Raw genomic sequence first — 71,688 nt, 5'->3', positions numbered from 1 at the left:
GCCCCTGGCCCTGAGCTGGCGCCTCACTCCAAATACTCCAAACATCAAAGGATGCATCCCAGAACAAAGCTGTCCCCACCTCAAAATTGTGCTGCCAGTACAGTGCCAAGGGAGACCTACAAACTGACATCAGGAACCTGGACTGGTGAGTTTTCTTTCCAGGGAAAAGTCTGGGAAATGTGCCCAGGGGCCCCTGGCCCTGGGTGGGCACCTGAATGCAAAAAATCCAAACATCGAAGGATGCATCCCAGAACAAAGCTGTCCCCACCTCAAACTTGCGCTGCCCTGAGAGTCCCAAGGGAGCCCTACAAACTGACATCAGGAACCTGGACTGGTGAGTTTCCTTTTCAGGGAAAAGGGCTGGAATTAGAGCAAAGTTCCCGCTGGCCTTGGGCAGGCGCCTGACTGCAACATATAAGAACATCAAAGGATATCTCCGAGACTTCATCTGCCCCCACCTCAAATTTGTGCTGCCCTGAGAGTCCCAAGGGAGCCCTACAATCTGACATCAGGAACCTGGACTGGTGAGTTTTCTTTCCAGGGAAAAGGCTGGGAAATGTGCCCAGGTGCCCCAGGCCCTGAGCTGGCACCTCACTCCAAAACTTCCAAACATCAAAGGATGCATCCCAGAACAAAGCTGTCCCGGCCTCAAACTTCTGCTGCCCTGACAGTCCGAAAGAGAGCCCTACAAACTGACATCAGGAACCTGGACTGGTGAGTTTCCTTTTCAGGGAAAAGGGCTGGAATTAGAGCAAAGGTCCCCCTGGCCTTGGGCAGGCGCCTCTCTGCAACTCATAAGAACATCAAAGGATATCTCCGAGACTTCATCTGCCCCCACCTCAAACTTGCGCTGCCCTGAGAGTCCCAAGGGAGCCCTACAAACTGACATCAGCAACCTGGACTAGTGAGTTTCCTTTTCAGGGAAAAGGCTGGAAAATATGCCAGGGGCCCCTGGCCCTGAGCTGGCGCCTCACTCCAAAAAATCCAAACATCGAAGGATGCATCCCAGAACAAAGCTGTCCCCACCTCAAACTTGTGCTGCCAGTACAGTGCCAAGGGAGCCCTACAAACAGACATCAGGAACCTGGCCTGGTGAGTTTTCTTTTGGGGCAAAAGGCTGGGAAATGTGCCCAGGGGCACCCGGCCCTGGGTGGGCACCTGAATGCAAAAAATCAAAACATCGAAGGATGCATCCCATAACAAAGCTGTCCCCACCTCAAACTTGCGCTGCCCTGAGAGTCCCAAGGGAGCCCTACAAACTGACATCAGGAACCTGCACTGGTGAGTTTCCTTTTCAGGGAAAAAGGCTGGAATTAGAACAAAGGTCCCCCTGGCCTTGGGCAGGCACATGACTGCAACACATAAGAACATCAAAGGATATCTCCGAAACTTCATCTGCCCCCACCTCAAACTTGCGCTGCCCTGAGAGTCCCAAGGGAGCCCTACAAACTGACATCAGGAACCTGGACTGGTGAGTTTTCTTTCCAGGAAAAAATCTGGGAAATGTGCCCAGTGGCCCCTGGCCCTGAGCTAGCACCTGAATGCAAAAAATCAAAACATCGAAGGATGCATCCCAGAACAAAGCTATCCCCACCTCAAACTTGCGCTGCCCTGAGAGTCCCAAGGGAGCCCTACAAACTGACATCAGGAACCTGGACTGGTGAGTTTCCTTTTCAGGGAAAAGGGCTGGAATTAGAGCAAAGGTCCCCCTGCCCTTGGGCAGACACCTGACTGCAACACATAAGAACATCAAAGGATATCTCCGAGACTTCATCTGCCCCCACCTCAAACTTGCGCTGCCCTGAGAGTCCCAAGGGAGCCCTACAAACTGACATCAGGAACCTGGACTGGTGAGTTTTCTTTCCAGGGAAAAGGCTGGGAAATGTGCCCAGGGGCCCCTGGCCTTGAGCTGGCACCTCACTCCAAATACTCCAAACATCAAAGGATGCATCCCAGAACAAAGCTGTCCCCACCTCAAACTTGTGCTGCCACTACAGTGCCAAGGGAGACCTACAAACTGACATCAGGAACCTGGACTGGTGAGTTTTCTTTCCAGGGAAAAGTCTGGGAAATGTGCCCAGAGGCCCCAGGCCCTGGGTCGGCACCTGAATGCAAAAAAATCAAAACATCGAAGGATGCATCCCAGAACAAAGCTGTCCCCACCTCAAACTTGCGCTGCCCTGACAGTCCCAATGGTTCCCTTGAAACTGACATCAGGAACCTGGACTGCTATGTTTCCTTTCCCAGGGAAAAGGCTGGAATTTGCGCTCAGGTCCCCTGACCCCGGGTGGGAGTCTGACTGCAACAAATAGGAACATCAAAGAATATCTCCCAGAACAAAGTTGTCCCCCCCTCAAACTTGTGCTGCCCGTACCGTGCCAAGGGAGACCTACAAACTGACATCAGGAACCTGCACTGGTGAGCTTTCTTTCCCAGGGAAAATGTCTGGAATTGGCGCACAGGTCCCCTGACGCCGGATGGGCGCCTGACTGCAAAAATAAGAACATCAAAGGATATCTCCGAGACTTCATCTGCCCACACCTCAAACTTGCACTGCCCTGAGAGTCCCAAGGGAGCCCTACAAACTGACATCAGGAACCTGGACTGGTGAGTTTTCTTTCCAGGGAAAAGGCTGGGACATGAGGCCAGGGGCCCACCGGCCCTGGGTGGGCACCTGAATGCAAAAAATCAAAACATCGAAGGCTGCATCCCAGAACACAGCTGTCCCCACCTCAAACTTGCGCTGCCCTGAGAGTCCCAAGGGAGCCCTACAAACTGACATCAGGAACCTGCACTGGTGAGTTTTCTTTTCAGGGAAAAGACTGGAAAATATGCCCAGGTGCCCCTGGCCCTGAGCTGGCCCCTCACTCCAAAAACTACAAACATCAAAGGATGCATCCCAGAACAAAGCTGTCCCGTCCTCAAACTTGCGCTGCCCTGACAGTTCCAATGGTTCCCTAGAAACTGACATCAGGAACCTGGACTGGTGAGTTTCCTTTTCAGGGAAAAGGGCTGGAATTAGAGCAAAGGTCCCCCTGGCCTTGGGCAGGCGCCTCTCTGCAACTCATAAGAACATCAAAGGATATCTCCGAGACTTCATCTGCCCCCACCTCAAACTTGCGCTGCCCTGAGAGTCCCAAGGGAGCCCTACAAACTGACATCAGCAACCTGGACTAGTGAGTTTCCTTTTCAGGGAAAAGGCTGGAAAATATGCCAGGGGCCCCTGGCCCTGAGCTGGCGCCTCACTCCAAAAAATCCAAACATCGAAGGATGCATCCCAGAACAAAGCTGTCCCCACCTCAAACTTGTGCTGCCAGTACAGTGCCAAGGGAGCCCTACAAACAGACATCAGGAACCTGGCCTGGTGAGTTTTCTTTTGGGGCAAAAGGCTGGGAAATGTGCCCAGGGGCACCCGGCCCTGGGTGGGCACCTGAATGCAAAAAATCAAAACATCGAAGGATGCATCCCATAACAAAGCTGTCCCCACCTCAAACTTGCGCTGCCCTGAGAGTCCCAAGGGAGCCCTACAAACTGACATCAGGAACCTGCACTGGTGAGTTTCCTTTTCAGGGAAAAAGGCTGGAATTAGAACAAAGGTCCCCCTGGCCTTGGGCAGGCACATGACTGCAACACATAAGAACATCAAAGGATATCTCCGAAACTTCATCTGCCCCCACCTCAAACTTGCGCTGCCCTGAGAGTCCCAAGGGAGCCCTACAAACTGACATCAGGAACCTGGACTGGTGAGTTTTCTTTCCAGGAAAAAATCTGGGAAATGTGCCCAGTGGCCCCTGGCCCTGAGCTAGCACCTGAATGCAAAAAATCAAAACATCGAAGGATGCATCCCAGAACAAAGCTATCCCCACCTCAAACTTGCGCTGCCCTGAGAGTCCCAAGGGAGCCCTACAAACTGACATCAGGAACCTGGACTGGTGAGTTTCCTTTTCAGGGAAAAGGGCTGGAATTAGAGCAAAGGTCCCCCTGCCCTTGGGCAGACACCTGACTGCAACACATAAGAACATCAAAGGATATCTCCGAGACTTCATCTGCCCCCACCTCAAACTTGCGCTGCCCTGAGAGTCCCAAGGGAGCCCTACAAACTGACATCAGGAACCTGGACTGGTGAGTTTTCTTTCCAGGGAAAAGGCTGGGAAATGTGCCCAGGGGCCCCTGGCCCTGAGCTGGCACCTCACTCCAAATACTCCAAACATCAAAGGATGCATCCCAGAACAAAGCTGTCCCCACCTCAAACTTGTGCTGCCACTACAGTGCCAAGGGAGACCTACAAACTGACATCAGGAACCTGGACTGGTGAGTTTTCTTTCCAGGGAAAAGTCTGGGAAATGTGCCCAGAGGCCCCAGGCCCTGGGTCGGCACCTGAATGCAAAAAAATCAAAACATCGAAGGATGCATCCCAGAACAAAGCTGTCCCCACCTCAAACTTGCGCTGCCCTGACAGTCCCAATGGTTCCCTTGAAACTGACATCAGGAACCTGGACTGCTATGTTTCCTTTCCCAGGGAAAAGGCTGGAATTTGCGCTCAGGTCCCCTGACCCCGGGTGGGAGTCTGACTGCAACAAATAGGAACATCAAAGAATATCTCCCAGAACAAAGTTGTCCCCCCCTCAAACTTGTGCTGCCCGTACCGTGCCAAGGGAGACCTACAAACTGACATCAGGAACCTGCACTGGTGAGCTTTCTTTCCCAGGGAAAATGTCTGGAATTGGCGCACAGGTCCCCTGACGCCGGATGGGCGCCTGACTGCAAAAATAAGAACATCAAAGGATATCTCCGAGACTTCATCTGCCCACACCTCAAACTTGCACTGCCCTGAGAGTCCCAAGGGAGCCCTACAAACTGACATCAGGAACCTGGACTGGTGAGTTTTCTTTCCAGGGAAAAGGCTGGGACATGAGGCCAGGGGCCCACCGGCCCTGGGTGGGCACCTGAATGCAAAAAATCAAAACATCGAAGGCTGCATCCCAGAACACAGCTGTCCCCACCTCAAACTTGCGCTGCCCTGAGAGTCCCAAGGGAGCCCTACAAACTGACATCAGGAACCTGCACTGGTGAGTTTTCTTTTCAGGGAAAAGACTGGAAAATATGCCCAGGTGCCCCTGGCCCTGAGCTGGCCCCTCACTCCAAAAACTACAAACATCAAAGGATGCATCCCAGAACAAAGCTGTCCCGTCCTCAAACTTGCGCTGCCCTGACAGTTCCAATGGTTCCCTAGAAACTGACATCAGGAACCTGGACTGGTGAGTTTCCTTTTCAGGGAAAAGGGCTGGAATTAGAGCAAAGGTCCCCCTGGCCTTGGGCTGGCACCTGACTGCAACACATAGGAACATCAAAGGATATCTCCGAGACTTCATCTGCCCCCACCTCAAACTTGCGCTGCCCTGAGAGTCCCAAGGGAGTCCTACAAACTGACATCAGGAACCTGGACTGGTGAGTTTTCTCTTCAGGGAAAAGGGCTGGAATTAGAGCGAAGGTCCCCCTGGCCTTGGGCAGGCGCCTGACTGCAACTCATAAGAACATCAAAGGATATCTCCGAGACTTCATCTGCCCCCACCTCAAACTTGTGCTACCATTACAGTGCCAAGGGAGCCCTACAAACTGACATCAGGAACCTGGACTGGTGAGTTTTCTTTCCAGGGAAAAGGCTGGGAAATGTGCCCAGGGGCCCCCGGCCCTGGGTAGGCACCTGAATGCAAAAACTACAAACATCAAAGGATGCATCCCAGAACAAAACTGTCCCCACCTCTAACTTGTGCTGCCAGTACAGTGCCAAGGGAGACCTACAAACTGACATCAGGAATCTGGACTGCTGAGTTTTCTTTCCAGGGAAAATGGCCAAAGTATGTGCCCAGGGGCCCCCAGCCCTGTTCTGGACCCTGACCGCAAAAAATCCTTATATCTAAGGATGGACCCCAAACCGAAGTTATCCCCACCTCAAACTTGCGCTGCTTGTACAGTGCAAAGGGAGACCTACAAACTGACATCAGGATCCTTGACTGGTGAGTTTTCTTTCCCAGGCAAAAAGGCTGGAATTACCGCACAGGACCCCCTGACCCCGGGTGGGCACCTGACTGCAACAAATAGGAACATCAAAGAATATCTCCCAGAACAAAGCTGTCCCCACCAGAAAATTTGTGCTGCCACTACAGTGCCAAGGGAGACCTACAAACTGACATCAGGAACCTCGACTGGTGAGTTTTCTTTCCAGGGAAAAGGCTGGGAAATATGCCCAGGTGCCCCAGGCCCTGAGCTGGCACCTCACTCCAAAAACTCCAAACATCAAAGGATGCATCCCAGAACAAAGCTGTCCCCACCTCTAACTTGTGCTGCCAGTACAGTGCCAAGGGAGACCTACAAACTGACATCAGGAACCTCGACTGGTGAGTTTTCTTTCCAGGGAAAAGTCTGGGAAATGTGCCCAGGGGCCCCCGGCCCTGGGTGGGCACCTGAATGCAAAAAATCAAAACTCCAAAGGATGCATCCCAGAACAAAGCTGTCCCCACCTCAAACTTGCGCTGCCCTGAGAGTGCCAAGCGAGCCCTACAAACTGACATCAGGAACCTGGACTGGTGAGTTTTCTTTCCAGGGAAAAGGCTGGGAAATGTGCCCAGGTGCCCCAGGCCCTGAGCTGGCGCCTCACTCCAAAAATCAAAGGCTGCATCCCAGAACACAGCTGTCCCCACCTCAAACTTGCGCTGCCCTGAGAGTCCCAAGGGAGCCCTACAAACTGACATCAGGAACCTGGACTGGTGAGTTTCCTTTTCAGGGAAAAAGGCTGGAATTAGAGCAAAGGTCCCCCTGGCCTTGGGCAGGCGCCTGGCTGCAACTCATAAGAACATCAAAGGATATCTCCGAGACTTCATCTGCCCCCACCTCAAACTTGCGCTGCCCTGAGAGTCCCAAGGGAGCCCTACAGACTGACATCAGGAAGTTGGACTGGTGAGTTTTCTTTCCCAGGCAAAAAGGCTGGAATTAGCGCACAGGACCCCCTGACCCCGGGTGGGAGGCTGACTGCAAGAAATAGGAACATCAAAGAATATCTCCCAGAACAAAGCTGTCCCCACCAGAAAATTCGTGCTGCCACTACAGTGCCAAGGAAGACCTACAAACTGACATCAGGAACCTGGACTGGTGAGCTTTCTTTCCCAGGGAAAAAGTCTGGAATTGGCGCTCAGGTCCCCTGACCCCGGGTGGGCGCCTGACTGCAAAAGTAAGAACATCAAAGGATATCTCCGAGACTTCATCTGCCCCCACCTCAAACTTGCGCTGCCCTGAGAGTCCCAAGGGAGCCCTACAAACTGACATCAGGAACCTGGACTGGTGAGTTTTCTTTCCAGGGAAAAGGCTGGGAAATGTGCCCAGGTGACCCAGGCCCTGAGCTGTCGCCTCACTCCAAAAACTCCAAACATCAAAGGCTGCATCCCAGAACACAGCTGTCCCCACCTCAAACTTGCACTGCCCTGAGTGTCCCAAGGGAGCCCTACAAACTGACATCAGGAACCTGGACTGGTGAGTTTCCTTTTCAGGGAAAAAGGCTGGAATTAGAGCAAAGGTCCCCCTGGCCTTGGGCAGGCGCCTGACTGCAACTCATAAGAACATCAAAGGATATCTCCGAGACTTCATCTGCCCCCACCTCAAACTTGCGCTGCCCTGAGAGTGCCAAGCGAGCCCTACAAACTGACATCAGGAACCTGGACTGGTGAGTTTTCTTTCCAGGGAAAAGGCTGGGAAATGTGCCCAGGTGACCCAGGCCCTGAGCTGTCGCCTCACTCCAAAAACTCCAAACATCAAAGGCTGCATCCCAGAACACAGCTGTCCCCACCTCAAACTTGCACTGCCCTGAGTGTCCCAAGGGAGCCCTACAAACTGACATCAGGAACCTGGACTGGTGAGTTTCCTTTTCAGGGAAAAAGGCTGGAATTAGAGCAAAGGTCCCCCTGGCCTTGGGCAGGCGCCTGACTGCAACTCATAAGAACATCAAAGGATATCTCCGAGACTTCATCTGCCCCCACCTCAAACTTGCGCTGCCCTGACAGTCTCAATGGTTCCCTAGAAACTGACATCAGGAACCTGGACTGCTATGTTTCCTTTCCCAGGGAAAAGGCTGGAATTTGCGCTCAGGTCCCCTGACCCCGGGGTGGAGTCTGACTGCAACAAATAGGAACATCAAAGAATATCTCCCAGAACGAAGTTGTCCCCACCTCAAACTTGTGCTGCCCATACCTTGCCAAGGGAGACCTACAAACTGACATCAGGAACCTCGACTGGTGAGTTTTCTTTCCAGGGAAAAAGGCTGGAATTAGAACAAAGGTCCCCCTGGCCTTGGGCAGGCGCCTGACTGCAAAACATAAGAACATCAAAGGATATCTCCGAGACTTCATCTGCCCCAACATGTAACTTGTGCTGCCCTGAGAGTGCCAAGCGAGCCCTACAAACTGACATCAGGAACCTGGACTGATGAGTTTCCTTTTCAGGGAAAAGGGCTGGAATTAGAGCAAAGGTCCCCCAGGCCTTGGGCAGGCGCCTGACTGCAACTCTTAAGAATATCAAAGCATATCTCCGAGACTTCGTCTGCCCCCACCTCAAACTTGCACTGCCCTGAGAGTCCCAAGGGAGCCCTACAAACTGACATCAGGAACCTGGACTGGTGAGTTTTCTTTCCAGGGAAAAGTCTGGGAAATGTGCCCAGGTGCCCCAGGCCCTGAGCTGGCGCCTCACTCCAAAAACTCCAAACATCAAAGGATGCATCCCAGAACACAGCTGTCCCCACCTCAAACTTGCGCTGCCCTGAGAGTCCCAAGGGAGCCCTACAAACTGACATCAGGAACCTGGACTGGTGAGTTTCCTTTTCAGGGAAAAAGGCTGGAATTAGAGCAAAGGTCCCCCTGGCCTTGGGCAGGCGCCTGACTGCAACTCATAAGAACATCAAAGGATATCTCCGAGACTTCATCTGCCCCCACCTCAAACTTGCGCTGCCCTGAGAATCCCAAGGGAGCCCTACAAACTGACATCAGGAACCTGGACTGGTGAGTTTTCTTTCCCAGGGAAAAAGGCTGGAATTGGTGCACAGGTCCCCTGACCCAGGGTGGGCACCTGAATTAAAAAAGAAGAACATATGTCTCCGAGACTTCATCTGCCCCCACCTCAAACTTGCACTGCCCTGATGGTCCCAAGGGAGCCCTAGAAAGTGACATTAGGAACCTGGACTGGTGAGTTTTCTTTCCAGGGAAAAGGCTGGGAAATGTGCCCAGGTGCCCCAGGCCCTGAGCTGGCGCCTCACTCCAAAAACTCCAAACATCAAAGGATGCATCCCAGAACAAAGCTGTCCCCACCTCTAACTTGTGTTGCCAGTACAGTGCCAAGGGAGACCTACAAACTGACATCAGGAACCTGGACTGGTGAGTTTCCTTTTCAGGGAAAAAGGCTGGAATTAGAGCAAAGGTCCCCCTGGCCTTGGGCAGGCGCCTGACTGCAACTCATAAGAACATCAAAGGATATCTCCGAGACTTCATCTGCCCCCACCTCAAACTTGCGCTGCCCTGAGAGTCCCAAAGGAGCCCTACAAACTGACATCAGGAACCTGGACTGGTGAGTTTTCTTTCCAGGGAAAAGTCTGGGAAATGTGCCCAGGTGCCCCAGGCCCTGAGCTGGCGCCTCACTCCAAAAACTCCAAACATCAAAGGCTGCATCCCAGAACACAGCTGTCCCCACCTCAAACTTGCACTGCCCTGAGAGTCCCAAGGGAGCCCTACAAACTGACATCAGGAACCTGGACTGGTGAGTTTCCTTTTCAGGGAAAAAGGCTGGAATTAGAGCAAAGGTCCCCCTGGCCTTGGGCAGGCGCCTGACTGCAACTCATAAGAGCATCAAAGGATATCTCCGAGACTTCATCTGCCCCCACCTCAAACTTGCGCTGCCCTGAGAGTCCCAAGGGAGCCCTACAAACTGACATTAGGAACCTGGACTGGTGAGTTTTCTTTCCAGGGAAAAGGCTGGGAAATGTGCCCAGGTGCCCCTGGCCCTGAGCTGGCGCCTCACTCCAAAAACTCCAAACATCGAAGGATGCATCCCAGAACAAAGCTGTCCCCGCCTCGAACTTGTGCTGCCGTGACAGTTCCAATGGTTCCCTAGAAACTGACATCAGGAACCTGGCCTGGTGAGTTTCCTTTCCAGGGAAAAGGGCTGGAATTAGAGAAAAGGTCCCCCTGGCCTTGGGCAGGCGCCTGGCTGCAACTCATAAGAACATCAAAGGATATCTCCGAGACTTCATCTGCCCCCACCTCAAACTTGCGCTGCCCTGAGAGTCCCAAGGGAGCCCTACAAACTGACATCAGGAACCTGGACTGGTGAGTTTTCTTTCCAGGGAAAAGTCTGGGAAATGTGCCCAGGTGCCCCAGGCCCTGAGCTGGCGCCTCACTCCAAAAACTCCAAACATCAAAGGATGCATCCCAGAACACAGCTGTCCCCACCTCAAACTTGCGCTGCCCTGAGAGTCCCAAGGGAGCCCTACAAACTGACATCAGGAACCTGGACTGGTGAGTTTCCTTTTCAGGGAAAAAGGCTGGAATTAGAGCAAAGGTCCCCCTGGCCTTGGGCAGGCGCCTGACTGCAACTCATAAGAGCATCAAAGGATATCTCCGAGACTTCATCTGCCCCCACCTCAAACTTGCGCTGCCCTGAGAGTCCCAAGGGAGCCCTACAAACTGACATTAGGAACCTGGACTGGTGAGTTTTCTTTCCAGGGAAAAGGCTGGGAAATATGCCCAGGTGCCCCTGGCCCTGAGCTGGCGCCTCACTCCAAAAACTCCAAACATCGAAGGATGCATCCCAGAACAAAGCTGTCCCCACCTCGAACTTGTGCTGCCGTGACAGTTCCAATGGTTCCCTAGAAACTGACATCAGGAACCTGGCCTGGTGAGTTTCCTTTCCAGGGAAAAGGGCTGGAATTAGAGAAAAGGTCCCCCTCGCCTTGGGCAGGCGCCTGGCTGCAACTCATAAGAACATCAAAGGATATCTCCGAGACTTCATCTGCCCCCACCTCAAACTTGCGCTGCCCTGAGAGTCCCAAGGGAGCCCTACAAACTGAAATCAGGAACTTGGACTGGTGAGTTTTCTTTCCCAGGCAAAAAGGCTGGAATTACCGCACAGGACCCCCTGACCCCGGGTGGGCACCTGACTGCAACAAATAGGAACATCAAAGAATATCTCCCAGAACAAAGCTGTCCCCACCAGAAAATTTGTGCTGCCACTACAGTGCCAAGGGAGACCTACAAACTGACATCAGGAACCTGGACTCGTGAGTTTTCTTTCCCAGGGAAAATGGCCAAACTATGTGCCCAGGGGCCCCTGACCCTGAGCTAGTGCGTGACAGCAGAAACTACAAACATCGAAGGATTCATCCCAGAACAAATCTGTCCCCACCTCAAATTTGTGCTGCCAGTACAGTGCCAAGGGAGACCTACAAACTGACATCAGGAACCTCGACTGGTGAGTTTTCTTTCCAGGGAAAAGTCTGGGAAATGTGCCCAGGGGCCCCCGGCCCTGGGTGGGCACCTGAATGCAAAAAATCAAAACTCCAAAGGATGCATCCCAGAACAAAGCTGTCCCCACCTCAAACTTGCGCTGCCCTGAGAGTGCCAAGCGAGCCCTACAAACTGACATCAGGAACCTGGACTGGTGAGTTTTCTTTCCAGGGAAAAGGCTGGGAAATGTGCCCAGGTGCCCCAGGCCCTGAGCTGGCGCCTCACTCCAAAAATCAAAGGCTGCATCCCAGAACACAGCTGTCCCCACCTCAAACTTGCGCTGCCCTGAGAGTCCCAAGGGAGCCCTACAAACTGACATCAGGAACCTGGACTGGTGAGTTTCCTTTTCAGGGAAAAAGGCTGGAATTAGAGCAAAGGTCCCCCTGGCCTTGGGCAGGCGCCTGGCTGCAACTCATAAGAACATCAAAGGATATCTCCGAGACTTCATCTGCCCCCACCTCAAACTTGCGCTGCCCTGAGAGTCCCAAGGGAGCCCTACAGACTGACATCAGGAACTTGGACTGGTGAGTTTTCTTTCCCAGGCAAAAAGGCTGGAATTAGCGCACAGGACCCTCTGACCCCGGGTGGGAGGCTGACTGCAAGAAATAGGAACATCAAAGAATATCTCCCAGAACAAAGCTGTCCCCACCAGAAAATTCGTGCTGCCACTACAGTGCCAAGGAAGACCTACAAACTGACATCAGGAACCTGGACTGGTGAGCTTTCTTTCCCAGGGAAAAAGTCTGGAATTGGCGCTCAGGTCCCCTGACCCCGGGTGGGCGCCTGACTGCAAAAGTAAGAACATCAAAGGATATCTCCGAGACTTCATCTGCCCCCACCTCAAACTTGCGCTGCCCTGAGAGTCCCAAGGGAGCCCTACAAACTGACATTAGGAACCTGGACTGGTGAGTTTTCTTTCCAGGGAAAAGGCTGGGAAATGTGCCCAGGTGCCCCAGGCCCTGAGCTGGCACCTCACTCCAAAAACTCCAAACATCAAAGGATGAATCCCAGAACAAAGCTGTCCCGGCCTCAAACTTGCGCTGCCCTGACAGTTCCAATGGTTCCCTACAAACTGACATCAGGAACCTGGCCTGGTGAGTTTCCTTTCCAGGGAAAAAGGCTGGAATTAGAGCAAAGGTCCCCCTGGCCTTGGGCAGGCGCCTGACTGCAACTCATAAGAACATCAAAGGATATCTCCGAGACTTCATCTGCCCCCACCTCAAACTTGCGCTGCCCTGAGAGTCCCAAGGGAGCCCTACAAACTGACATTAGGAACCTGGACTGGTGAGTTTTCTTTCCAGGGAAAAGGCTGGGAAATGTGCCCAGGTGCCCCTGGCCCTGAGCTGGCACCTCACTCCAAAAACTCCAAACATCGAAGGATGCATCCCAGAACAAAGCTGTCCCCGCCTCGAACTTGTGCTGCCGTGACAGTTCAAATGGTTCCCTAGAAACTGACATCAGGAACCTGGCCTGGTGAGTTTCCTTTCCAGGGAAAAGGGCTGGAATTAGAGAAAAGGTCTCCCTGGCCTTGGGCAGGCGCCTGGCTGCAACTCATAAGAACATCAAAGGATATCTCCGAGACTTCATCTGCCCCCACCTCAAACTTGCGCTGCCCTGAGAGTCCCAAGGGAGCCCTACAAACTGAAATCAGGAACTTGGACTGGTGAGTTTTCTTTCCCAGGCAAAAAGGCTGGAATTACCGCACAGGACCCCCTGACCCCGGGTGGGCACCTGACTGCAACAAATAGGAACATCAAAGAATATCTCCCAGAACAAAGCTGTCCCCACCAGAAAATTTGTGCTGCCACTACAGTGCCAAGGGAGACCTACAAACTGACATCAGGAACCTGGACTGGTGAGTTTTCTTTCCCAGGGAAAATGGCCAAAGTATGTGCCCAGGGGCCCCTGACCCTGAGCTAGTGCGTGACTGCAGAAACTACAAACATCGAAGGATTCATCCCAGAACAAAGCTGTCCCCACCTCAAATTTGTGCTGCCAGTACAGTGCCAAGGGAGACCTACAAACTGACATCAGGAACCTCGACTGGTGAGTTTTCTTTCCAGGGAAAAGGCTGGGAAATATGCCCAGGTGCCCCAGGCCCTGAGCTGGCACCTCACTCCAAAAACTCCAAACATCAAAGGATGCATCCCAGAACAAAGCTGTCCCCACCTCTAACTTGTGCTGCCAGTACAGTGCCAAGGGAGCCCTACAAACTGACATCAGGAATCTGGACTGCTGAGTTTTCTTTCCAGGGAAAATGGCCAAAGTATGTGCCCAGGGGCCCCCAGCCCTGTTCTGGACCCTGACCGCAAAAAATCCTTATATCTAAGGATGGACCCCAAACCGAAGTTATCCCCACCTCAAACTTGTGCTGCTTGTACAGTGCCAAGGCAGACCTACAAACTGACATCAGGATCCTTGACTGGTGAGTTTTCTTTCCCAGGGAAAAAGGCTGGAATTGGTGCACAGGTCCCCTGACCCAGGGTGGGCGCCTGAATACAAAAAGAAGAACATATATCTCCGAGACTTCATCTGCCCCCACCTCAATCTTGCACTGCCCTGATGGTCCCAAGGGAGCCCTAGAAAGTGACATTAGGAACCTGGACTGGTGAGTTTTCTTTCCAGGGAAAAGGCTGGGAAATGTGCCCAGGTGCCCCTGGCCCTGGGTGGGCACCTGAATGCAAAAAATCAAAACATCGAAGGATGCATCCCAGAACAAACCTGTCCCCACCTCTAACTTGTGCTGCCAGTACAGTGCCAAGGGAGACCTACAAACTGACATCAGGAACCTGGACTCGCGAGTTTTCTTTCCAGGGAAAAGGCTGGGAAATGTGCTCAGGGGCCCCTGGCCCTGAGCTGGCGCCTCACTCCAAAAACTCCAAACATCGAAGGATGCATCCCAGAACAAAGCTGTCCCCACCTCAAACTTGGTGCACAGGTCCCCTGAACCAGGGTGGGCGCCTGAATACAAAAAGAAGAACATATATCTCCGAGACTTCATCTGCCCCCACCTCAAACTTGCACTGCCCTGATGGTCCCAAGGGAGCCCTAGAAAGTGACATTAGGAACTTGGACTGGTGAGTTTTCTTTCCAGGGAAAAGGCTGGGAAATGTGCCCAGGTGCCCCTGGCCCTGGGTGGGCACCTGAATGCAAAAAATCAAAACATCGAAGGATGCATCCCAGAACAAACCTGTCCCCACCTCTAACTTGTGCTGCCAGTACAGTGCCAAGGGAGACCTACAAACTGACATCAGGAACCTGGACTCGCGAGTTTTCTTTCCAGGGAAAAGGCTGGGAAATGTGCTCAGGGGCCCCTGGCCCTGAGCTGGCGCCTCACTCCAAAAACTCCAAACATCGAAGGATGCATCCCAGAACAAAGCTGTCCCCACCTCAAATTTGTGCTGCCAGTACAGTGCCAAGGGAGCCCTACAGACTGACATCAGGAACCTGGACTCGTGAGTTTTCTTTCCCAGGCAAAAAGGCTGGAATTAGCGCACAGGACCCCCTGACCCCGGGTGGGAGGCTGACTGCAAGAAATAGGAACATCAAAGAATATCTCCCAGAACAAAGCTGTCCCCACCAGAAAATTTGTGCTGCCACTACAGTGCCAAGGCAGACCTACAAACTGACATCAGGAACCTGGACTCGTGAGTTTTCTTTCCCAGGGAAAATGGCCAAAGTATGTGCCCAGGGGCCCCCGGCCCTGGGTGGACACCTGAATGCAAAAAATCAAAACATCGAAGGATGCATCCCAGAACAAAGCTGTCCCCACCTCAAAGTTGTGCTGCCAGTACAGTGCCAAGGGAGACCTACAAACTGACATCAGGAACCTGGACTGGTGAGGTTTCTTTCCCAGGGAAAAAGTCTGGAATTGGCGCACAGGTCCCCTGACCCGGGGTGGGCGCCTGACTGCAAAAGTAAGGACATCAAAGTATATCTCCGAGACTTCATCTGCCCCCACCTCATACTTGCACTGCCCTGAGAGTCCCAAGGGAGCCCTACAAACTGACATCAGGAACCTGGACTGGTGAGTATTCTTTCCAGGGAAAAGGCTGGGAAATGTGCCCAGGTGCCCCTGGCCCTGAGCTGGCGCCTCACTCCAAAAACTCCAAACATCGAAGGATGCATCCCAGAACAAAGCTGTCCCCGCCTCGAACTTGTGCTGCCATGACAGTTCCAATGGTTCCCTAGAAACTGACATCAGGAACCTGGCCTGGTGAGTTTCCTTTCCAGGGAAAAGGGCTGGAATTAGAGAAAAGGTCCCCCTGGCCTTGGGCAGGCGCCTGGCTGCAACTCATAAGAACATCAAAGGATATCTCCGAGACTTCATCTGCCCCCACCTCAAACTTGCGCTGCCCTGAGAGTCCCAAGGGAGACCTACAAACTGACATCAGGAACCTGGACTCGTGAGTTTTCTTTCCCAGGGAAAATGGCCAAAGTATGTGCCCAGGGGCCCCTGACCCTGAGCTAGTGCGTGACTGCAGAAACTACAAACATCACAGGATTCATCCCAGAACAAAGCTGTCCCCACCTCAAATTTGTGCTGCCAGTACAGTGCCAAGGGAGACCTACAAACTGACATCAGGAACCTCGACTGGTGAGTTTTCTTTCCAGGGAAAAGGCTGGGAAATATGCCCAGGTGCCCCAGGCCCTGAGCTGGCACCTCACTCCAAAAACTCCAAACATCAAAGGATGCATCCCAGAACAAAGCTGTCCCCACCTCTAACTTGTGCTGCCAGTACAGTGCCAAGGGAGCCCTACAAACTGACATCAGGAACCTGGACTGGTGAGTTTTCTTTCCAGGGAAAAGTCTGGGAAATGTGCCCAGGGGCCCCCGGCCCTGGGTGGGCACCTGAATGCAAAAAATCAAAACTTCGAAGGATGCATCCCAGAACAAAGCTGTCCCCACCTCAAACTTGCGCTGCCCTGAGAGTCCCAAGGGAGACCTACAAACTGACATCAGGAACCTGGACTGGTGAGTTTCCTTTTCAGGGAAAAGGGCTGGAATTAGAGCAAAGGTCCCCCTGGCCTTGGGCAGGCGCCTGGCTGCAACTCATAAGAACATCAAAGGATATCTCCGAGACTTCATCTGCCCCCACCTCAAACTTGCGCTGCCCTGAGAGTCCCAGAGGAGCCCTACAAACTGACATCAGGAACCTGGAATGGTGAGTTTTCTTTCCAGGGAAAAGTCTGGGAAATGAGACCAGGGGCCCCCTTCCCTGGGTGGGCACCTGAATGCAAAAAATCAAAACATCGAAGGCTGCATCCCAGAACAAAGCTGTCCCCACCTCAAACTTGCGCTGCCCTGAGAGTCCCAAGGGAGCCCTACAAACTGACATTAGGAACCTGGACTGGTGAGTTTTCGTTCCAGGGAAAAGGCGGGGAAATGTGCCCAGGTGCCCCAGGCCCTGAGCTGGCACCTCACTCCAAAAACTCCAAACATCAAAAGATGCATCCCAGAACAAAGCTGTCCCGGCCTCAAACTTGCGCTGCCGTGACAGTTCCAATGGTTCCCTACAAACTGACATCAGGAACCTGGCCTGGTGAGTTTCCTTTCTAGGGAAAAAGGCTGGAATTAGAACAAAGGTACCCCTGGCCTTGGGCAGGCGCCTGACTGCAACTCATAAGAACATCAAAGGATATCTCCGAGACTTCATCTGCCCCAACATGAAACTTGCGCTGCCCTGAGAGTCCCAAGGGAGCCCTACAAACTGACATCAGGAACCTGGACTGGTGAGTTTCCTTTTCAGGGAAAAGGCTGGGAAATGTGACCAGGGGCCCCTGGCCCTGAGCTGGCGCCTCACTCCAAAAACTCCAAACATCAAAGGATGCATCCCAGAACAAAGCTGTCCCCGCCTCGAAATTGCGCTGCTGTGACAGTTCCAATGGTTCCCTAGAAACTGACATCAGGAACCTGGCCTGGTGAGTTTCCTTTCCAGGGAAAAGGGCTGGAATTAGAGAAAAGGTCCCCCTGGCCTTGGGCAGGCGCCTGGCTGCAACTCATAAGAACATCAAAGGATATCTCCGAGACTTCATCTGCCCCCACCTCAAACTTGCGCTGCCCTGAGAGTCCCAAGGGAGCCCTACAAACTGAAATCAGGAACCTGGACTCGTGAGTTTTCTTTCCCAGGCAAAAAGGCTGGAATTAGCGCACAGGACCCCCTGACCCCGGGTGGGAGGCTGACTGCAACAAATAGGAACATCAAAGAATATCTCCCAGAACAAAGCTGTCCCCACCAGAAAATTTGTGCTGCCACTACAGTGCCAAGGGAGACCTACAAACTGACATCAGGAACCTGGACTCGTGAGTTTTCTTTCCCAGGGAAAATGGCCAAAGTGTGTGCCCAGGGGCCCCTGACCCTGAGCTAGTGCGTGACTGCAGAAACTACAAACATCGAAGGATTCATCCCAGAACAAAGCTGTCCCCACCTCAAACTTGTGCTGCCAGTACAGTGCCAAGGGAGACCTACAAACTGACATCAGGAACCTCGACTGGTGAGTTTTCTTTCCAGGGAAAAGGCTGGGAAATGTGCCCAGGGGCCCCCGGCCCTGGGTGGGCACCTGAATGCAAAAAATCAAAACTTCGAAGGATGCATCCCAGAACAAAGCTGTCCCCACCTCAAACTTGCGCTGCCCTGAGAGTCCCAAGGGAGCCCTACAAACTGACATCAGGAAGCTGGACTGGTGAGTTTCCTTTTCAGGGAAAAGGGCTGGAATTAGAGCAAAGGTCCCCCTGGCCTTGGGCAGGCGCCTGGCTGCAACTCATAAGAACATCAAAGGATATCTCCGAGACTTCATCTGCCCCCACCTCAAACTTGCGCTGCCCTGAGAGTCCCAAAGGAGCCCTACAGACTGACATCAAGAACTTGGACTGGTGAGTTTTCTTTCCCAGGCAAAAAGGCTGGAATTAGCGCACAGGACCCCCTGACCCCGGGTGGGAGGCTGACTGCAACAAATAGGAACATCAAAGAATATCTCCCAGAACAAAGCTGTCCCCACCTCAAACTTGTGCTGCCAGTACAGTGCCAAGGGAGACCTACAAACTGACATCAGGAAGCTGGACTGGTGAGTTTTCTTTCCCAGGGAAAAAGGCTGGAATTGGCGCACAGGTCCCCTGACCCCGGGTGGGCGCCTGACTGCAAAAGTAAGAACATCAAAGTATATCTCCGAGACTTCATCTGCCCCCACCTCAAACTTGCGCTGCCCTGAGAGTCCCAAAGGAGCCCTACAAACTGACATCAGGAACCTGGACTGGTGAGTTTTCTTTCCAGGGAAAAGTCTGGGAAATGTGCCCAGGTGCCCCAGGCCCTGAGCTGGCGCCTCACTCCAAAACCTCCAAACATCAAAGGATGCATCCCAAGACAAAGCTGTCCCCACCTCAAACTTGCGCTGCCCTGAGAGTCCCAAGGGAGCCCTACAAACTGACATCAGGAACCTGGACTGGTGAGTTTCCTTTTCAGGGAAAAAGGCTGGAATTAGAGCAAAGGTCCCCCTGGCCTTGGGCAGGCGCCTGACTGCAACTCATAAGAACATCAAAGGATATCTCCGAGACTTCATCTGCCCCCACTTCAAACTTGCGCTGCCCTGAGAGTCCCAAGGGAGCCCTACAAACTGACATTAGGAACCTGGACTGGTGAGTTTTCTTTCCAGGGAAAAGGCTGGGAAATGTGCCCAGGTGCCCCTGGCCCTGAGCTGGCGCCTCACTCCAAAAACTCCAAACATCGAAGGATGCATCCCAGAACAAAGCTGTCCCCGCCTCGAACTTGTGCTGCCGTGACAGTTCCAATGGTTCCCTAGAAACTGACATCAGGAACCTGGCCTGGTGAGTTTCCTTTCCAGGGAAAAGGGCTGGAATTAGAGAAAAGGTCCCCCTGGCCTTGGGCAGGTGCCTGGCTGCAACTCATAAGAACATCAAAGGATATCTCCGAGACTTCATCTGCCCCCACCTCAAACTTGCGCTGCCCTGAGAGTCCCAAAGGAGCCCTACAAACTGGAATCAGGAACTTGGACTGGTGAGTTTTCTTTCCCAGGCAAAAAGGCTGGAATTAGCGCACAGGACCCCCTGACCCCGGGTGGGAGGCTGACTGCAAGAAATAGGAACATCAAAGAATATCTCCCAGAACAAAGCTGTCCCCACCAGAAAATTTGTGCTGCCACTACAGTGCCAAGGCAGACCTACAAACTGACATCAGGAACCTGGACTGGTGAGCTTTCTTTCCCAGGGAAAAAGGCTGGAATTGGCGCACAGGTACCCTGACCCCGGGTGGGCGCCTGACTGCAAAAATAAGAACATCAAAGGATATCTCCGAGACTGCATCTGCCCCCACCTCAAACTTGCGCTGCCCTGAGAGTCCCAAGGGAGCCCTACAAACTGACATCAGGAACCTGGACTGATGAGTTTCCTTTTCAGGGAAAAGGGCTGGAATTAGAGCAAAGGTCCCCCAGGCCTTGGGCAGGCGCCTGACTGCAACTCTTAAGAATATCAAAGCATATCTCCGAGACTTCGTCTGCCCCCACCTCAAACTTGCGCTGCCCTGAGAGTCCCAAGGGAGCCCTACAAACTGACATCAGGAACCTGGACTGGTGAGTTTCCTTTTCAGGGAAAATGCTGGAATTAGAGCAAAGGTCCCCCTGGCCTTGGGCAGGCGCCTGACTGCAACTCATAAGAACATCAAAGGATATCTCCGAGACTTCATCTGCCCCCACCTCAAACTTGCGCTGCCCTGAGAGTCCCAAAGGAGCCCTACAAACTGACATCAGGAACTTGGACTGGTGAGTTTTCTTTCCCAGGCAAAAAGGCTGGAATTAGCGCACAGGACCCCCTGACCCCGGGTGGGAGGCTGACTGCAAGAAATAGGAACATCAAAGAATATCTCCCAGAACAAAGCTGTCCCCACCAGAAAATTTGTGCTGCCACTACAGTGCCAAGGGAGCCCTACAAACTGACATCAGGAATCTGGACTGCTGAGTTTTCTTTCCAGGGAAAATGGCCAAAGTATGTGCCCAGGGGCCCCTGACCCTGAGCTAGTGCGTGACTGCAGAAACTACAAACATTGAAGGATTCATCCCAGAACAAAGCTGTCCCCACCTCAAAATTGTGCTGCCAGTACAGTGCCAAGGGAGACCTACAAACTGACATCAGGAACCTCGACTGGTGAGTTTTCTTTCCAGGGAAAAGTCTGGGAAATGTGCCCAGGGCCCCCGGCCCTGGGTGGGCACCTGAATGCAAAAAATCAAAACTTTGAAGGATGCATCCCAGAACAAAGCTGTCCCCACCTCAAACTTGCGCTGCCCTGAGAGTCCCAAGGGAGACCTACAAACTGACATCAGGAACCTGGACTGGTGAGTTTCCTTTTCAGGGAAAAGGGCTGGAATTAGAGCAAAGGTCCCCCTGGCCTTGGGCAGGCGCCTGGCTGCAACTCATAAGAACATCAAAGGATATCTCCGAGACTTCATCTGCCCCCACCTCAAACTTGCGCTGCCCTGAGAGTCCCAAGGGAGCCCTACAGACTGACATCAGGAACTTGGACTGGTGAGTTTTCTTTCCCAGGCAAAAAGGCTGGAATTAGCACACAGGACCCCCTGACCCCGGGTGGGAGGCTGACTGCAACAAATAGGAACATCAAAGAATATCTCCCAGAACAAAGCTGTCCCCACCAGAAAATTTGTGCTGCCACTACAGTGCCAAGGCAGACCTACAAACTGACATCAGGAACTTGGACTGGTGCGTTTTCTTTCCCAGGGAAAAAGTCTGGAATTGGCGCACAGGTCCCCTGACCCCGGGTGGGCGCCTGACTGCAAAAATAAGAACATCAAAGGATATCTCCGAGACTTCATCTGCCCCCACCTCAAACTTGCGCTGCCCTGAGAGTCCCAAAGGAGCCCTACAAACTGACATCAGGAACCTGGACTGGTGAGTTTTCTTTCCAGGGAAAAAGGCTGGAATTAGAACAAAGGTCGCCCTGGCCTTGGGCAGGCACCTGACTGCAACACATAAGAACATCAAAGGATATCTCCGAGACTTCATTTGCCCCAACATGTAACTTGTGCTGCCCTGAGAGTGCCAAGCGAGCCCTACAAACTGACATCAGGAACTGGACTGGTGAGTGTTCTCTTCAGGGAAAAGGGCTGGAATTAGAGCAAAGGTCCCCCTGGCCTTGGGCAGGCGCCTGACTGCAACTCTTAAGAATATCAAAGCATATATCCGAGACTTCGTCTGCCCCCACCTCAAACTTGCGCTGCCCTGAGAGTCCCAAGGGAGCCCTACAAAATGACATCAGGAACCTGGCCTGGTGAGTTTCCTTTCCAGGGAAAAGGGCTGGAATTAGAGCAAAGGTCCCCCTGGCCTTGGGCAGGCGCCTGACTGCAACTCATAAGAACATCAAAGGATATCTCCGAGACTTCATCTGCCCCCACCTCAAACTTGCGCTGCCTTGAGAGTCCCAAGGGAGCCCTACAAACTGACATTAGGAACCTGGACTGGTGAGTTTTCTTTCCAGGGAAAAGTCTGGGAAATGAGCCCAGGGGCCCCCGGCCCTGGGTGGGCACCTGAATGCAAAAAATCAAAACATCGAAGGATGCATCCCAGAACAAAGCTGTCCCCACCTCAAACTTGCGCTGCCCTGAGAGTCCCAAGGGAGCCCTACAAACTGACATCAGGAACCTGGACTGGTGAGTTTTCTTTCCAGGGAAAAGGCTGGGAAATGTGCCCAGGTGCCCCAGGCCCTGAGCTGGCACCTCACTCCAAAAACTCCAAATATCAAAGGATGCAACCCAGAACAAAGCTGTCCCGGCCTCAAACTTGCGCTGCCCTGACAGTTCCAATGGTTCCCTACAAACTGACATCAGGAACCTGGCCTGGTGAGTTTCCTTTCCAGGGAAAAAGGCTGGAATTAGAACAAAGTTACCCCTGGCCTTGGGCAGGCACCTGACTGCAACACATAAGAACATCAAAGGATATCTCCGAGACTTCATCTGCCCCAACATGAAACTTGTGCTGCCCTGAGAGTGCCAAGCGAGCCCTACAAACTGACATCAGGAACCTGGACTGGTGAGTTTCCTTTTCAGGGAAAAGGCTGGGAAATGTGCCCAGGGGCCCCTGGCCCTGAGCTGGCGCCTCACTCCAAAAACTCCAAACATCGAAGGATGCATCCCAGAACAAAGCTGTCCCCACCTCAAACTTGTGCTGCCAGTACAGTGCCAAGGGAGACCTACAAACTGACATCAGGAATCTGGACTGCTGAGTTTTCTTTCCAGGGAAAATGGCCAAAGTATGTGCCCAGGGGCCCCCAGCCCTGTTCTGGACCCTGACCGCAAAAAATCCTTATATCTAAGGATGGACCCCAAACCGAAGTTATCCCCACCTGAAACTTGTGCTGCTTGTACAGTGCAAAGGGAGACCTACAAACTGACATCAGGAACCTGGACTGGTGAGTTTCCTTTTCAGGGAAAAAGGCTGGAATTAGAGCAAAGGTCCCCCTAGCCTTGGGCAGGCGCCTGACTGCAACTCATAAGAACATCAAAGGATATCTCCGAGACTTCATCTGCCCCCACCTCAAACTTGCGCTGCCCTGAGAGTCCCAAGGGAGCCCTACAAACTGACATTAGGAACCTGGACTGGTGAGTTTCCTTTTCAGGGAAAAGGCTGGGAAATGTGCCCAGGTGCCCCAGGCCCTGAGCTGTCACCTCACTCCAAAAACGCCAAACATCAAAGGATGCATCCCAGAACAAAACTGTCCCGGCCTCAAACTTGTGTTGCCCTGATAGACCCAAGGCATCCCTACGAACTGACATCAGGAACTTGGACTGGTGAGTTTTCTTTCCCAGGGAAAAAGGCTGGAATTAGCGCACAGGACCCCCTGACCCAGGGTGGGAGGCTGACTGCAACAAATAGGAACATCAAAGAATATCTCCCAGAACAAAGCTGTCCCCACCTCAAATTTGTGCTGCCACTACAGTGCCAAGGGAGACCTACAAACTGACATCAGGATCCTGAATTTGTGAGTTTTCTTTCCCATTCAAAAAGTCTGGAATTTGCGCACAAGATCCTGTGGCCCTGGGCTGGGCCCTGACAGCAACAAGTACAAACATCAAAGGAGATCTCCGAGACTTCCTCTGCCCCAACTTATAACTTGTGCGGCCCTGATAGACCCAAGGGAGCCCTACAAACTGACATCAGGAACCTGGACTGGTGAGTTTTCTTTCCCAGGGAAAAGAAGCACTGTTTGTGCTCACGGCCTTGTGGACACCACTGGGCCTCCTGAAATTCCAAATGGGATGCCAGATGCCTTCCACACCAAAGCTGCCCCCGGCTCATGGCCTGACTGCTCTTGCCGTGGTCCTGGGTGGCCCCGGGATCTCCGTCTGGAATATCCCATGGCACTGGGATGACTTCGGCTCCCTTTGTCTCCTTTTCCACAGGAGATCTCTCCCAGGTGTCCCCAAGTCGTCTCAGCTGCCCTAGTTCCCTCCCAGTGTGCCACCCAACATTCCCACTTCCCTCCTGATTTTCCCAGTGTCCCTCCCAGTGCTCCCATAGCAGGTACAGGACGCAGTAGAAGCAGTTCTGTCACTGCTTGTAGCCCTTACTGACACCACAGGAAGGCTCTGCGGGTTCTTGGGGATGGTGGGGAGGGATGCAGGGGTCCCAGCGATGTCACTCTGGGGGTTGGAAATCCAGATGGATTTCGGGAGGGGGGCATGGAGTGTTCAAGGGGGTCTCTCAATGGTCATATGGGGAGGGGTCCCAAGGGCATCCCAGGGTGTCCTGGGGACCACTGGGGGGTACCAGGGATCCCTTAGGGTTACTGGGGATCATTCAGAGGGTCCCAGAAAGATCAAGGTAGGTCCCTGGGGGATCTTTTTAGGGGTACAGAGAGAGTTTTGTAGGGTCCCAGGGGTCAGATCTCCCAATTGAGATATGGGGAGGAAGGGGGAGTCCCAGAGGGACTGACAGGGGGGAGAACAACTTAGCATCACCAAACATGTTCTGGCAATCTCCCCATACAATCTAGAGCCCAACTACACCCTGCACTGCCAATTTCAAGTCCCCAGGACTTGTGTTGTTACAGGCTATGCAGCAGGGCAGAACAGCTCCAGGAAAAATACGTGCAGACATCCACGACACAGGACAAGGAGAGAGAGCTTTTGAGGAGAAGAAAGGACCGAGAGACCCAAAGAACACACAGTGCACCAGAGACAAGTGACAGGACACACACCAGAACTGCTCTGCCCTGAGCACCTCAGCACTGTGATCAAAACAGACACTTTTTGCCTTTAGATGGCCTTAGGAGATGCTTCTTGCACATCCCTGCCCCCAAAGCTCATTCATAAGGCCCTCCCAGCACCCCACTTTCACCCCCAATGTGGGCCTGAGCCCTATACTTATCTCTCAGCCATCTGGGGATGAGAATCCACATCGCGTGCCAATGGAGGCTGCCTCGCCTGCGGGGAATGTCCAATGGTCACGGGGCTGTGGTCCCGTGCTCAGCTACAATCGAGAACACCAAACATCACTGCATGATCTTAGCTGCACAATGGACAAAACCCAGAAATCCTGCTACTCACCGCTCTCCTAAGAATGCTCGGGCCACGCACTTTGGCCAGGCTTGGAGGCTGCCACCATCATCGCAGGGTCTGCCTGGGTTAAGAAGAGACAAAGTGATTCGACATGGCTGAAACACGAGTGGACCTTGGCTCCCCCTCCCTACCTCGGCAACTCACCGCAACTCCTCAGCCATTGCCAAAGGCTCCCTGGATGCCATCGTGAAATACAAAATTTCAAGGCTTCATCTCAGAGTCCTAAAATACATCCAGAGGGCTCACAAGCTGTTATGGTTTGACACTGGCTCAATGCCAGTGCTCCTATGAAAATGTGATCTTTACTTGGAATGCTGTGAAGTGGAATTTAGAATAGAGCAAAGCAGGCCTAAGCTTGATAACAGGAAAAAACTTTATTAAACTACTGCTACAAAAGAAAAGAGAAAATTAAAGAAGGGAAAAAAAACCTACACAAAGATCTAAATGAAAACCTTGCAAAATATTCCTCTCTTCTGCTACCTAACTCTAATAAACTACAGTGAGACACAATCTGGACCTCAATTAGGTTTCTACCCTCTAAACAATTGATATTCAGTTTATTGAGGGAACAGAGTTTCTTCTGTGCCACAGACTCCCTAAGAAACACAGCTCTACAATCTTGCGTTTCTATGTCACATATGGCACTGCTCGGAGAAAAAGTTTGTTATGGTGACCCTTCTCTTTTCTATGCACAGTGCTTTCACTACTAATGCATGGATGGTCACTGCCTTTAGGATTTTTTCTTTTAAGGATGCCCTGCCAAGAGGGGAGAAAACAACAGTTTAGTTTTTTATTGTTTGGGACCACAGTCCCCTCTATTTTCTCCTGGGGCTGAGGGCTCAAGAACAGAGATCTTCTTCTCTTCTCTTTCTTTTTTAGGGCAAGGGGGCGCCACTACAAACCTCTTAACCTTTTCTCTGTTCACTCTATTTTTGTCTTTTTTTTAGCTGAAGCAGGTCTCTTGACTCACTGGCATCTTCCTAAAACACAGTTCCTCTTGACGGAGAAGATTTGGTTTAGGTTGTGGCTAACATGGAAAAGTCTAGCCAAAAGTCACTCCTTGTCCCCTTCCCATCCAGAATTCTTCCTTCCAACATTCTATCTCAGGGTCTAAGGTGTCTCTCTTCCTCTCTTTCAAACTGAGGAGGGGAAAGGAAAATTCATAAAGCTTTTATTTTTTAAGGAAGGGTTAAAAGTTTGAACTCCCAGGATGGCTCGATGCTTGGACATCTAGCAACTCCCACACAACTGGGCACCTTGCAGCAGCTCCCCCCGCTCTTCCTTCCTTGCGGCTTTCTCTCTCTCTCCTTCTTGGGAGAGGAACTCTGGGGGGGGGAAATGGAGACATCTCAGATTTTTTCCACCCTTCCATCTGCAGGGGCCAGCTCGGTTCTAGTCTTTCCACTATTCTTGGGGCTTTCGGCCTACCTTTCTCAGGCTATGGGCTTCCCCTCCCCTACTCAGCTCGTGGCTGGGCGGGGGAAGGTCTGCACTGCACGCTGACTGGAACTAAAGAGAGCGAGTTCCCCTGGGAATTCTGCTTTCAACCCCTCTGTGTTCTCAGAGGCGTGTCTACTTTCAATTGGTCAATATCTAAATTGACCTCTTCTTTCCGGAAAAAATTATCTTTCCGTGTCAAACCACGACATTCCACCCTTCGCCTCTGAGAACACAGACTACAAAAAAAAAATCATTATTAAAATTACATTCAACACATTTTACATAAAACAGTAACTTACACTAAATCTCTACCCCAATTCATCTCAAAACTCAACACATGCTTTGCTCTTATTCTTCCTGATCCCATTTCACAGCATTCACCTTATTACTATCTTATCTTATCTTATCTGATCTTATCTTATTTTTTCCCGGTCAGGGAACCAAATGTTATGGTTTGACACTGGCTCAATGCCAGTGCTCCTATGAAAATGTGATCTTTACTTGGAATGCTGTGAAGTGGAATTTAGAATAGAGCAAAGCAGGCCTAAGCTTGATAACAGGAAAAAACTTTATTAAACTACTACTACAAAAGAAAAGAGAAAACTAAAGAAGGGAAAAAAAAACTACACAAAGATCTAAATGAAAACCTTGCAAAATATTCCTCTCTTCTACTACCTAACTCTAATAAACCACAGTGAGACACAATCTGGACCTCAATTAGGTTTCTACCCTCCAAACAATTGATACTCAGTCTATTGAGGGAACAGAGTTTCTTCTGTGCCACAGACCCCCTAAGAAACACAGCTCTACAATCTTGTGTTTCTATGTCACACATGGCACTGCCCGGAGAAAAAGTTTGCCATGGTGACCCTTCTCTTTTCTATGCACAGTGCTCTCACCACTAATGCATGGATGGTCACTGCCTTTAGGATTTTCCCTTTTAAGGATGCCCTGCCAAGAGGGGAGAAAACAACAGTTTAGTTTTTTATTGTTTGGGACCACAGTCCCCTCTATTTTCTCCTGGGGCTGAGGGCTCAAGAACAGAGATCTTCTTCTCTTCTCTTTCTTTTCTAGGGCAAGGGGGCGCCACTACAAACCTCTTAACCTTTTCTCTGTTCACTCTATTTTTGTCTTTTTTTTAGCTGAAGCAGGTCTCTTGACTCACTGGCATCTTCCTAAAACACAGTTCCTCTTGACGGAGAAGATTTGGTTTAGGTTGTGGCTAACATGGAAAAGTCTAGCCAAAAGTCACTCCTTGTCCCCTTCCCATCCAGAATTCTTCCTTCCAACATTCTATCTCAGAGTCTAAAGTGTCTCTCTTCCTCTCTTTCAAACTGAGGAGGGGAAAGGAAAATTCATAAAGCTTTTATTTTTTAAAGAAGGGTTAAAAGTTTGAACTCCCAGAATGGCTCAATGCTTAAACATCTAGCAACTCCCACACAACTGGGCACCTTGCAGCAGCTCCCCCCGCTCTTCCTTCCTTGCGGCTTTCTCTCTCTCTCCTTCTTAAGAGAAGAACTCTAAAGGGAAGAAATGGAGACATCTCAGATTTTTTCCACCCTTCCATCTGCAGAAGCCAGCTCAGTTCTAGTCTTTCCACTATTCTTAAGGCTTTCAGCCTACCTTTCTCAGACTATAAGCTTCCCCTCCCCTACTCAACTCATAGCTAAGCAGGAGAAGGTCTGCACTGCACGCTAACTAAAACTAAAAAAAGCTAGTTCCCCTGGGAATTCTACTTTCAACCCCTCTATGTTCTCAGAAGCGTATCTACTTTCAATTAGTCAATATCTAAATTAACCTCTTCTTTCCAGAAAAAATTATCTTTCCGTGTCAAACCACAACACAAGCACAGGAAATCCAGGCCATCAGCTGTTGGTGACAGGGGCTTGGCATACTCTGGGTGGATTCCCTAAACACACAAACAAGAACAGATACATACAATTGCTCCAAAACCTGAAACCTGAGCACAAACAACTGCTTTGGCCCACTGCTCACCTGGCACACTTGGCCTTGACTGCTGCTATCTGCCTGGACCTCCTGAAAATAAAGGCCAAAGAACACCGCTGTGACAAAGACACCATTCAAGCATCCCCTGCAAATGCAAAAAATGACTGACCTGCTCATGGGAAAACCCTCACCCAGGACTGGGGCCCTTGGCCACAGATTTGAACTGTCAGCATCTGAAAGAAAGTTAGGACTGGTGTCAAACGGCTGCAGGACAACTTAACACGACTAAACATATTAAGCCAATCTCCCCATACAATCTAGAGCCCAACTACACCCTGCACTGCCAATTTCAAGTCCCCAGGACTTGTGTTGTTACAGGCTATGCAGCAGGGCAGAACAGCTCCAGGAAAAATACGTGCAGACATCCACGACACAGGACAGGGAGAGAGAGCTTTTGAGGAGAAGAAAGGACCGAGAGACCCAAAGAACACACAGTGCACCAGAGACAAGTGACAGGACACACACCGCAACTGCTCTGCCCTGAGCACCTCAGCACTGTGATCAAAACAGACACTTTTTGCCTTTAGATGGCCTTAGGAGATGCTTCTTGCACATCCCTGCCCCCAAAGCTCATTCATAAGGCCCTCCCAGCACCCCACTTTCACCCCCAATGTGGGCCTGACCCCTATAGTTATCTCTCAGGCATCTGGGGATGAGAGCACCCCGCTTTCACCCCCACTGTGGGCCTGAGCACTCAACTTATCTCTCAGCCATGTGGGGATGAGAATCCACATCGCATGCCAATGGAGGCTGCCTCGCCTGCGGGGAATGTCCAATGGTCACGGGGCTGTGGTCCCTCGCTCAGCTACAATCGAGAACACCAAACATCACTGCATGATCTTAGCTGCACAATGGACAAAACCCAGCAATCCTGCTACTCACCGTTCTCCTAAGAATGCTCGGGCCACGCACTTTGGCCAGGCTCGGAGGCTGCCACCGTCATCGCAGGGTCTGCCTGGGTTAAGAAGAGACAAAGTGATTCGACATGGCTGAAACACGAGTGGACCTTGGCTCCCCCTCCCTACCTCGGCAACTCACCGCAACTCCTCAGCCATTGCCAAAGGCTCCCTGGATGCCATCGTGAAATACAAAATTTCAAGGCTTCATCTCAGAGTCCTAAAATACATCCAGAGGGCTCACAAGCACAGGAAATCCAGGCCATCAGCTGTTGGTGACAGGGGCTTGGCATACTCTGGGTGGATTCCCTAAACACACAAACAAGAACAGATACATACAATTGCTCCAAAACCTGAAACCTGAGCACAAACAACTGCTTTGGCCCACTGCTCACCTGGCACACTTGGCCTTGACTGCTGCTATCTGCCTGGACCTCCTGAAAATAAAGGCAAAGAACACCGCTGTGACAAAGACACCCTTCAAGCATCCCCTGCAAATGCAAAAAATGACTGACCTGCTCATGGGAAAACCCTGACCCAGGACTGGGGCCCTTGGCCACAGATTTGAACTGTCAGCATCTGAAAGAAAGTTAGGACTGGTGTCAAACGGCTGCAGGACAACTTAACACGACTAAACATATTAAGCCAATCTCCCCATACAATCTAGAGCCCAACTACACCCTGCACTGCCAATTTCAAGTCCCCAGGACTTGTGTTGTTACAGGCTATGCAGCAGGGCAGAACAGCTCCAGGAAAAATACGTGCAGACATCCACGACACAGGACAGGGAGAGAGAGCTTTTGAGGAGAAGAAAGGACCGAGTGACCCAAAGAACACACAGTGCACCAGAGACAAGTGACAGGACACACACCAGAACTGCTCTGCCCTGTGCACCTCAGCACTGTAATCAAAACAGACACTTTTTGCCTTTAGATGGCCTTAGGAGATGCTTCTTGCACATCCCTGCCCCCAAAGCTCATTCATAAGGCCCTCCCAGCACCCCACTTTCACCCCCAATGTGGGCCTGAGCCCTATACTTATCTCTCAGCCATCTGGGGATGAGAATCCACATCGCGTGCCAATGGAGGCTGCCTCGCCTGCGGGGAATGTCCAATGGTCACGGGGCTATGGTCCCGTGCTCAGCTACAATCGAGAACACCAAACATCACTGAATGATCTTAGCTGCACAATGGACAAAACCCAGCAATCCTGCTACTCACCGTTCTCCTAAGAATGCTCAGGCCACGCACTTTGGCCAGGCTCGGAGGCTGCCACCATCATCGCAGGGTCTGTCTGGGTTAAGAAGAGACAAAGTGACTCGGCATTGCTGAAACACGAGTGGACCTTGGCTCCCCCTCCCTACCTCGGCAACTCACCGCAACTCCTCAGCCATTGCCAAAGGCTCCCTGGATGCCATCGTGAAATACAAAATTTCAAGGCTTCATCTCAGAGTCCTAAAATACATCCAGAGAGCCCACAAGCACAGGAAATCCAGGCCATCAGCTGTTGGTGACAGGGGCTTGGCATACTCTGGGTGGATTCCCTAAACACACAAACAAGAACAGATACATACAATTGCTCCAAAACCTGAAACCTGAGCACAAACAACTGCTTTGGCCCACTGCTCACCTGGCACACTTGGCCTTGACTGCTGCTATCTGCCTGGACCTCCTGAAAATAAAGGCCAAAGAACACCGCTGTGACAAAGACACCATTCAAGCATCCCCTGCAAATGCAAAAAATGACTGACCTGCTCATGGGAAAACCCTCACCCAGGACTGGGGCCCTTGGCCACAGATTTGAACTGTCAGCATCTGAAAGAAAGTTAGGACTGGTGTCAAACGGCTGCAGGACAACTTAACACGACTAAACATATTAAGCCAATCTCCCCATACAATCTAGAGCCCAACTACACCCTGCACTGCCAATTTCAAGTCCCCAGGACTTGTGTTGTTACAGGCTATGCAGCAGGGCAGAACAGCTCCAGGAAAAATACGTGCAGACATCCACGACACAGGACAGGGAGAGAGAGCTTTTGAGGAGAAGAAAGGACCGAGAGACCCAAAGAACACACAGTGCACCAGAGACAAGTGACAGGACACACACCGCAACTGCTCTGCCCTGAGCACCTCAGCACTGTGATCAAAACAGACACTTTTTGCCTTTAGATGGCCTTAGGAGATGCTTCTTGCACATCCCTGCCCCCAAAGCTCATTCATAAGGCCCTCCCAGCACCCCACTTTCACCCCCAATGTGGGCCTGAGCCCTCAACTTATCTCTCAGCCATCTGGGGATGAAAGCACCCCGCTTTCATCCCCACTGTGGGCCTGAGCACTCAACTTATCTCTCAGGCATCTGGGGATGAGAATCCACATCGCGTGCCAATGGAGGCTGCCTCGCCTGCGGAGAATGTCCTATGGTCACCGGGCTGTGGTCCCGTGCTCAGCTACAATCGAGAACACCAAACATCACTGCATGATCTTAGCTGCACAATGGACAAAACCCAGCAATCCTGCTACTCACCGTTCTCCTAAGAATGCTCAGGCCACGCACTTTGGCCAGGCTCGGAGGCTGCCACCATCATCGCAGGGTCTGTCTGGGTTAAGAAGAGACAAAGTGACTCGGCATTGCTGAAACACGAGTGGACCTTGGCTCCCCCTCCCTACCTCGGCAACTCACCGCAACTCCTCAGCCATTGCCAAAGGCTCCCTGGATGCCATTGTGAAATACAAAATTTCAAGGCTTCATCTCAGAGTCCTAAAATACATCCAGAGAGCCCACAAGCACAGGAAATCCAGGCCATCAGCTGTTGGTGACAGGGGCTTGGCATACTCTGGGTGGATTCCCTAAACACACAAACAAGAACAGATACATACAATTGCTCCAAAACCTGAAACCTGAGCACAAACAACTGCTTTGGCCCACTGCTCACCTGGCACACTTGGCCTTGACTGCTGCTATCTGCCTGGACCTCCTGAAAATAAAGGCAAAGAACACTGCTGTGGCAAAGACACCCTTCAAGCATCCCCTGCAAATGCAAAAAATGACTGACCTGCTCATGGGAAAACCCTCACCCAGGACTGGGGCCCTTGGCCACAGATTTGAACTGTCAGCATCTGAAAGAAAGTTAGGACTGGTGTCAAACGGCTGCAGGACAACTTAACACGACTAAACATATTAAGCCAATCTCCCCATACAATCTAGAGCCCAACTACACCCTGCACTGCCAATTTCAAGTCCCCAGGACTTGTGTTGTTACAGGCTATGCAGCAGGGCAGAACAGCTCCAGGAAAAATACGTGCAGACATCCACGACACAGGACAGGGAGAGAGAGCTTTTGAGGAGAAGAAAGGACCGAGAGACCCAAAGAACACACAGTGCACCAGAGACAAGTGACAGGACACACACCGCAACTGCTCTGCCCTGAGCACCTCAGCACTGTGATCAAAACAGACACTTTTTGCCTTTAGATGGCCTTAGGAGATGCTTCTTGCACATCCCTGCCCCCAAAGCTCATTCATAAGGCCCTCCCAGCACCCCACTTTCACCCCCAATGTGGGCCTGAGCCCTCAACTTATCTCTCAGCCATCTGGGGATGAAAGCACCCCGCTTTCATCCCCACTGTGGGCCTGAGCACTCAACTTATCTCTCAGGCATCTGGGGATGAGAATCCACATCGTGTGCCAATGGAGGCTGCCTCGCCTGCGGGGAATGTCCTATGGTCACCGGGCTGTGGTCCCGTGCTCAGCTACAATCGAGAACACCAAACATCACTGCATGATCTTAGCTGCACAATGGACAAAACCCAGCAATCCTGCTACTCACCGTTCTCCTAAGAATGCTCGGGCCACGCACTTTGGCCAGGCTCGGAGGCTGCCACCGTCATCGCAGGGTCTGCCTGGGTTAAGAAGAGACAAAGTGATTTGACATGGCTGAAACACGAGTGGACCTTGGCTCCCCCTCCCTACCTCGGCAACTCACCGCAACTCCTCAGCCATTGCCAAAGGCTCCCTGGATGCCATCGTGAAATACAAAATTTCAAGGCTTCATCTCAGAGTCCTAAAATACATCCAGAGGGCTCACAAGCACAGGAAATCCAGGCCATCAGCTGTTGGTGACAGGGGCTTGGCATACTCTGGGTGGATTCCCTAAACACACAAACAAGAACAGATACATACAATTGCTCCAAAACCTGAAACCTGAGCACAAACAACTGCTTTGGCCCACTGCTCACCTGGCACACTTGGCCTTGACTGCTGCTATCTGCCTGGACCTCCTGAAAATAAAGGCAAAGAACACCGCTGTGACAAAGACACCATTCAAGCATCCCCTGCAAATGCAAAAAATGACTGACCTGCTCATGGGAAAACCCTCACCCAGGACTGGGGCCCTTGGCCACAGATTTGAACTGTCAGCATCTGAAAGAAAGTTAGGACTGGTGTCAAACGGCTGCAGGACAACTTAACACGACTAAACATATTAAGCCAATCTCCCCATACAATCTAGAGCCCAACTACACCCTGCACTGCCAATTTCAAGTCCCCAGGACTTGTGTTGTTACAGGCTATGCAGCAGGGCAGAACAGCTCCAGGAAAAATACGTGCAGACATCCACGACACAGGACAGGGAGAGAGAGCTTTTGAGGAGAAGAAAGGACCGAGAGACCCAAAGAACACACAGTGCACCAGAGACAAGTGACAGGACACACACCGCAACTGCTCTGCCCTGAGCACCTCAGCACTGTGATCAAAACAGACACTTTTTGCCTTTAGATGGCCTTAGGAGATGCTTCTTGCACATCCCTGCCCCCAAAGCTCATTCATAAGGCCCTCCCAGCACCCCACTTTCACCCCCAATGTGGGCCTGAGCCCTCAACTTATCTCTCAGGCATCTGGGGATGAGAGCACCCCGCTTTCACCCCCACTGTGGGCCTGAGCACTCAACTTATCTCTCAGGCATCTGGGGATGAGAATCCACATCGCGTGCCAATGGAGGCTGCCTCGCCTGCGGGGAATGTCCAATGGTCACCGGGCTGTGGTCCCGCGCTCAGCTACAATCGAGAACACCAAACATCACTGCATGATCTTAGCTGCACAATGGACAAAACCCAGCAATCCTGCTGCTCACCATTATTCTCCTGAGAACGCCGGGCTCCTCGGGCCACACGCTTCACCCACGCTCTCCTGGCAGGGTCTGCCTGGCTGAAGAGCAGGCGAGGTGAGGTGGCGTTCCCAAAACTCTAGTGGACCCTGGTCCCCCTCACTAGTAGTTCCCCGACTTACAGCAACTCCTCGTCTGCTCCTGAGGCTCCCTAGTGCCACCTTCAAGTGACAAAGATCAAGGCTTCGTCGCAGAGCCGTGTGCCGCTCCCCGAATTCCCAGGAGAGCGAAGGAGCGGCTCTGCGGCCGCTTGCAGGGGGGACTCGCTGGTACACGAGTGGACTGCCTAACACACACTAACATGAATGGATACTGAGAGACACTACAACTGCAGGCACACAAATTCATAAATAAATAAACTAACAAAATCCAAAAATTCTACCAAAATATTAATTTTATTTACCCAGTATCCGAATAGATTGACAGAGACACCCTGTCCTATCCCCTCAATAAGACCTCTTAATCTATGCCAAAAAATCCTTGAAACTAAGATAACCCTGCCTGTATCGAAATAAAAAAAAAAAAAGTCTTGTAAACTTTATAAATTCATTAACCTAACACATCAGAACCATAAAAATATTAAACTTTTATGAACACCAGTATGCATTACACACTACTCTCATTTCAACGTATAAGAGTAAAGCTATTCCTATTACTAACCTAACACAAATATCACAAAATATAGCTGTAAGAAAAGAAAAAAAAAATAAACCTCACTAAAAATAAAATATAAAATTTTTATTTTAAGCAAAAAAAAAAATCATACATTCTAAACAGGAACTTCCTCAAAATCAAGTATTTCAATAAACCCAAAAAACTCTAACATATTTCAAACAACTACTAAAAAGCCAAAAAACATAAAACAATTAAGCAACCCACCACAACTATCTAAAACTATCTACAATAAACCTTCTTGAAAAAAAAACAACAAATACCCCTTACGACTTCAACAATACATCACCAGCAATACCAAACAACTCAAAATACCGTAACTCCCATCCAAAAAATGCTCTATAAACTGAAACACTAAAATTAATCTACAAAACCCACTCACCCTTCAACAACCTCCTCTAACCTACACACAAATCTAAAACAAATAAGAATTAACTATAAACTATCATACCTTAAATAACGCCACCATTAAACACTACTGTACCAGACTTACTATAAATCAAAAACCACAAAATAACACACCACTGTTAACATTACCAATATTTTTCTCCATTCCTCTAACAACTGAATACAAACCTCAATTTACCTTCACTTGAAAAACATACAATACACCTACAACCAACTACCCCAAAAATAAAAACACAATCCTACCATCTAGCATAAATTCATCCAAATGAAACTTAAAAAAATAAAACTCCAAAACATCTGTAATAATCCAACAACATTAGATGAAAAGTATAACAAAAATATTTTTTAAAATCATCCAAATTCTTCTAAAAGACTATTACACCACCAAAAAAAAAAAAAAAAAAGGAATATCAAAAAGCCTACTGAAAAGATCCAATTCCTAAAAATAAAATAACAAAAGAAACATCAAATTCCCACCAATTTCATCAAAAACAGCCAGAATGGCTCCATGAGCCAACAAAAAGAACCCCAACCTATAAGAAAATGCCAAACCACCTCAGAAACAAACAATAAAACACAGACAAAAATGTCCTCTACCCTGCCATCAATGCCACATAAAGCAAATAAATTAACTGTTATCATACAGGACATCCATATAAAAAATCTCAATCGCCCTAAAACCTTAAAAATAATTACAAATTAACCCCAAAATAAAAACTTTAATCTCTAACAAAAGAAACCCAAAAACAAACAACAGAAACTAAAAATACACCACCATAGAACCAACTACCAGCAAAAAAAACCCCAAACTACTCTTTTTACTACCAGTTGTTAGTGAGGCACATCACAAAAATGAAACAAAAATAAAAAATAGCCCTGTAGAAACCCACAAATCACAAAACCCCCTAGAAAAAGAAGTCCAACCAACATACTAAACTTCAAACCATACAAGAGACCCTGAAAGCTACTAAAAATGAAAACCAGATCTCTACACTAACTCAAAGAGTAACCAGTACTCTGCTAAGTTATCTTTAAAAACCAAAGTAATAAACGATATTAAAAAAATCTAAACCACTAGACAATAAAAAGCACCCAAATAAAAAACTACCTAAAAAATCCACCGTATAAATACACAAGTTCCTAAAAAAAACCACTAATAAAAAGCAACCAACAAATACATCAAACTAAAACAAAAACTCAAATAAATAAACTGAAATTAACAACCAAAAAAATTACTCCTAACTCAATAAACCCATAATGCCTCAATCCATCAAAATACAAATACCACCAAGAAATAAACACGTTACCAAAAGATAAATGTAACCATAAACGATAACTCCCAAATTACCGGTAACAATATAACATCCACGACAATTAAACAAACCAAATGAATAAAACCTCTATAAGAGAATTTTTAAAAAAGCAATACTCAACATTTAAAAAAAAACCCTCACTAATTCACTACAGGACACTACCTCAAACCCACCAAAACTAACACTACATACTCGCGCTAATAAAAGCCACCACAACCTAATTAAAAACCAACCCTGTACTTCATGCTACGACCCATAAAAACTATTGTAAACCTTAAAAAAAATATCCTTTAAGAAGATAACAACAATTATATTTTTATAATATAAAAACAACGAAAAAAAAAAATCCAACATATCGCACAAAAAAAAAAAATCCAACAACAAACTCAATCCAAAAAAACCCTTGTCACAGCACCTGAACCAAGAACCGTAACAACCAACAAGTACACCGTGACCCTTCTCATACACCAACTACGACCCAATAAACTCCTCAGGAGCGCCTCAAAACCAGCGCAGCGAGGGAGGCTGGAAGATGCGGAGCCGCGCTCCCGGCCCCGGGCGCAGCGCGGCTCCGGCAGGAAAGCGGCTCCTCCGGCAGGCAGAGGCGGCGCCGCGCCGGCAGACCCCCGCCCGCTGCCCCCGGCCCGGCGGGGCCGGCACCGGGCCCGGGGGGCCCCGGCGGCGCCCGAGCCCCGCGCCCGGAGCGGACGGAGCGGCGGCACCGGCCGGCACCGGCCCCGCCCGCGCCGCCTCCCCCGCCCGCCGGCCCGGCCAAAGCTCCGCTCGGCTCCGCACGGCTCGCACCGGCGCGGCTCCGGCGGGCCCGCGGCAGCCCAGCCGCGCCCAGCTCCCCTTCCGCCCCGGCCAGCCCCGGCACTGCCGGCAGGGCTCCGCGCCGGACCCTTCGCTGCCGGGCCGGGGGCAGAAGAAGCGCCCCGAATGCAGCGGCACAGCCCGATCCCCGCCCTGCCAGCGCTGCCACGGCTGCAGCTCCCTTCCTCTGAAGCCCCGACTCTGACGCCACGCTGCGGCGCTCACCTCACCCCAACAAGGGAAAAGAAATGTAGGCTTCCCTTCAATCGCGTCCCCTAGAAGAGCAGAAAAGAAGCGGCTTGCCTCAAATGATGGCAAAAGGGGGCTTCTTACCTCAATCCAAACCCCTTAAAAGGCGGGACCACAGGACTGCCCCCTCCAATTCAACCTCAGGATGACGAAATTTCAAAGGGAAAGGAGAAAAGTCCCGGCTAAAAAAGCGCACCAGCTCACCTGCTGCTTCTCGGCACAAAGGTTTGTCCCTCGGCTCCTCCTTTGAGCAATGCTCCACGAATCCAGGTGATCCCCCGGACCCTGTCCAAAGCACTCACCGTCCTTCCAGGAGACAGCCCCGGGAGCCCCTCATAAACTCCTCTCCTCCAGCAGCTCCGTGCAAAAGAGATACGAGGAAAACCCCCTAAATCAGCCGCCGGAGGAGCCGCCCCCTCCTCATCATCCTCTCAGCTCACACCTGTGGCTGCTCTGAGCCCTCATCATCTTAACAACTCACACCTGTGGCTGGTCTGAGCCCTCATCATCCTAATAACTCACACCTGGGGCTGCTCTGAGCCCTCATCATCCTAACAGCTCACACCTGCCGCTGTTTCCACTCTCCAAAAGCGTCTCTCCGTCTCCAGCACACAGCCCACTTCTCACAGATACAGATTCAACAGAAATCTGCTACGGCTGTCGGCTTTTCTTAATCCACCTGGTTACACAATTAAAACACATACATGCACTGATGGTGATTGAAAGCAAGCTTTCCCCTGGAGAAAACAGTCCTTTTGCTGGCACACTTTGCTACACCTTCGGAAAAAGCAGAATCGGCACCGACTCCTAAGACCCCTGCCGAGGAACCCAGCCCTGCTTGGGACACCCAAAGCAGCAGACCTCGAAAAAGGAGGGGAAAAGTCAAGCTTGGAGTGGAAAAAGAGGACAGAAGTACAGCAGCCTTTAAAAATGCATGCACGGAGCAATAGTGGGAACCAGACATATTTATTCTTTCCTTGCTTTCTGTGATGATATAAATAGGAAGTAAAAACACGTTAAACAAAAGGCAGAACTAGGATTTTACAGGTCTTTATTTTGGCAGGCTGCATGACAAACGCCTCTTCCGGGACTGCGACACGTTTGGGGGAATGGCAGAGAACGAAGGCAAAAGGTGCCGGGAGCCCTTTCTGTTCCCTTCAGCCCCTGCAGCTGCTCCGCTGGTTTCAGGGCACTTGCTTGGTTCGTTCCTAGAGAAAAAGGCTAGGGCATGATTTTCAAAACTACTGCCCATCCACAGTCAGAGTTTCCTACATTCCTGGGTACAAATGAGTGGATAGAGAGAGGGCTTCTTGCCAAAAGAGGTTAGCCATAGCTTCCTATTCTTTACCAATAGCTGTGAAAACGAAACACTTGCCAGGTTTTAGTATTCTACACACACGCCTCCCAGGGAATTTTGGGGCAGCTTTGGGTCCCTCTGCGGGACGGCACCCAGCGTGACCCCCTCCCCTCATTCGCCACCCACCCGCTCCTCCACCGCAGTGTGCGTAACTCTCCTAGCGACCTTGGGGTGCCCCAAATGCCATCAGAGCCCCGAGTCTTCAGCCCCTAACCCTGACCCCCGAAGAAGGCACAGGGCGAATCAAACTGCCCCGGACAGCAGCCCAGCACTCCCTTCCAGCCCTTCCCACACCTCCATCCCCCAGAAAGGGACTCCGCCGCAACAAGAAAGGGGGGCAGCCCCCAGAAGGCTCGAAGCTCCTGCCCCGCCTCGCTGTCGCGGGCCAGGGGCAGAAAGAGGGAGCGGCAGAGGCGGCGGGGACGCGGCACGGCCGGCACGGCACGGAGCGGGGGCCGCTCGCAGCGCGATGCCGGCGGAGCCGCAGGTCCGGCAGCGCCGGGGCGGGGTCCGAGCGGCGCGGGGGATCCGCCGAGAGCTCCGGCCCCGTGCGGGGACTCCCGCAAGGCCCGGGGGGCGCCGGGCTCCGGCCCTCGGGGCTTTATTCTCCGGCGCCCCGAGCCCCGCGGCTGCGGGGGAAAGAAGCGAAGGGGCGACGGGAAGAGAGGAGGGAGAGCGGGACATGCGAAAGGGCGGGGAGGGAGGTCGGGCTGCGGAGGAAAGCGGGCGGGGAAGGGAAAGGCCGGCAGGGCAGCAAGAGGGACGGGGCACAGAGGAGGGAGAGAGGGGGAATGGAACGGAGCAGCGGGGCAGGGACAGGACAGGACAGGAAGGAGCCGGGTTTGGGGGGGACACGGAAACGGGGGAAAGAGAGGGTACACTCAGGGGAATACGGGCAGGAGGATGGAGCGGGAGAGAGAGGGACAGGAGGGGATCCTCCCGGCTCCGCCCCGGCGCCCCCCCTGCCCGGGCTGCTGCGCTCGGCAGAGCTCGGCTCCGTTCGGCTGCACTCGGCTCCTCGGCCAGCTTCGGCTACTGTCGGCCACGCTCGGCTATTTCCGGCCGCATTCGCCTCCATTCGCCTCTTCGGCAAAGCTCGGCTCGCCTCGGCTGAACTCGGCAAAGCTCGGCTCCGCTCGCCTCCTCGGCCCCTTTCGGCCGCTTTCGCCCACGCTCGCCTAGTCCCGCCCGCACCCGCCTCCATTCGCCCATTCCCACAGCTCGGCTCCCTCCGCCCGGCCCCGGCTCCCTCCGGCTCACACATTTCCTCAGGGCACCTCAGCACAGGGCACACAAACTGCAGCCCCTAAAGGCTTGCGGCTCTTTCAACACACACACTCGTAACTCAGCTCTCGGGACAGAGCTGATGGCCCCTTTAGGACAAGAACAGTTGCACGTAAAAGCAATTCCCTCATTTTAAATCTCCTTTTTATTGACCCCCCCCAAAATCCCATCCCTACCACAAAGAATGTGCAGCTCCGGTGACGCTATTTGTACAAAGGCCCTGGGGCAGCACACAGCCGGGATTCCACGGAAGAAAGCCCGGTTTGCATTGCAGAGGTTCTCGCTCCGGCACTGCCTGTTTGCAGCTGGGCTCCGCTCCCCTCATGGCCACATCCCCGAACGATGTGCCAGATTTCCCAGAGAGCTCCCAATAAAACTCAGCTACAGTCACTGAGCAGAAAATCCTTTGGGCTTTAGTTCCACCTCTCACCTGTTCCGAGCGCTGGGAACGCGGGTTTTGGTCCCTCATCGCAGCAGCAGGGATGGATTAGGATTTTGTTTTGGTTTGGTTTGTGGTTTTTGTGTGTGTGTGTGGGTTTTTTTTAAATTAAAAAAAGGGTAATAAAAACAAACCATGTCTGACATAAATGTCTTGAAGTGCCATTCAAGCTTTTTAAACCCAAGCAAACCGTCCTAATTCCCTAGCCCAGTCTTCTATTCATACTGGCTACTTACACCCCAGTGTAGGAAGCTCTGCAGCCTTCTTCTCCTGTCCTGTATTAGACAGAGGATGGATATGAAGGGCACACACGCAGTCTTTTTGGTTCTTCAAAAAGATAAAAATGCCTGTAATAAAAATTACAGAAGTAATATTGTTTCTCAAAGTGTTCCAGAAAAGGGAATTTGGAGCTTTAATGTCCCACTGAGAGATGTTGAATAAAATCTTCCCCCTGAGTTTGCACCCAGTAATAAAATACTGATTTGTTTTTTGACCAGGCAAGGTAGGTCTATAGGAGAACAGCTCAGGAGGCTCTCATGGCTCACGGCGATGAGGATGGAGCAGGGCAGAACGTTAAAGGTGAAGTGTCAGTCCCCTGAATTAATGCCCTGATGGAGCCAATTTTTTTGCTAAGAGACATAACAGATCCTTCCCTTTGTTCCCCAGTTTCCAAGTCACCTGTAATTCGTTACCTGCACCAACCTGCCGCAGCTAAGTGACAAATCCAGCTCCTGTACTCCAAGCCACGTGTCCCTGACGTGAAGGGAAGTCAGGGATACAGAATCAGCTGTGGAAGAAAGAGAAGACAAAAATCAGAACAGATATTCTTCTATTTCCCCACAGGATCACCAAGCCAAGCTGCTTGCTACCTCTCCAGGACTATGTTTAAAAAGAGTTCCCTAACTCTTTTCTTAGCCTGAAATTCCGGAGTGGCTTTGCCCATGCAAAGCCAACGATCCTACTCACAAGAAGGAACAAACCAGCTTCCTGTTAAATAAAGCACTTGGAAATATGAGCTGCCACGTGGAGCTGGGTTTTTAAATATCACAAATAAACTTAACAAAAAATTATTCCTGACTCAAACCCACAATGCCTCAAACCATCAAAACAAAAATAGTTCTGGAATGACAGCTACACCTCTGCAGACCACAGCACAAAAATAACACTGAAGAATTTCTGACACCTTCCTTTTGAAGATGCTCTTACAGCATATTATCATAGTAAAGGGGCATTCCCTACATCTCTAACCAGAACTAGAGCTAGAGCTATCAGTTACTTTCACATACTCGCATGTCTGTATGGTGGCCTTAGGAGAAGCTGGCAACATCTCTTCTGGTACCACACCTTGGAGGCTCAGATTGAGTCAAAAGCACCACTGAAACCAGCGTGCCAGGAGCTAACTGAATAATGAAAGTCATTTTCTCCATTTCTGTGACAGAAAAGCCCTCCATTTGGACAGCATTATTTGCAGCCAATTATTCTGCTACTTCCAGCAGTGCTCCAGGGAGCTGTATCACTTCTCCGCAGAGCTCAGGAGCTGTTCATTAGGTTGATCTCCTATAGTCTCCAGTTCTTCCTTTTGCTTGCACAATGTGCACCCTGCAGTGCCATATGACAGGAGCTTTGAGTGCTGTCTGTTGCTCTGTATTACCCTCATAGGACTGAGGAACCCGTCCCAGCCAGGGAAAGAACAGCTTTTGATTCTTGGATTAGGACACAAAGTGCCACAGTTTAATCTAACAGTGGGAGGAATAAAGAGGAATACCTGGCATACTTAGAATTCCACCTTAGGGCAAAGCCCAAGTGACACTGCCCTACAGCAGGATTTGAAAAATTCAGGGTCCATCTCCTAATAAATACATTTTGGCAAGAACCTGCACGATTCTCTTTGACATGTATTTCTCCTTTGTAATGACTCAGTGCTTGGTCTCTAGGACTTCCATATCCCTGACACACTTGCACTCGGATTACTAGCAGGAGGATCACAAACTTAGGTAGTCTCATATCTGTGCAGCATTTAAAGTCAAGGAACACTGGGCTTGGTCAGCAAGACATCCAGTTTTACAATTTTCCATCATAGCTGCCTACACCTTTTAACATAAACTCGAAAAAGAGACAAAATTCCACCCTACCACTGTTGCAATAGGGAACTGAACTCTGATTTCAGACATTTTCCTCCTGCTTGAGCAGGGACATTGTACAAGATGACTCCACTGGTGGGTCCCTTTCAACCTTAATAATTTTGTGATTTCCAGGGTCTTCAGAGCAAGCCTGCTGAGTTTATAATGTTTTATTTAATTAAAAAAGCTGGAAGTGCAGCTCGAACCCTGAAAGTCAAAATGCGTTTATTCCTTACTTACTCATTACCCCCCAAAGTAGAGCTGCAGCTCAGCAGACAGAGAGGGACTTCTGTGGACACTGCATTTGTCACCTGTGACTAATTTAATTCAGCAAGCTCTAAACCACAGGTCAGCCTGTTCCATTACAGCATCATCAGGGCAACTTACAAGAACTGAAGCCAACTGAGAGCCCCTTCATCCCAAAGAGGACAAATATAAGCCTTTTACTTCAGCTCAGCAGAACTCTTAGATCATCCTAACAAGAGGTAATGCGTCCCAGCAGGTGTCAGTGAACCCAACCTCTTTAAATACTCATTTAACCCTACCTCAGCTGGTAATCAAAGTCGTGGGGGTGAGGCTAGGCTGAATTTCTCTTTTCTGTCCTTCTCCAGAGTAGTCCTAGTGAAGTGGCCTTGGACTCTGTTTTCTGAAGAGCCTAAGTGCTGCTCATGAAAGCCTCTAGGAGATTTTTCTCCTGCTGCTGCTAGAGCTGTGACTTTGAAGAACTCACTCCTAAGAGCTGGAAATGTAAAAGTCAATTGGATGTGCTGGGCTGCAGTGCCCCAGCGCCCCAGGACAGGCAGTGCCCCTCACCGTGCCTGTGAGAAGGTGAAGCCAACCCACGCCAGGTGCCTGTGCTGGACAAGTGGGAACACTGAAGCCAAGGATGCTTCCTTCTTGAGGCTTTCTGAGGTAGCTGCTAGGAGAATTTCTCTTAGGCAGTCTCTCTCTCAAACCCAGTCTCTCAATAACCTTCTGACACAAATAGAGGAGGATTTTTGTTCGCTATCTCCATGTGTGCAAGGTAGGAAAAGTTAATTAATTGCCAGCATACCAGAGGATTCCGCCAGAGGAATCCTCTATACCAAGGCCTTCCATCAGAGCAGAAGGCACTAACCACGCAAAACCTCCAGCGGGAAGGATCCTAGCAGTCCTCTTCTTTCCTCCTTTGCAAGAAACTGTGCTTAAACATTCCCCAGTAATTAAATATGCTTATGACTCTTAGAACATTTAAAGTTCCTTGAGGGAAGAAGGCGTGTAGAGGCACTATATGATCCACTGTGTTTCTTACGTTTGGGGTTATGTTATATATTCTTACGTAATGGTTTGAAACTTATCTTTATCCCTGCACCGTGTCCTTAGAACAAGGCTGTGAACACTCTTTTTCTCCAAATACAAGAATAATTGAGGAAACAGAACAGTGTTTGTCAGAAATAATGAGGGCAGAGACTGAGGGTGCCAGCATGCTGACTTGTACCACCTTAGGACACTTTTGGAAGTCATCACTCCTGTAATATACTGGATCCAATTTCAGCAAGAGCTCCACTCTCTCCTGTGGTTTCCACAGGGCCAAAAAAGGCAAGAGCTCCTTGAGACTGAGGGCTCCTCATGCCCTCCAGCAAGGAGAGGGTGGGCAAAGACCCATCGGTAGGAAACAGATGATCCTCAGACTGAGCAAGTTGCTAACATCCTCTTGAATGTGCTGTGGAATTGTGCAGGCATTGCCATGGCCAGGGAGAGAGCAAATGGATGCTCTGATAATCTGCAACCTAAATTTAGCTGCAATTCCAGAGGGACAGTCTGATAGCCTGTTCCTAAGACATTTCATTTCCTGGACCTCAAAGATCCCCTCAGCCACTGCAGCTGCATTCTCAGGGTATATCGTGCGTTTCAGGCAGTTGGTGTTGGGTCCCTCCTCACTGATTCTGCCCCACATCTTGTGTTCCCAGGCTGAGGTGGGAAACTTGAGTGTAGAAGCAATTATTTATCTCTGTCTAAGAGAGACTTCTGAGTATGATCTAGCTTAAATGCCTGCTTGTAGGGCAGGCTGCACAGCTGAACTTGCCAAACACGGAGAAGCTAAACAGGCACCAAACCCTTGGCTTATTTCTGGGGGAGGCCCTCAGATGGCTTCTGAGCTTCTCCAATCTACGCTCTACAGGGAGTCTGCACATCTCTCCAGCAATTGAAATCTTGAGCAGGGAAGCAGGCTGGTAGCAAAAGACTGAGCTAACACATAGCGAGGCCAAAGGAAACCGAGTGTCAGAAGCACAGCTTTGAGTCCAGAAACACAATCAAAGCCCGGGGAAGAGTGTGGCAAATGCTGGGGTCAGCAGTGCAAGTACAGGGCAAGGCTGGACGGTCCCTGAGCAAAGCACCGGGCACTGCCCAGACCAAACCAAAGACCAGAGTCTAAGCAGGAATACAGGGAGATTTCCAGGAGCTCTGCTGGGCTGGGATAGGCTCCCATGGTAAGCTGAGAGGATGGAGACTCGGCCCCCAAGCTACAGCCACTGGGACAACTCTCCATCACGGGGCCAGGGAGCTGTGCAGGGCACAGACTCACCTCATCCCCAGCACTGCTGTCCCCGGAGAGCCCGCTGGCTCTCTGCTCCTGAGAAACACTCTCTTCTCGCAAAAATCCAACTCCCTCACCACCTGCATCTGCTTCTTCTTCAGTATTGCCCGCAACCTTCATTTCTGCTCTCTCAAAGCACTGTTCATCTCCACCTCTTTTTCATCACAACACCTTTCAGTTGACACCTTTGAAGTGAAGAGGCTACTGAATTCTACCATTACAGAGTAAAACCACTCAGTATTGACACAGCCAGCTATTAGTTTTAATCCTCAGTTCTGCATTCCAAGGGATACTTTTGGAAACACACTGAAAACTCATAAAAATATGTGGCATTCACTGGAGCCAGGGCTCACTTCTGCACTGTGCCTTGGCACAAACACGCTCCATCACCTGTGACATCTCTCCTGCATTGACCATTGTTCAAAGCTTTCCTGCAGGGGCCTGACGGAGCAACAGGAGCTTGCTGAGCTTCTGTCAGGGCAGGAGCATAACAGGGTGCAGATCCTGTCCTGAACCCACCAAAGAGGGGTTTTTCCTGCATTCCTTCCTGCTGTGACACTCAATGACAAACATCCTCTGGGCCTCTATGTTACCAAATACAAGTACATGCCAACGTTTAGCGAGGACAATTTCAGCTTTCCCAATCTAAACTTTCCATATGATGCAATGACACTGTCACTTATTTACTGAGAACCCCAGCCCACATAGCCTAGAGAAGTGTCTGTTGGCTCAGAGCAAGCTTTAGGAGCCTGGAAGAAGTTTGTTTTGGTTTAGATGCCAGGCCCAAGACTGCATTTGAACTCCTGTCTCCCCACCAGAGGTTTCTAACCCATCCCCCGTGTCACACGTGCAACACCAAATTCAGCAGAAAAGCACTTCTGGGAGCAGCTTAGGAATGGAGGAAAGTATAGTTATAAGTGTTTCATGTATCTGTATGTAAAGATAGATAAATAGATAGCTAAATATGTACAGACATCTGTACACCCACCTACACCGGTATCTATATGAAGTCCTTTTTAGACCCCTCCCCAAATTTCTAAGTGATTGGTGCTTATAGAGGCAAACAAAATGAACTTTTAAGTTAAGCCAACTTGGGTGGCTATTTGTGTCACAACAGTCTCTGAAAAAATTATGACAGCACTTAAAAGTCACCAATAGTAATAATAATAACAACAGTAATAAAGTATTTTGCTGCTATTTTGGCAGCTTATGCTGCTTCTTGTACTTACTGCTCAATGCCTTGCTATTTCAGTAGTTCACTATGAAGCAATAAAGCAAAAGCCTTAAGGCTGGCTTGCTTAGCTTACAAGAAGCTCTGTTCCAATTTGGAGAAAAAATAAAACTTGGAGCATTATCAGTAAAACAGAGATTCTACCCATACCCATTAAAAATGCAGTATTTGCTCTGCAGACCTGCAAAAACTTACTTTAAAAGGTTAACTGCGACCTTTCATAAACCCAGTCTCATTTTAGCAGAAGAGTTTCCTGCTTCTCCGTGACTGTGAGATGTATCTATTAAGTTCCTTTCAAAGGCCTTGCCTGACCTATTCATTTTGCAATTGAGAGCCAAAATAGCTCAATATCAAATATCTGCAAGCACCTTAGTACTTTTGGAAGAGTGGAACTGCTCGATCAAATCCTCACGCTGACCACACTGTTTCAAAATGCAACAATTAATTATGTCATTATGTCTCCATTTGGAAAGGATTATAATGTAAAATTAAGACAAGAGCCTGCCCTACTCTGAAGGCATGGGGACAATGGGGATTTGAGTCCCCAGTATGTAACTACTGTTGCAAATGGAAGACATCTATCAAGAACAGAGACGTGCGTTTCTGCACGAGATACAGTGCCCAAGTCCCAGACTTCATTAACCTTAATTAAATGGTTTTGAAACCAAAATTTTTCCGTAGCAGTTCAACTGCATTAAAAGAGCCCTCCCTCTCTGTAAATGGTTTTGATACATAAACATGCAAGCACTCCCAGAAGGGCCACATCCTTAAGGACTGCTACTATATATTTACTTTATGAAGACACTGCCCCATCTGCTGGGTCAGCCACGCACACGGCCCCACTGCTACGCTTGAGTGTGGCACTGGAATAAAACTTTTCTTCTGTTCAGGAACAAAACCCCGTCAGTCAAATCCACAATCATTCCAGCAGCAAGTAGGGATGCACCAAACTGCTCGGGTTTCCATCCCTGTTTATTCTGGAAACTGACCACAAACTCCTACGGAGATTTTGAAGGGCACAAGGGCTTCTTGTGAAAGCACAAAGGAAAGAATAAATGACTAAACTGGTATGTTCAGAAGAATAGGTGGGAGGTTTGTACCTAAGCACGTAAGGCCACAGCCTCCTTTTTCAACATGTACAATCGTAGAATCAGAGAATGGTTTGGGCTGGAAGGGACCCCAAAGCTTTTCTCATCCCATCCCCTGCAGGGACACCTTCCACTAGAGCAGGTTGTTCCAAACCCCATCCAACCTGGCCTTGGACAATTCCACGGGTGGGGCTGCCTCAGCTTCTCTGGGCAACCTCTGCTAGGGCCTCGTCACCGTAACAGGGAAGAATTTCTTCTGTATATATATTTCTTTAAGCTTTAAAGTCCTAAAGCAGAGGCCACCTCAGGCAGGCATTCACGGATGTAAAGGGTCCTTCTCAAAGGTAACTGTAAAACATGTTCAATGTTCATTAACCTTTCATATGCTGCTCACCAATTACGGAGTGCTTTGAAGAATTTTTAATGAACGTAAATTTTAACCAAAAATACTGCAAAGCCATTATTAATACTGTATGTAGGCACAGGGTACCTGACTTGTAAAGCTGCCAGGAACCTAAACTCTTCTGATAAGATTTGCCACATTTTTTTCTTTAAATAAATACATTTTAAAAAATCATCAAATGTCCCTGCTTTATTTCACCGCGGCAACGAAATAAGCACAGTCTCAAGTCTGTGCTTCTGTTTCCTATTACATTAATTTCTCCCACCCTGTTTCTCCCTCAAAGCAGTGAACGTGCAGGCAAGTAATCCTGCCATTGCTCCAGCTCTATGGAGGATACAAACCTGCCTGAAGCCTCTGCCCCTCTGCTACTAGGTAGTCCCTGCTGCGCCCAGGCTCTTTATTCAGCATTGTAACAGAAACACTTTCATTTTTTTCTCTTAAAAAGACACCTAACATTTCACCAGATGGTATCAGCACTTCCAAGTGCCTGTAAACCAGACTCCCCAAGCCCAGCCCATTAGCAGCTGCTCTGTGAGTGGCAAAGGAATCCAGAAATTAATCGCCTACCTTACACCGCTTCTCACCTGGTCTTGGCTACTTCCTTTCCTCAGGCTCTGGCAAGAAACCCAGACATGAAGCAATTCCCCAACCACAATGACAGCCATGAAAACTATTTAAGCTGCTGACAGTTCGGCTGTATCATTGGGCAGTCTGACTGAATTAGCACAGAGAATTTTAGGCTCCCCACACTCTTCTGAGCAGAGGTAGGGTGCGTTATGTTCCTGTCTTGTGGAAACCTGGCACGTGGCAGAATGGGAGTTGGGTTTGTGCGTCCTTTGCTGCTTACTCCTCTCCTTACCCCCAAAAACTGGACGTGGAGCTGCAGACATCCTTTTTACCTTTGTACTGGGGAACAAAGAGGTGGTAGATCCCCACCATTAATAGCCTGTGCAGACAGACCAACAATGAAATACAACTGTACTGGGTTTGCAAGGCAAAGCTTTGGTAGCAGGGTGGGGGGCAGAGCGGCGGCTTCTGCAAGAAGCTGCTGGCAGCTTCCTCCATGTCTGGCAGAGCCAGTCCCTGGCAGCTCCAAAGATGGATGTGCTTCAGGACGAGGCTGAGCCCATGAGAAATGGTGGTGGTGCCTCTGTGATCATGTGTTTCAGAAAAAAGAAAAAAATAAGTTTCTGCACAGTTGTAATTGCAGCCAGAGAAGAGTGGAGTGAGAGTACGTGAAAGGAACAACTCTGCAGACACCGAGGTCAGTGAAGAAGGAGGGGGAGAAGGTGTTCCAGGCACAGGAGCCTGGTGAGGCAGCTGTGCCCCTGCAGCCCATGGAGATCCATGGGGATGCAAAGATCCACCTGCAGCCTGTGGAGGAGACCCATGCCAGAGCAGGGGGATGCCTGCAAGGAGGCTGTGACCCCGTGGGAGGCCTGTGGAAGGAGGAGCCCCTGCTGGAGCAGCTTGTCCCTGAAAGGCTGTACCCGTGGTAGGGTGGCCCACGCTGCAGCAGCCTGAAGGGACTTTCACCCACTGGAGGGACACAGACTGCAGCAGTGTGATGGGGAGTGTTGCCTGTGGGATGGACTCGCACTGCAGCAATTCACAGGGATCTGCTGCCTGTGAGACGGACTCATGCTGCAAAAGTTCATGGAGAACTGTCTCCCATGGGAGAGACCCCATGGAGCAGCAGGGGAGCGACTGCTTTCCCTGATGAACTGATTGTCACCTCCATTGCCTGTGTCCCTGAACAGATGGGGTAGGAGGTAGAGCTGGGAAGGAGGGTGTGGGAAGATGATGTTTTTAAGGTTTTATGTTGTTTCTCATTATCCTGCTCTGACTATTTAGCCATAAATTCAATTAGTATCTCTAATAAGACTCTCTTTTGCCTGTGACAGTATTTGACGAGCAATCTCTCCTGGTCCTTATCTCAACCCTTTTTTGTATTTTCTCTCCTCTGTCCAGCTGTGGCGGCAAGTGATAAGAGAGGCTTTGGTGGGTGCCTTGCATCCAACCTACTACATGGGAGCCTGCTCCTGGATCATGGAGCACCTCCTGCCCCACTGCTCTGGGAATTACAGCCTATTGGAAAGCACTTGCTAGCACAGCACTATGTAGAACAAAGATTAAATATTCCTCTTAAGCGTTTCTGATAGCCACCAGCAGAAGAATGACATATTCACCACCCCATCCAGCTGCCTCGAGATGTTGGCAATTGGTGGGTTACACTGATGGAAAAAATATTTACCCTAAAAATCCTGCAATGCACCAGAGCAGAGAACTAAGCACAGAACTCACTCACAATGGCTGGAGACAAAAGAGCTACAGCTAAAGCTATCACAGCCTCTAGTCATCATGCACACCCTAAAACATGTCTCATCTATGGCAAGAGACCAGAAACAAGCCTGGCTGCTGGCTGTTCTTGCTCTCCAGCTGATTCTCATTGATGTTTGCCTTACATAATCCCACTTCAGGGCCTTAGCTGGATTTCCATCTGGCCATCACTCTCTCATGGCTGATTCCTTCCATTTTAAACCTTTCCTCCATCCCTGTGACATCTGCTGTTTTGTAATACCCCACACCCATCCCGAGCGCCTCCTTCAGTCCGTGGACGAGCCCCCTGTCATCTGCTGAGCTCCTCTGCCACATAAGCCTCTCTGCATTCACCTTCACCAGAGGCTGCTTCAGTTCTGGCTGGACAGCTGCACACACATTGCCTCAAGTAGCACCTCACTCATCTGTGTATGAGTATCATCAGAAACAACTATTAAGCACCCAAACTGCTTTTAATTGACCAGCAGTAACTCAGTGTTTCTCTCAGTACTTATAAAAGGTCACAGTTCTGTGTTTTCCAGTTCTGACTGATAGCACCTGTAACCCCCAGAAGTGGCAATATTGCTCAGCTGCTTTTCACATCTCTCTTTAGCACATGCTATTAAGAGACCATTTACCTAATCAATTACACATTGAAAAGTATCTCTAGTGTCTAAAGGTACTCTAAAAGCTGGATGCAATGGAGGAACTACTTCCTGAAACTTGTGGATGTGCTAAATCAATGACTGGTCATTGATTAAATGCTGGAGCACTCACCTTGAGCTTTAACACTTCAGCTGATTAGCATGTGCACATGAGTACATATCGATGCAAAGGATTGTCTTCTGCTTCAACTGACAAACTGCTGGATAGCTTTTAAATTAAAAAAATCAAAAAATAAAATAAATAAAATCGGTATTCCTCCAGACCCAGGGGAACAAACAAGCCAGACCTTCCGGACCCAAGCCCCAGGCCCTGCCAGTAACACACACAGCACTAAGGGATGCACAGCACGGCTGGGTGCTTAGGTTACCAACTTCTGAACTCAGGAAAGAAAGGAGGAAAAGGCAAACTTCTGGATTATTTAACAGAGTAATTTCAGCAACGATCACTCTTGGTAACTTAATGGAACAGAGGAGCAAAGTCCTCTGCCCAGAGACAAGAAGTGACTGTGTATGGCTCAGCTCACGGCCACATAACACACTCTGACCTCAGTCTGCTGGAGCATCCTCCATATGGGGACAGCAGGGGCAACCTGGATGGCTGGACTCACCCTTGACTACCAGCAAAATGCTGAAACAGTCCTGACCTGGTGCTGTGAGAAAGGAAACACTGCCAGGAAGCATTGACAGGATCAGTTCTGAAAGCAAAGCGAGGTCCTGGCCTCATGCATTGCCCTGTTTTAACCACACAGGCAAACAGCTAAGAAATGTAACTATTTTCTGCTTAAAAGCCGCAAATTCCTTGGAGAAAAGGAAAACTCAATCTGACAAAAAGAAACAGGCAATGGTGAGAATCTGGCACATACCGGATAACAATCATTGCCCAAACGCTCCCAGAGAAAACGGAAATTAAAAGTCACAAGGCAGATGCAGAATAACATCTGTTGTGAAAATACATTATTCAGCCAGCACTGGTGGCGGAGACTTTTGGTGCAGTGCAATCTGCACACCCTGGTGACCACATATGCAGCAAGATGTGCTGCTTGGCATAGCCAAAGAGAGAGCAGCAGCCTTGCTTGGGAGGCATTTGGGAACCAGTGCCCTTACAGGTCAGAACTACTTGTTATGCCACTCTCACTGCATCGCAGCCTTCTGGAACTCGAGTAACACAGACCAACCCTGCCTCGGGGCATGCAAGAAATCATATGGGGACAAGCTGCAGACAAATGGGCCACTAGTCCTTGCCACATGCATCACCAATGGCACAGCATATGCTCCCGGTTACACTGTGGGTCACATTCTGGATGGAGATCTGCAGTCCTCCATCAGCCTTAGAAGAGACAGATGCACACACTCTACAGCCAATCATCCAATTTGCACCCATCTTCGAGACAAAATCACAGACCACTCACAGACAAACCTATGGCAGCGAAGTTACATTATGGCTTACTTAGTGGAGAAGAAGCCTCAGGAGTTGTCACCAGCTCTCTACAGCTTTTGTTTGCTCTACAGCACTGTTTGCTTGTCTAAGCCCACCCAGCACATGCTCTGGACAAGACCACAGTGGTCCTTGGAGCAGCAAGTGCTGCCAGGAGCTGGAGCCTTCCTGTAGCGCAGAGCTGCTCGGGAGCTGCTGCTCTCCCTGCACCACAGAGCCCTGTCCTGAAGCCTCCTGCTCCCGTGCCTCCATCTGCCGTGGCCGTGCCCAGCCCTCGAAGGAAAAGCTCACAGCTCTGGCTCTTACGGCACTGCAGGAACTCGCACACGAGGAGGAGGAAGCACGGGGCTCTCTCACCTCCAGTGCCCACCTTGCTCCAGCATGTCAGTCCTGCAGGGACAATTATTCAAAGTAAGGAACTTACTCGGAGGCTTCAAATACAGTGCTTAGGATTCTGCAGAAGCTGAGCAGCCAGTTCATTCAATAAGACCCAACAAAAATAATGGTATGCATTTCTTCCTTTTATAGGTTTACGGCTAGAGGTGTCCAATTCCCACCTAAGTGACTCCCCTGGGCATAGGCCAGAGCAGTCTAATAAGCTCCTGTGGCTTTCCATGAACTGAACAAATGAAACAACACAAAGATGAGTGTACCTCAAGAGCTGTTTATGGAATACATTTGAGCTGGACTTAGTTTATCTGCATCCACAAATGCTTTAGGACTGTCACATTACACTTGCAGGCAAATACACACACGCAGAGAAAGGCATGTGCAGCCCCATGCAGAGATCACCTATGAGCTGCCAAAGAATAAGATGCCATGTTTAATATCCAAGAGAATAAATCTTCTTGTGTTTTTTAGGCTGCCTGCTGAAGTTGTTGCTGACCTATACACTTTAGGCTCATCTAACATTGCTGGGGAATTGATGACTTTTAAGTCTGAGCATTCAAGACTTTTACCCAGCCTTGGGTGTTTTCTCATTTATGTTTTAAGAAAGTCCATCTTATATTTATCTTCAGGCAGCTACTCAAAAAGAAAAAAGGAAGGCACAGCCCTCCTTCAGTGCATCCAGACTGTTTTGAAGAGACATCCAAGTAAAGCTTTTGAAGAGCCACAAACATTAACCTGACTGCTGTTACCCACTTGTGAGGATTTGTGACATTGCCTTTCAGTGACACTTCCCTTTGAAATCATTAATGAGCATCCTCCAAGATGCTGCACCCCTCCAGGGTAACTGAATCTACTCCAAGAATTTTCTCCTTTTCTGAAATACACTCGAATAGACTGAGCAGACATGTCAGCTGTACCTTCTGGATTTTTTTTAAGTTTTACTATTTCAGGTAGCAACACCATTTTCATCACCAGTATCCATCCCTGTGAGCCAGAGAGCAGCAGATCACCTGTCTGTCTTGAAACTTTGCAGCTACTCTCGAGGAGGCTGAGCTGCCATGAGTCCCAGAACACGTGAGCCCTACAAACTGACATCAGGAACCTGGACTGGTGACTTTTCTTTCCCAGGGAAAATGGCCAAAGCATGTCCCCAGGGACCCCTGGCCCTGAGCTGGGACCTAACAGCAAAGAATCCATACATCCGAGGACATACCTGAGACCGAAGTTGTCCCCACCTCAAACTTGTGCTGCCCTGATAGACCCAAGGGAGCCCTACAAACTGACATCAGGAACCTGGACTGGTGAGTTTTCTTTCCCAGGGAAAATGGCCTGTGTTTCTGCCCAGAGCCCCCTGGGACTTCGGGTGAGGCTGACTGAAAAAAATCCGAACATGGAAGGATATGTTCAGACCCCAGCTGCCCCCACCCCAAACTTGTGCTTCCCTGACAGTCCCAAGGGAGCCCTACAAACTGACACCAGGAACCTGGGCTGCTGAATTTGCTTTCACCATGTAGATATCCCTCATTTATTCCCAGGGCCCTGCAATCCCCCTGGGTTGTCTGGTCCCAGGTTTCCTTTTGCCTCCCTAATGTCAAAACGGCCCAGGATTTCTCCCAGTCCAAATCTCCCACCCCCAAGTACTCAGGGTTTTTGTTTTTTTTTTTTTTTTCATTCCAAATACATGTTGCAAACTGACAGTACTAAGCTTGGGGCTTGATTTTTTCTGTGCTGGAGAAATCTGCCACCATATAACCCTAACCACAACAACCTTGCTTTGCTCAGAAATCACAACCTTCAGACCACCATCATGGCACCTTACCCACTGGCCCTCCACTGGCACCTTCCCAAAGCACTCCAGTAATACTCCACATTTTCAGTGGGCATCCTGTCAGACCCTCATCCTCACCCTAAAAATGCACCAAGGAATTCAAAAAATAGCCATTAGGAAGGTATAACAATTCTCTAAAAGTCACCAGAGAAAGCCTTCAAAATTCCCCTAAATATTCCTAATAGCCCTGAAAAAAAAAAAAAAACACTCAAGGAAGCCTGCTCAGCCTCCAAACCCCTTCCTGTTGCTCTCTAGCCCACAGATGTCATCCCTACCTTTTAGCAGTGGGTCCTGTTGTCCTCTGAGGGTTCTGGCGTTGTCCTGGTGCCAGGGTCGCTGCCCTGTCCCACTGGGAGGCTTCCGGTGTGGTCTCGCTGTCAGGCTTGCTGTGCTGTGCTGCTGTTGTTGGGGCTGAAAAGGGAAAAGGCTGCTTAGGGTGAGGTACGGGTGGCGTGAGGGGTGCCGTACCTGTACCCTAACTTGCCTCCTAAGCTGTACCCTGTAGCCCTGATCTCCACTGGACTGTCCAGCCCTCAAGGCCTCACCCTTTACCCCTGACCCCTCCCTCTGCCCCCCAGCCCTCAGGCTCTGGCTGTCACCCTCAAGCCCCCTCTCAGCTGCCCCTCAGCTCCTGTGTGCCACCCTTAATCCCTCTCCTCTGCCCCTCAGCCCCCAGCTTCTCTGTGTCACCCTCCAGCTGCCCCTGCCCCCCTCAGCATCTCTCTGTGTCACCCACTGTCCCCTCCCCTGTTCCCCCCTCAGCTCCCAGCCTCCGTCACCCTCAAGGCCCCACAGTGCCCCTCAAGCTGCCCCTCAGCCTCTATGCCATGAAAAGACCCTAAAACCCCATAAAAATGCCCTAAAAAAACCCCTCATCTTCAAAATGCCTTAAAACCCCCACAAAAACATAAAAATAGCCTCAGAACGCCCTTAAAATACAATAAAAATACCCTACTTTAAGACACCCCTAAAAGCCCCCAAAGAAGCTTTTAAAAAAAAATCCCTACATATTCCTAAGAGCTCGTAGAACAGCTCCATAATCCTTAAAACACATCGATAAGACCCTAAAAACCAGCGCAGCGAGGGAGGCTGGAAGATGCGAAGCCGCGCTCCCGGCCCCGGGCGCAGCGCGGCTCCGGCAGGAAAGCGGCTCCTCCGGCAGGCAGAGGCGGCGCCGCGCCGGGAGACCCCCGCCCGCTGCCCCCGGCCCGGCGGGGCCGGCACCGGGCCCGGGGGGCCGGCACCGGGCCCGGGGGGCCCCGGCGGCGCCCGAGCCCCGCGCCCGGAGCGGACGGAGCGGCGGCACCGGCCGGCACCGGCCCCGGCCGCCCTCGGCCCGCGGAGCCGCCTCCAGCCCTCCCCTCACTCACAGACACCGCCCCGCTCGCCGCTCGCTCCCGCCCCTCGCCCCTCCCGCCGCTTCGGCCGGGCTCCGGCTGGGGGGCTGCAGTACCGCCCTGTGCCCACAAGGCGGCAGCACTTGTCCAGAGGGTCCGCGACACGATGGCGGCCCGTGGGGACCTTGACGGAGAGAGGCGTTTTTCGCCCATGCCTCTCGGCTCCCACCAAAAACCCGCACGCTCGCGGTGCTGCTGACCCCACAGCCCGTGTGCACGGCACCAGAACCGCCGCGGAAAATCCCGTCGGGGGGCGCCGGCGGTGCGCGCAATTCAGGCAGTGTAAAAAACAGACACGGGTCCTCGAATTTCAACGTCCTCGTTTTCGCGCCCTCTCGAGAAGGTCAAGCGAGGCCGCGCCACGCCACTCCCAAGATGGCGGCCGCGGGCGGCGGGCTGCAGTACCGCTCTCTGCCCACACGGCGGCAGCACCGCGCCGTCCCCGCCGGCACGGCCTCGGCAGCGAACGCCCCAAAGCGTCCGCGCGGGAAAGAACGGAACAAAAAGCCTGCCTGCGACCCGATAGGAACCGAAAGAAAAAAGCTTTCCTCTTAAACTGCATTTCAACAGGGTTTGTTTTTATATTTTTCAGATTTATACTCACAGTCGGATTTGTAATGGATACTGATGGAAAATTGTATTTTTATAATTTCTTACATTTATTCCTATTCTATTTTATTACATTTTATTTTTTATACATATCTTATTAGATTGCTTACATATTTCTATAGTTAGATTTAGATTTCTAAAAGGTTTATATTGCTTAAAATAAAACCCTGCCTCTATCCAAGTAAAAATCTTTTAAAAAAAACCCTTTATTTAAACTCAATTTAAATGTATCTCTACTTTTCGCATTTATATTCAAATTTATATTTTAAATGTAGATTGACGTATGATGCTATTTATAGTCTATCTCTTCCTAATACTAATTTTTATTTCTATTTCATATTTTTATATATACACCTGTATACATTGATTATATATTTCCACATTTAGAATGATATCAAACTAAAATGTATATTCATATCTTTTCCATTAAAACCCTGCCTCCAACCAAATAAAAACAAAAAAGCCCTTTCTTTAAACGATTTTCGAATATTTTTATATTTTTTTCATCATTATAGCCACCTTTTAACTTCTACTTTATATTGATGTATTTATAAATATATTTGATACATATATAATAAGGTAGCGAGATAGATAAACTATTTTTTAAATTCTATTTCATACACACTGCTAATATTTATGTTTACTTACCTTTGAATTTTTATATAGATCTTAACGTATTTAGGATATATTTCTATACAAAGATTTCTAATTTTATTTTATTTCTATTTATAATTTTTATAATAAAACCCCTACCTAATACCAAATAGAAAATAAAAATCCCCTTTATTCTAAATTATATTTAAATATTTCTATATTCCTATTTTTGATTTTTACAAGTACTTATCTATTCTATCACAACATATTGAGGTACTATATTTCGATATATAGTATTTATGACATGAAATGCGTTATAATAAGACACATACAGTAAAATACGCATTAGGTACTGTATTGATTCCTATTGTTTTGTAATATTCATATATCCACATGTATTAATTATACATTTCTATACGGATATTTATGTTTATAATCGATATTTATATGCATATAAGCATATAAAATACTCCATATCAAACAAGGTTATACCTAATAGTAATGGACGGCATTATTTATATTACACGTTTAAGTTATATGTTTTCCATTTACATTTAAAATTGAAGTTTTATATTCCCATTATCATGTTTATGCATGTGTTCTATTTCATTAGAGTTCTAGTTAAAACTTTGCAGTTATAATCTAATTCCTAAAAATAAAATGCCAAAACAAACAGCATCAAATTCCCACCAATACCGTCCAAAAAATTCAGAAAGGCTCCACCAGCCAACCAACTACCAGCAAAAAAACCCGCACTACATTCCTTTCCCCAGCAGCTCTTATCACACCACAAAAACGAAACAAACATTTAAAAAAACCCTATAGAAACCCACAGAGCAAATCACAAAAACCACTCTAAAGGAAAAAAAAAAAAAGCCAACTAACTTACCATACTCCAAACCATACAAGAGACCCCCAACGTTTCTAAAAAAAATAATAACCAAAACTCTACCACTACGTTAACTCATAAAGAGAACCCAATGCTCTATAAAATTAACTAAAAAAACCCACCAAATAATTACAGATATAAAAATATGGGAACCACGAAGAAACAAAAAATTCACCCCCCAAATAAAATAAACACCTAAAGAGATCCACCATGGAAATGCCCATGCTCCCAAAAATAAAACAAATAAAAACAACAACCAAACACATCAAACAACAACAAAAAAAATTAAATTAACAACAACAAAATAAGTATTCCTAACTCAAGAAACAAAAATTGCCTCAAACCATCAAAACACAAATACCACCTAGAAAGAAACACGTCGCCAAAAGAGATATGTAACCACAAACAATATCTCCCAAGTTCTCTGCAACAATGAAACATACACGGCAATCAAATAAGCCAAACGAATGAAACCCCTATAGTGTAATAAACAAGAATGCATTCATCAATATTAAAAAAAACCTCACCGATTAACTCCAGGGCACTCCCTCAAGCCCAGCAAAACAAATACTACGCCCTCGCGCTAATAAAAGCCTCCACAACCGAATTGAAAAACGACCCTCTACTCCATGCTCCGACCCATAAAAACCAGTGTAAACCTTTAGAAACGCATCCTTAAAAAACCTAAGAACCGATCAAAAATAAATCCAACAACAACACTCAACCCAAAAACAAAAACCTTGCCATGAGCAGCCGAAGCAAGAACGGTAACAACCAAGAAGTGCCCGGGGCCCTTCTCCTACAGCGACTCTGATCAAAAGCCACCGATCCCAGGAGCTCCTCAGGAGCGCCTCAAAAGCAGCGCAGCGAGGGAGGCTGGAAGATGCGAAGCCGCGCTCCCGGCCCCGGGCGCAGCGCGGCTCCGGCAGGAAAGCGGCTCCTCCGGCAGGCAGAGGCGGCGCCGCGCCGGCAGACCCCCGCCCGCTGCCCCCGGCCCGGCGGGGCCGGCACCGGGCCCGGGGGGCCCCGGCGGCGCCCGAGCCCCGCGCCCGGAGCGGACGGAGCGGCGGCACCGGCCGGCACCGGCCCCGCCCGCGCCGCCTCCCCCGCCCGCCGGCCCGGCCAAAGCTCCGCTCGGCTCCGCACGGCTCGCACCGGCGCGGCTCCGGCGGGCCCGCGGCAGCCCAGCCGCGCCCAGCTCCCCTTCCGCCCCGGCCAGCCCCGGCACTGCCGGCAGGGCTCCGCGCCGCACCCTTCGCTGCCGGGCCGGGGGCAGAAGAAGCGCCCCGAATGCAGCGGCACAGCCCGATCCCCGCCCTGCCAGCGCTGCCACGGCTGCAGCTCCCTTCCTCTGAAGCCCCGACTCTGACGCCACGCTGCGGCGCTCACCTCACCCCAACAAGGGAAAAGAAACGTAGGCTTCCCTTCAATCGCGTCCTCTAGAAGAGAAGAAAAGAAGCGCCTTGCCTCAAACCATGGCAAAAGGGGGCTTTTTACCTCAGTCCAAACCCCTTAAAAGGGGGGACAACAGGACTGCCCCCTCCAATTCAACCTCAGGATGACGAAATTTCAAAGGGAAAGGGGAAAAGTCCCCGTTATAAAAGCGCACCGGCTCACCTGCTCGGCTGCTGCTTCTCGGCACAAAGGTTTGTCCCTCAGCTCCTCCTTTGAGCAATGCTTCACGTGCCCAAGTGTGTATCCAGGGGATTCCCCGGACCCTGTCCGAAGCGCCCACCGTCCTTCCAGGAGACAGCCCCGGGAGCCCCCCAAAAACTCCTCTCCTCCAGCAGCTCCGTGCAAAAGCCAGCAAAGACAAACCCTCGCCCTAAAATAACCTCCCCCCGGCAGGAGCCGCCCCTCCTCCTCATCCTCACAGCTCACACCTGGGGCTGCTCTGAGCCCTCATCATCCTCACATCAGCTCACACCTGCCGCTGTTGCCACCCTCCAACAGCGTCTCTCCATCTCCAGCACACAGCCCACTTCTCACAGACACTGATCCATTGGAAATCTGCTACGGGTGTTGTCTTTTCTTAATCCATCTGGGTACACGATTAAAGCACGTACATGCATTGATGGTCATTGAGAGAAAGCTTTCCCCTGGAGAAAACAGTCCTTTTGCTGGCACACTTTGATACACCTTCGCAAAAAGCAGAATCAGCACCAATTCCTAAGACCCCTGCCGAGGAACTCAGCCCTCCTTGGGACACCCAAAGCAGCAGACCTCGAAAAAGGAGGGGAAAAGTCAAGCTTGGAGGGGAAAAAGAGGATAGAAGTACAGCAGCCTTTAAAAATGCCTGCACGGAGCAATAGTGGGAACCAGTCACATTTCTTCCTTCCTTGCTTTCTGTGATGACATAAATAGGAAGTAAGAACACGTTAAACAAAAGGCAGAGCTAGGATTTGACAGGTCTTTATTTTGGCAGGCTGCATGGCAAACGCCTCTTCCAGGACTGCTACACGTTTTGGGGAATAGCTGAGAACGGAGGCAAAAGGTGCCGGGAGCCCTTTCTGTTCCCTTCAGCCCCTTGCTCCGCTGGTTTCAGGGCACTCGCTTGGTTCGTTCCTAGAGAAAAACGCTAGGGCATGATTTTCAAAACTACTGCCCGTCCCCAGTCAGAGTTTCCTACATTCGTGGGTACAAATGAGTGGATAGAGAGAGGGCTTCTTTCCAAATGAGTTTAGCCATAGATTCCTGTTCTTTACCAATAGCTATAAAAACGAAACACTTGCCAGGTTTTGGTATTCTACACACACCCCTCCCTGGGAATTTTGGGGCAGCTTTGGGTCCCTCTGCGGGACGGCACCCAGCGTGACCCCCTCCCCTCATTCGCCACCCACCCGCTCCTCCACCGCAGTGTGCGTCCCTCTCCTGGGGACCTTGGGGTGCCCCAAATGCCATCAGAGCCCCGAGGCTTCAGCCCCTAACCCTGACCCCCGAAGAAGGCACAGGGCGAATCAAACTGCCCCGGACAGCAGCCCAGCACTCCCTTCCAGCCCTTCCCACACCTCCATCCCCCAGAAAGGGACTCCGCCGCAACAAGAAAGGGGGGGGCAGCCCCCAGAAGGCTCGAAGCTCCTGCCCCGCCTCGCTGTCGCGGGCCAGGGGCAGAAACAGGGAGCGGCAGAGGCGGCGGGGACGCGGCACGGCCGGCACGGCACGGAGCGGGGGCCGCTCGCAGCGCGATGCCGGCGGAGCCGCAGGTCCGGCAGCGCCGGGGCGGGGTCCGAGCGGCGCGGGGGATCCGCCGAGAGCTCCGGCCCCGTGCGGGGACTCCCGCAAGGCCCGGGGGGCGCCGGGCTCCGGCCCTCGGGGCTTTATTCTCCGGCGCCCCGAGCCCCGCGGCTGCGGGGGAAAGAAGCGAAGGGGCGACGGGAAGAGAGGAGGGAGAGCGGGACATGCGAAAGGGCGGGGAGGGAGGTCGGGCTGCGGAGGAAAGCGGGCGGGGAAGGGAAAGGTCGGCAGGGCAGCAAGAGGGACGGGGCACAGAGGAGGGAGAGAGGGGGAATGGAACGGAGCAGCGGGGCAGGGACAGGACAGGACAGGAAGGAGCCGGGTTTGGGGGGGACACGGAAACGGGGGAAAGAGAGGGTACACTCAGGGGAATACGGGCAGGAGGATGGAGCGGGAGAGAGAGGGACAGGAGGGGATCCTCCCGGCTCCGCCCCGGCGCCCCCCCTGCCCGGGCTGCTGCGCTCGGCAGAGCTCGGCTCCGTTCGGCTGCACTCGGCTCCTCGGCCAGCTTCGGCTACTGTCGGCCACGCTCGGCTATTTCCGGCCGCATTCGCCTCCATTCGCCTCTTCGGCAAAGCTCGGCTCGCCTCGGCTGAACTCGGCAGAGCTCGGCTCCGCTCGCCTCCTCGGCCCCTTTCGGCCGCTTTCGCCCACGCTCGCCTAGTCCCGCCCGCACCCGCCTCCATTCGCCCAGTCCCACAGCTCGGCTCCCTCCGCCCGGCCCCGGCTCCCTCCGGCTCACACATTTCCTCAGGGCACCTCAGCACAGGGCACACAAACTGCAGCCCCTAAAGGCTTGCGGCTCTTTCAACACACACACTCGTAACTCAGCTCTCGGGACAGAGCTGATGGCTCCTCTAGGACAAGAATAGTTACACGTAAAAGCAATTCCCTCCTTTTGCATCTCCTTTTTATTGAACCCCCCCTAAATCCCATCCACATCACAAGGAACGTGCAGCTCCGGTGACGCTATTTGTACAAAGGCCCTGGGGCAGCACACAGCCGGGATTCCACGGAAGAAAGCCCGGTTTGCATTGCAGAGGTTCTCGCTCCGGCACTGCCTGTTTGCAGCTGGGCTCCGCTCCCCTCACGGCCACATCCCCGAACGATGTGCCAGATTTCCCAGAGAGCTCCCAATAAAACTCAGCTACAGTCACTGAGCAGAAAATCCTTTGGGCTTTAGTTCCACCCCTCACCTGTTCCGAGCGCAGGGAACGCGGGTTTTGGTCCCTCATCGCAGCAGCAGGGATGGATTAGGGTTTTGTTTTGGTTTGGTTTGTGGTTTTTTTGTGTGCGTGTGTTTGTTTTTTTTTTTAATTAAAAAAAGGGTAATAAAAACAAACCATGTCTGACATAAATGTCCTGAAGTGCCATTCAAGCTTTTTAAACCCAAGCAAACCGTCCTAATTCCCTAGCCCAGTCTTCTATTCATACTGGCTACTTACACCCCAGTGTAGGAAGCTCTGCAGCCTTCTTCTCCTGTCCTGTATTAGGCAGAGGATGGATATGAAGGGCACACGCATGCAGTCTTTTTGGTTCTTCAAAAAGATAAAAATGCCTGTAATAAAAATTACAGAAGTAATATTGTTTCTCAAAGTGTTCCAGAAAAGGGAAATTGGAGCTTTAACGTCCCACTGAGAGATGTTGAATAAAATCTTCCCCCTGAGTTTGCACCCAGTAATAAAATACTGATTTGTTTTTTGACCAGGCAAGGTAGGTCTATAGGAGAACAGCTCAGGAGGCTCTCATGGCTCACGGCAATGAGGATGGAGCAGGACAGAACGTTAAAGGTGAAGTGTCAGTCCCCTGAATTAATGCCCTGATGGAGCCAATTTTTTTGCTAAGAGACATAACAGATCCTTCCCTTTGTTCCCCAGTTTCCAAGTCACCTGTAATTCATTACCTGCACCAACCCGCCGCAGCTAAGTGACAAATCCAGCTCCTGTGCTCCAAGCCACGTGTCCCTGAGGTGAAGGGAAGTCAGGGATACAGAATCAGCTGTGGAAGAAAGAGAAGACAAAAATCAGAACAGATATTCTTCTATTTCCCCACAGGATCACCAAGCCAAGCTGCTTGCTACCTCTCCAGGACTATGTTTAAAAAGAGTTCCCTAACTCTTTTCTTAGCCTGAAATTCCGGAGTGGCTTTGCCCATGCAAAGCCAACGATCCTACTCACAAGAAGGAACAAACCAGCTTCCTGTTAAATAAAGCACTTGGAAATATGAGCTGCCAGATGCTCTCACTGACCAGCAAAAGGGATCAGCATCCAGGCCCACGTGGAGCTGGGTTTTTAAATATCACAAATAAACTTAACAAAAAATTATTCCTGACTCAAACCCACAATGCCTCAAACCATCAAAACAAAAATAGTTCTGGAATGACAGCTACACCTCTGCAGACCACAGCACAAAAATAACACTAAAGAATTTCTGACACCTTCCTTTTGAAGATGCTCTTACAGCATATTATCATAGTAAAGGGGCATTCCCTACATCTCTAACCAGAACTAGAGCTAGAGCTATCAGTTACTTTCACATACTCACATGTCTGTATGGTGGCCTTAGGAGAAGCTGGCAACACCTCTTCTGGTACCACACCTTGGAGGCTCAGATTGCGTCAAAAGCACCACTGAAACCAGCGTGCCAGGAGCTAACTGAATAATGAAAGTCATTTTCTCCATTTCTGTGACAGAAAAGCCCTCCATTTGGACAGCATTATTTGCAGCCAATTATTCTGCTACTTCCAGCAGTGCTCCAGGGAGCTGTATCACTTCTCCGCAGAGCTCAGGAGCTGTTCATTAGGTTGATCTCCTATAGTCTCCAGTTCTTCCTTTTGCTTGCACAATGTGCACCCTGCAGTGCCATATGACAGGAGCTTTGAGTGCTGTCTGTTGCTCTGTATTACCCTCATAGGACTGAGGAACCCGTCCCAGCCAGGGAAAGAACAGCTTTTGATTCTTGGATTAGGACACAAAATGCCACAGTTTATCCTAACAGTGGGAGGAATAAAGAGGAATACCTGGCATACACAGAATTCCACCTTAGGGCAAAGCCCAAGTGACACTGCCCTACAGCAGGATTTGAAAAATTCAGGGTCCATCTCTTAATAAATACATTTTGGCAAGAACCTGCACGATTCTCTTTGACATGTATTTCTCCTTTGTAATGACTCAGTGCTTGGTCTCTAGGACTTCCATATCCCTGACACACTTGCACTCAGATTACTAGCAGGAGGATCACAAACTTAGGTAGTCTCATATCTGTGCAGCATTTAAAGTCAAGGAACACTGGGCTTGGTCAGCAAGACGTCCAGTTTTACAATTTTCCATCACAGCTGCCTACACCTTTTAACATAAACTCGAAAAAGAGACAAAATTCCACCCTACCACTGTTGCAATAGGGAACTGAACTCTGATTTCAGACATTTTCCTCCTGCTTGAGCAGGGACATTGTACAAGATGACTCCACTGGTGGGTCCCTTTCAACCTTAATGATTTTGTGATTTTCAGGGTCTTCAGAGCAAGCCTGCTGAGTTTATAATGTTTTATTTAATTAAAAAAGCTGGAAGTGCAGCTCGAACCCTGAAAGTCAAAATGTGTTTATTCCTTACTTACTCATTACCCTCCAAAGTAGAGCTGCAGCTCAGCAGGCAGAGAGGGACTTCTGTGGACACTGCATTTGTCACCTGTGACTAATTTAATTCAGCAAGCTCTAAACCACAGGTCAGCCTGTTCCATTACAGCATCATCAGGGCAACTTACAAGAACTGAAGCCAACTGAGAGCCCCTTCATCCCAAAGAGGACAAATATAAGCCTTTTACTTCAGCTCAGCAGAACTCTTAGTTCATCCTAACAAGAGGTAATGCGTCCCAGCAGGTGTCAGTGAACCCAACCTCTTTAAATACTCATTTAACCCTACCTCAGCTGGTAATCAAAGTCGTGGGGGTGAGGCTAGGCTGAATTTCTCTTTTCTGTCCTTCTCCAGAGTAGTCCTAGTGAAGTGGCCTTGGACTCTGTTTTCTGCAGAGCCTAAGTGCTGCTCATGAAAGCCTCTAGATTTTTCTCCTGCTGCTGCTAGAGCTGTGACTTTGAAGAACTCACTCCTAAGAGCTGGAAATGTAAAAGCCAATTGGATGTGCTGGGCTGCAGTGCCCCAGCGCCCCAGGACAGGCAGTGCCCCTCACCGTGCCTGTGAGAAGGTGAAGCCAACCCACGCCAGGTGCCTGTGCTGGACAAGTGGGAACACTGAAGCCAAGGCTGCTTCCTTCTTGAGGCTTTCTGAGGTGGCTGCTAGGAGAATTTCTCTTAGGCAGTCACTCTCTCGAACCCAGTCTCTCAATAACCTTCTGACACAAATAGAGGAGGATTTTTGTTCGCTATCTCCATGTGTGCAAGGTAGGAAAAGTTAATTAATTGCCAGCATACCAGAGGATTCCGCCAGAGGAATCCTCTATACCAAGGCCTTCCATCAGAGCAGAAGGCACTAACCACGCAAAACCTCCAGCGGGAAGGATCCTAGCAGTCCTCTTCTTTCCTCCTTTGCAAGAAACTGTGCTTAAACATTCCCCAGTAATTAAATATGCTTATGACTCTTAAAACATTTAAAGTTCCTTGAGGGAAGAAGGTGTGTGGAGGCACTATATGATCCACTGTGTTTCTTACGTTTGGGGTTATGTTATATATTCTTACGTAATGGTTTGAAACTTATCTTTATCCCTGCACCGTGTCCTTAGAACAAGGCTGTGAACACTCTTTTTCTCCAAATACAAGAATAATTGAGGAAACAGAACAGTGTTTGTCAGAAATAATGAGGGCAGAGACTGAGGGTGCCAGCATGCTGACTTGTACCACCTTAGGACACTTTTGGAAGTCATCACTCCTGTAATATACTGGATCCAATTTCAGCAAGAGCTCCACTCTCTCCTGTGGTTTCCACAGGGCCAAAAAAGGCAAGAGCTCCTTGAGACTGAGGGCTCCTCATGCCCTCCAGCAAGGAGAGGGTGGGCAAAGACCCATCGGTAGGAAACAGATGATCCTCAGACTGAGCAAGTTGCTAACATCCTCTTGAATGTGCTGTGGAATTGTGCAGGCATTGCCATGGCCAGGGAGAGAGCAAATGGATGCTCTGATAATCTGCAACCTAAATTTAGCTGCAATTCCAGAGGGACAGTCTGATAGCCTGTTCCTAAGACATTTCATTTCCTGGACCTCAAAGATCCCCTCAGCCACTGCAGCTGCATTCTCTGAGGGTATATCGTGCGTTTCAGGCAGTTGGTGTTGGGTCCCTCCTCACTGATTCTGCCCCACATCTTGTGTTCCCAGGCTGAGGTGGGAGACTTGAGTGTAGAAGCAATTATTTATCTCTGCCTAAGAGAGACTTCTGAGTATGATCTAGCTTAAATGCCTGCTTGTAGGGCAGGCTGCACAGCTGAACTTGCCAAACACGGAGAAGCTAAACAGGCACCAAACCCTTGGCTTATTTCTGGGGGAGGCCCTCAGATGGCTTCTGAGCTTCTCCAATCTACGCTCTACAGGGAGTCTGCACATCTCTCCAGCAATTGAAATCTTGAGCAGGGAAGCAGGCTGGTAGCAAAAGACTGAGCTAACACATAGCGAGGCCAAAGGAAACCGAGTGTCAGAAGCACAGCTTTGAGTCCAGAAACACAATCAAAGCCCGGGGAAGAGTGTGGCAAATGCTGGGGTCAGCAGTGCAAGTACAGGGCAAGGCTGGACGGTCCCTGAGCAAAGCACCGGGCACTGCCCAGACCAAACCAAAGACCAGAGTCTAAGCAGGAATACAGGGAGATTTCCAGGAGCTCTGCTGGGCTGGGATAGGCTCCCATGGTAAGCTGAGAGGATGGAGACTCGGCCCCCAAGCTACAGCCACTGGGACAACTCTCCATCACGGGGCCAGGGAGCTGTGCAGGGCACAGACTCACCTCATCCCCAGCACTGCTGTCCCCGGAGAGCCCGCTGGCTCTCTGCTCCTGAGAAACACTCTCTTCTCGCAAAAATCCAACTCCCTCACCACCTGCATCTGCTTCTTCTTCAGTATTGCCCGCAACCTTCATTTCTGCTCTCTCAAAGCACTGTTCATCTCCACCTCTTTTTCATCACAACACCTTTCAGTTGACACCTTTGAAGTGAAGAGGCCACTGAATTCTACCATTACAGAGTAAAACCACTCAGTATTGACACAGCCAGCTATTAGTTTTAATCCTCAGTTCTGCATTCCAAGGGATACTTTTGAAAACACACTGAAAACTCATAAAAATACGTGGCATTCACTGGAGCCAGGGCTCACTTCTGCACTGTGCCTTGGCACAAACACGCTCCATCACCTGTGACATCTCTCCTGCATTGACCATTGTTCAAAGCTTTCCTGCAGGGGCCTGACGGAGCAACAGGAGCTTGCTGAGCTTCTGTCAGGGCAGGAGCATAACAGGGTGCAGATCCTGTCCTGACCCCACCAAAGAGGGGTTTTTCCTGCATTCCTTCCTGCTGTGACACTCAATGACAAACATCCTCTGGGCCTCTATGTTATCAAATACAAGGACATGCCAACGTTTAGCGAGGACAATTTCAGCTTTCCCAATCTAAACTTTCCATATGATGCAATGACACTGTCACTTATTTACTGAGAACCCCAGCCCACGTAGCCTAGAGAAGTGTCTGTTGGCTCAGAGCAAGCTTTAGGAGCCTGGAAGAAGCTTGTTTTGGTTTAGATGCCAGGCCCAAGACTGCATTTGAACTCCTGTCTCCCCACCAGAGGTATCTAACCCATCCCCCGTGTCACATGTGCAACACCAAATTCAGCAGAAAAGCACTTCTGGGAGCAGCTTAGGAATGGAGGAAAGTATAGTTATTATAAATGTTTCATGTATCTGTATGTAAAGATAGATAAATAGATAGCTAAATATGTACAGACATCTGTACACCCACCTACACCGGTATCTATATGAAGTCCTTTTTAGACCCTTCCCCAAATTTCTAAGTGATTGGTGCTTATAGAGGCAAACAAAATGAACTTTTAAGTTAAGCCAACTTGGGTGGCTATTTGTGTCACAACAGTCTCTGAAAAAATGATGACAGCACTTAAAAGTCACCAATAGTAATAATAATAATAATAACAACAGTAATAAAGTATTTTGCTGCTATTTTGGCAGCTTATGCTGCTTCTTGTACTTACTGCTCAATGCCTTGCTATTTCAGTAATTCACTGTGAAGCAATAAAGCAAAAGCCTTAAGGCTGGCTGCTTAGCTTACAAGAAGCTCTGTTACAATTTGGAGAAAAAATAAAACTTGGAGCATTATCAGTAAAACAGAGATTCTACCCATACCCATTAAAAATGCAGTATTTGCTCTGCAGACCTGCAAAAACTTACTTTAAAAGGTTAACTGCGACCTTTCACAAACCCAGGCTCATTTTAGCAGAAGAGTTTCCTGCTTCTCTGTGACTGTGAGATGTATCTATTAAGTTCCTTTCAAAGGCCTTGCCTGACCTATTCATATTGCAATTGAGAGCCAAAATAGCTCAATATCAAATATCTGCAAGCACCTTAGTACTTTTGGAAGAGTGGAACTGCTCGATCAAATCCTCACGCTGACCACACTGTTTCAAAATGCAACAATGTCATTATGTCTCCATTTGGAAAGGATTATAATGTAAAATTAAGACAAGAGCCTGCCCTACTCTGAAGGCATGGGGACAATGGGGATTTGAGTCCCCAGTATGTAACTACTGTTGCAAATGGAAGACATCTATCAAGAACAGAGACGTGCGTTTCTGCACGAGATACAGTGCCCAAGTCCCAGACTTCATTAACCTTAATTAAATGGTCTTGAAACCAAAATTTTTCCGTAGCAGTTTGACTGCATTAAAAGGTCCCTCTCTGTAAATGGTTTTGATACGTAAACATGCAAGCACTCCCAGAAGGGCCACATCCTTAAGGACTGCTACTATATATTTACTTTATGAAGACACTGCCCCATCTGCTGGGTCAGCCACGCACACGGCCCCACTGCTACGCTTGAGTGTGGCACTGGAATAAAACTTTTCTTGTGTTTAGGAACAAAACCCCGTCAGTCAAATGCACAATCATTCCAGCAGCAAGTAGGGATGCACCAAACTGCTCGGGTTTCCATCCCTGTTTATTCTGGAAACTGACCACAAACTCCTACGGAGATTTTGAAGGGCACAAGGGCTTCTTGTGAAAGCACAAAGGAAAGAATAAATGACTAAACAGGTATGTTCAGAAGAATCGGTGGGAGGTTTGTACCTAAGCACATAAGGCCACAGCCTCCTTTTTCAACATGTACAATCGTAGAATCAGAGAATGGTTTGGGTTGGAAGGGACCCCAAAGCTTTTCTCATCCCATCCCCTGCAGGGACACCTTCCACTAGAGCAGGTTGTTCCAAACCCCATCCAACCTGGCCTTGGACAATTCCACGGGTGGGGCTGCCTCAGCTTCTCTGGGCAACCTCTGCTAGGGCCTCGCCACCGTAACAGGGACGAATTTCTTCTGTATATAGGATTTCTTTAAGCTTTAAAGTCCTAAAGCAGAGGCCACCTCAGGCAGGCATTCACGGATGTAAAGGGTCCTTCTCAAAGGTAACTGTAAAACATGTTCAATGTTCATAAACCTTTCATATGCTGCCCACCAATTACGGAGTGCTTTGAAGAATTTTTAATGAACGTAAATTTTAACCAAAAATACTGCAAAGCCATTATTAATACTGTACGTAGGCACAGGGTACCAGACTTGTAAAGCTGCCAGAAACCTAAACTCTTCTGATAAGATTTGCCACATTTTTTTCTTTAAATAAATACATTTTAAAAAAATCATCAAATGTCCCTGCTTTATTTCACCACGGCAACGAAATAAGCACAGTCTCAAGTCTGTGCTTCTGTTCCCTATTACATTAATTTCTCCCACCCTGTTTCTCCCTCAAAGCAGTGAACGTGCAGGCAAAGTAATCCTGCCATTGCTCCAACTCCATGGAGGATACAAACCTGCCTGCAGCCTCTGCCCCTCTGCTACTAGGTAGTCCCTGCTGCGCCCAGGCTCTTTATTCAGCGTTGTAACAGAAACACTTTCATTTTTTTCTCTTAAAAAGACACCTAACATTTCACCAGATGGTATCAGCACTTCCAAGTGCCTGTAAACCAGACTCCCCAAGCCCAGCCCATTAGCAGCTGCTCTGTGAGTGGCAAAGGAATCCAGAAATTAATCGCCTACCTTACACCGCTTCTCACCTGGTCTTGGCTACTTCCTTTCCTCAGGCTCTGGCAAGAAACCCAGACATGAAGCAATTCCCCAACCACAATGACAGCCATGAAATGCTATTTAGGCTGCTGACAGTTCGGCCCGTATCATTGGGCAGTCTGACTGAATTAGGATAGAGAATTTTAGGCACACATTAAAAAGTATCTCTAGTGTCTAAAGGTACTCTAAAAGCTGGATGCAATGGAGGAACTACTTCCTGAAACTTGTGGATGTGCTAAATCAATGACTGGTCATTGATTAAATGCTGGAGCACTCACCTTGAGCATTAACACCTCAGCTGATCAGCATGTGCACATGAGTACGTATCGGTGCAAAGGATTGTCTTCTGCTTCAACCGACAAACTGCTGGATAGCTTTTAAAGGAAAAAAAAAAAAAAAAAACCAAAATAAATAAAATCTGTATTCCTCCAGACCCAGGGGAACAAACAAACCAGATCTTCCGGACCCAAGCCCCAAGCCCTGCC

At 49.9% G+C, this 71,688-nt stretch overlaps 3 long non-coding RNA genes across 3 annotated transcripts; all 3 read right to left on the bottom strand.

Moving 5' to 3' along the window:
* Positions 1-29,266: 29,266 nt before the first annotated feature.
* On the bottom strand, positions 29,267-30,198 carry LOC146767469 (uncharacterized). The gene is made up of 5 exons (XR_014956097.1): positions 29,977-30,198; positions 29,857-29,898; positions 29,604-29,770; positions 29,448-29,520; positions 29,267-29,370 (listed from the first exon to the last, which is right to left on the bottom strand). It is a non-coding gene; the product is annotated as an uncharacterized LOC146767469 (long non-coding RNA).
* Positions 30,199-30,842: 644 nt separating this feature from the next.
* Positions 30,843-31,975, bottom strand: LOC146767468 (uncharacterized). The gene is made up of 3 exons (XR_014956096.1): positions 31,802-31,975; positions 31,091-31,275; positions 30,843-31,004 (listed from the first exon to the last, which is right to left on the bottom strand). It is a non-coding gene; the product is annotated as an uncharacterized LOC146767468 (long non-coding RNA).
* A 201-nt stretch (positions 31,976-32,176) lies between these two features.
* On the bottom strand, positions 32,177-34,674 carry LOC144248923 (uncharacterized). The gene is made up of 9 exons (XR_013342105.2): positions 34,406-34,674; positions 33,816-33,879; positions 33,696-33,737; positions 33,443-33,609; positions 33,287-33,359; positions 33,104-33,209; positions 32,514-32,577; positions 32,394-32,435; positions 32,177-32,307 (listed from the first exon to the last, which is right to left on the bottom strand). It is a non-coding gene; the product is annotated as an uncharacterized LOC144248923 (long non-coding RNA).
* Positions 34,675-71,688: the final 37,014 nt, after the last annotated feature.

The sequence above is a fragment of the Lonchura striata genome, chromosome 5 (genome assembly GCF_050655825.1).
Source record: "Lonchura striata isolate lonStrDom1 chromosome 5, ASM5065582v1, whole genome shotgun sequence".
NCBI classification, from domain to species: Eukaryota; Metazoa; Chordata; class Aves; order Passeriformes; family Estrildidae; genus Lonchura; species Lonchura striata.
This window is presented reverse-complemented; position numbering and strand designations above follow the sequence as displayed.